At 32.1% G+C, this 64,802-nt stretch overlaps 7 protein-coding genes and 1 long non-coding RNA gene across 18 annotated transcripts in view; 4 read left to right on the top strand and 4 right to left on the bottom strand.

The window, feature by feature from the left end:
• Positions 1 to 4,147: 4,147 nt before the first annotated feature.
• LOC108451982 (transcription factor bHLH68-like) lies at positions 4,148 to 12,480 on the top strand. 4 transcript variants are annotated; one of them, XM_017749707.2, is made up of 7 exons: positions 4,149 to 4,903; positions 5,298 to 5,628; positions 5,772 to 5,858; positions 6,051 to 6,116; positions 6,452 to 6,517; positions 6,722 to 6,778; positions 12,131 to 12,480. In XM_017749707.2, exons 1-7 carry the CDS (start codon positions 4,638 to 4,640, stop codon positions 12,257 to 12,259), a joined length of 1,002 nt encoding a protein of 333 aa, XP_017605196.1. In that variant the 5' UTR covers positions 4,149 to 4,637; the 3' UTR covers positions 12,260 to 12,480. The 4 variants fall into 4 exon arrangements, with proteins under 4 accessions (XP_052883655.1, XP_052883654.1, XP_017605196.1 ...); XM_017749705.2 differs by having other exon boundaries at positions 5,280 to 5,628; XM_053027695.1 differs by lacking the exon at positions 6,722 to 6,778 and having other exon boundaries at positions 4,148 to 4,903.
• A 15,729-nt stretch (positions 12,481 to 28,209) lies between these two features.
• On the top strand, positions 28,210 to 32,469 carry LOC108450034 (protein NRT1/ PTR FAMILY 1.2-like). The gene is made up of 4 exons (XM_017747461.2): positions 28,210 to 28,538; positions 28,824 to 29,041; positions 30,712 to 31,262; positions 31,361 to 32,469. Exons 1-4 carry the CDS (start codon positions 28,430 to 28,432, stop codon positions 32,223 to 32,225), a joined length of 1,743 nt encoding a protein of 580 aa, XP_017602950.1. The 5' UTR covers positions 28,210 to 28,429; the 3' UTR covers positions 32,226 to 32,469.
• Positions 32,470 to 33,475: 1,006 nt separating this feature from the next.
• LOC108452562 (peroxiredoxin-2B-like) lies at positions 33,476 to 34,701 on the top strand. The gene is made up of 3 exons (XM_017750359.2): positions 33,476 to 33,707; positions 33,988 to 34,067; positions 34,230 to 34,701. Exons 1-3 carry the CDS (start codon positions 33,553 to 33,555, stop codon positions 34,481 to 34,483), a joined length of 489 nt encoding a protein of 162 aa, XP_017605848.1. The 5' UTR covers positions 33,476 to 33,552; the 3' UTR covers positions 34,484 to 34,701.
• Positions 34,702 to 37,535: 2,834 nt separating this feature from the next.
• Positions 37,536 to 39,116, bottom strand: LOC108452383 (uncharacterized). 4 transcript variants are annotated; one of them, XM_017750169.2, is made up of 4 exons: positions 38,791 to 39,116; positions 38,341 to 38,625; positions 38,006 to 38,152; positions 37,536 to 37,912 (listed from the first exon to the last, which is right to left on the bottom strand). In XM_017750169.2, exons 2-4 carry the CDS (start codon positions 38,506 to 38,508, stop codon positions 37,745 to 37,747), a joined length of 483 nt encoding a protein of 160 aa, XP_017605658.1. In that variant the 5' UTR covers positions 38,509 to 38,625; positions 38,791 to 39,116; the 3' UTR covers positions 37,536 to 37,744. The 4 variants fall into 4 exon arrangements, with proteins under 4 accessions (XP_017605658.1, XP_017605655.1, XP_017605656.1 ...); XM_017750166.2 differs by having other exon boundaries at positions 37,536 to 37,918; positions 38,791 to 39,051; XM_017750167.2 differs by having other exon boundaries at positions 37,536 to 37,918; positions 38,341 to 38,523; positions 38,791 to 39,046.
• A 425-nt stretch (positions 39,117 to 39,541) lies between these two features.
• On the bottom strand, positions 39,542 to 41,673 carry LOC108451913 (cytochrome c-type biogenesis CcmH-like mitochondrial protein). 2 transcript variants are annotated; one of them, XM_053028946.1, is made up of 4 exons: positions 41,518 to 41,673; positions 40,771 to 40,945; positions 40,040 to 40,171; positions 39,542 to 39,948 (listed from the first exon to the last, which is right to left on the bottom strand). In XM_053028946.1, exons 2-4 carry the CDS (start codon positions 40,912 to 40,914, stop codon positions 39,790 to 39,792), a joined length of 435 nt encoding a protein of 144 aa, XP_052884906.1. In that variant the 5' UTR covers positions 40,915 to 40,945; positions 41,518 to 41,673; the 3' UTR covers positions 39,542 to 39,789. The 2 variants fall into 2 exon arrangements, with proteins under 2 accessions (XP_052884906.1, XP_017605108.1); XM_017749619.2 differs by having other exon boundaries at positions 40,771 to 40,929.
• A 1,420-nt stretch (positions 41,674 to 43,093) lies between these two features.
• Positions 43,094 to 49,719, bottom strand: LOC108450543 (probable plastidic glucose transporter 3). Its single transcript, XM_053027462.1, is given in 15 exon segments — positions 43,094 to 43,352; positions 43,571 to 43,685; positions 44,234 to 44,322; positions 45,078 to 45,151; positions 45,227 to 45,370; positions 45,463 to 45,616; positions 46,289 to 46,382; positions 46,639 to 46,751; positions 46,848 to 46,947; positions 47,360 to 47,492; positions 47,570 to 47,637; positions 47,719 to 47,764; positions 47,767 to 47,826; positions 48,247 to 48,394; positions 49,597 to 49,719. Coding segments are annotated over 15 exon segments (1,644 nt in total). The 3' UTR covers positions 43,094 to 43,169.
• A 1,835-nt stretch (positions 49,720 to 51,554) lies between these two features.
• Positions 51,555 to 61,955, bottom strand: LOC108453258 (golgin candidate 5). 4 transcript variants are annotated; one of them, XM_053029117.1, is made up of 20 exons: positions 61,637 to 61,955; positions 61,054 to 61,257; positions 59,615 to 60,558; positions 58,947 to 59,018; positions 57,473 to 57,547; positions 56,283 to 56,397; positions 55,774 to 55,835; positions 55,621 to 55,668; positions 54,622 to 54,906; positions 54,478 to 54,537; positions 54,292 to 54,375; positions 54,102 to 54,167; positions 53,927 to 54,025; positions 53,630 to 53,848; positions 53,144 to 53,249; positions 52,851 to 53,071; positions 52,624 to 52,683; positions 52,397 to 52,510; positions 52,008 to 52,082; positions 51,555 to 51,894 (listed from the first exon to the last, which is right to left on the bottom strand). In XM_053029117.1, exons 2-20 carry the CDS (start codon positions 61,202 to 61,204, stop codon positions 51,856 to 51,858), a joined length of 2,895 nt encoding a protein of 964 aa, XP_052885077.1. In that variant the 5' UTR covers positions 61,205 to 61,257; positions 61,637 to 61,955; the 3' UTR covers positions 51,555 to 51,855. The 4 variants fall into 4 exon arrangements, with proteins under 4 accessions (XP_052885077.1, XP_052885079.1, XP_017606753.1 ...); XM_053029119.1 differs by having other exon boundaries at positions 51,555 to 51,915; positions 61,054 to 61,297; positions 61,637 to 61,943; XM_017751264.2 differs by having other exon boundaries at positions 61,054 to 61,297; positions 61,637 to 61,937.
• Positions 61,956 to 64,556: 2,601 nt separating this feature from the next.
• Positions 64,557 to 64,802, top strand: part of LOC128293336 (uncharacterized) — a 2,604-nt gene continuing 2,358 nt past the window's right edge. The window contains exon 1 of the long non-coding RNA XR_008283512.1: positions 64,557 to 64,614. This is a non-coding gene — a long non-coding RNA (uncharacterized LOC128293336). The remainder of the gene's footprint in view (positions 64,615 to 64,802) is intronic.

The raw sequence follows: 64,802 nt of genomic DNA, 5'->3' as shown, positions 1-64,802 counted from the left end.
ATATTTTACAGAGTACATTTGAGGTTAGTGTTGTTCAAAATTCGATATGCTAAAAATAGAGCAAGTAAATTAGGTTTAATAAGCGTATTTGTTTAGAATAATTTGGTATTCAAATGGCGGCTTCATTGATGTTGGATCAGTCCTAAAATCTATGTATTGTACAGTTTAAAGCATTGCATGTGCTGTCTTTATTAAAAAAAAAAAATTCTCAATTTCCTATACATTACTTATTACATACATTCTTTCACCATACCATATGCAGGAATTGACCTTCTTGTCTAAATTGGTTATAATAAAAAACGAGTTTACCCCAAGTGCGCCTATCTGTATATACGTATTCATGGTAAACTTATTTTCGTCTATGTTAATTATTTCATCACAAAACATTAAAGATAAAATTTAAGGCGCATGCAGGAGCTTTCACCTCTTTAAATGAAAATTTAATTCAATTTCCTTCATTAAATTATAAATTAATATATAATAAAATTATATTTTAACACCATAAAAAAATATTTAATCTCTTAAAAATAAAAATTATAAATTAATACATGATAAATTATATTTTAATTTGTCGGTTATTCTATTGATCTAAATTTTAAATATTACTATACAAATATTATATGTAGCATTCAAGTCCTTTTGTCTTGATTTGAATGCAGCAATAGTTGTAGAATCCATATTTTACCCGGGCCTTAAAATAAATAAACTAAAATTTGAAAAAAAAATAAATAAAAAAAATCAAAATGCCCATTAAAAGTCCATTTACAAACAAAGCTACCAACCCAATTACAACCCAAAAATTAAAACCTAAAAGAAGCCCAAAGGCTTAGAAACCCTAGCCCACAACCTATTTTCAGAAATTAGAAACCCTAGCTGCAAGCCTCAACCACCCACTTCCAACCACTACCAAGTGGCACATGCCTTCACCACCGTTTGCCTGCCATACAAGAAGAAGAAAAGATAGCAAATATATATAATAAAGTTTGTAAATGACTATAAAAGCCATACTAGAACCGATTGTTGGGGGGGATCGATGGTATTTTGAGGAAGAATCGATTGATTTTTGGAGAGAAGGATTGTATTAAGGGGGGTTGTATTACAGAGATTTTCGGGAGAAATCAAAAGGAGAAAACAAGTTCAAAAGGTGTTTGTATCCTTATTTTTATTTTTGATCTTCTTTCTATTCGTTCATTTTATCTATTTTACAAATATTTTAACAAAAAAAAATTGAAAAATAAAAAAAAGGAAAAGAGGGAAGGAACTTACCGGTGTTCGGTTTTCCAACATTGTGGACGACCGAGGAAACCACCGCCAAGGATCGGTGGCCAGAATTCGAATGGATTCTTGAGTTTTATGGTGTTTCTCATTAATTTATGAAGGTTTTTGGGTTGTTTTAACCCCAAATTCGGGCTCTACTCGAGAAGAGAAGCGAAAAAGGGCCTCGGAAGATTTTTCGCCCACCGTGGACGGCGTGACGGTTGATGGCCGGTCCGATGACCAGAGGAGGGGAAGGGTTGAGAGAGTTGAGAACCTTCTCTTTATTTTGAAAAATGAATGTAGGGTGGTAAGGTGGTGTTTTAACTCTTTTTTTTGTTGTTTTTTTTTCTTAAAAAAGAAAAGATTTTTTTTATGATAAAAAAAAAAGAGAAAATAAAGTATGGTTTTAATTAATAATAAAAACAAAATAGTATGGGGGAATGGTTTTAATTAATAATGAAAATAAAATAGTATGGGGGAATAGTTTTAATTAATAATAAAACGAAATAGTATGGAGGAGTAGTTTTAATTAATAATAAAACAAAGTAGCATGGGGGAGTGGAATCAACTTTTTTGCTTGGGACCGTGCATGTTACCTTTAATTAGGTAATTTTGCTAATTAGTCCCTCCTTTGTGTTAGCCTTCAATCGGGCCATATTTAAGTTTTATATTATTTTAAATTGGCCTGCTGATCAGATGTTATTTCAATTTGCCCCTTTTTGCGGTATTTTAAGATTTGGGGCATTTTAATTTTAGATCTCGGACATTTATACATAATTAATTTTAGCCCAAAATTGCATTTCAATAATTTGTTTTACTTGTAAGTTATCTCTTGGATTTTGTTTCTTCTCTCAATTAAGTTTCAGTTATTCTTTTTAGAATAAACATGTTTCTACATATTATTTTGATTTCATACTTTTGTAATTATTATTTTTCTCTTTTTTTTTCACGTGCATACTGTTTATATGAAATACCTTTATATTATTATTACTACTATATGTATATATTTATAATATTACTAATAGTTTATTTTTACATTATTATGTATATACCATGTAAATATTTTAATATTATATTATGTATACATTATATATATATATATATATATATATCTTAATATTGTATTTTTATTGTTTTGCATTTGCCCTAATATTATATCGTTTATATATTTTTTTATTTCCCATATTATCTTACTTTATATATTTTTAACTATATCATGTATATGCTACTACTATATATCTATTTATGTAGTATTATTAATAGTTGTTTCTAATATTATGATTATTTCTAATATGTATATATTATGTATTTACCTTCAATATTATATATCGTATATTTCTAATACTATTACGTTATTACTACTATTACCCTATTATTATATTTTTACCCATTACTCTTTAAATACACTTGTTTTACCTTTTACTCTTCACTCACTATATATATTGTTTGCTTATCTATATATTCACGTACATATATATAATTTCACACATCATTCCAAAATTTTTATTTGTATTATTACTATTACTATTAATATTATCTTCACTATACTATCATTCTTTAGTCTTACATAATGATTGTTTATTTATTACTGGTTTTTTTTATCCCGAATATTTCCTAGCTTATTTGTTATTATCTTTTATTCGTTTTATTTATTTATTTGTTACCTTGAAATAAGATTTTTTGCAAATAAGGCAATGCTTGGTGTTTGGAAATTTCGAGAAAGCAATGCCCTAACTTATTGGGTTGCCACTTTTCTCGTTGAATTCGAATAATTAAGTACCCTTCTAAGTTTTTTTAGAGGTTTTCTAAATGCAAGCCACTATCTTGGAATTTCAAAGCAATATGTCCTAACTTATTGGATATAGCGTTTTGCTGTTTTGAGATAGGAATTTCAAAAAAGGGATAACTTAATGTCAATACTTTGACGCTAGTGAATCCCAATTTTCAAAGTTAAAATATTTTAAAGAGGACTACATCTTAATTTTTTTTTTCTTTCGACATTAAAGACATTTGATAATCAATTAGGTACCAATTTTTGGACGTTACGAGGGTGCTAATCCTTCCTCGTACGTAACCGACTCCCGAACCCGTTCTTGTATTTCGTGGACCAAAACTAATGATTTTAAAACAAAAATGTTTTAAAGGTGATCCAATCACACCTAAAAAGATTGGTGGCGACTCCCGTTTTCGTTTTTTAAAATCGATTCCCATTTTCTAAAACTCGATTTGAAGATGGTTTCGACAATAGTTAAAATTCTTATCAGACACTCATTTGGCACGAATTTAAACTGTGTTACCTTCATTCCCTATTTCAATATTATATAAAATTTTTATTATTATTTTAAAAAATATATCCTATATAGTGGACACTTGTCCATATTCCATATATAGCTCCTAGAAATTTATGGTAATCATCCGTTAGGCTGAAAATTTGTTGATGAAATTGATACAGAATAAGTATCATCTCTCTCTCTATATATATTTATATATGTATATCCCACTTTCATTTGGAACCATGTGCATACGAAAGAGGAAGCAAGCAGCCCCTGATAATAAAATCCCAAACAATAAAATAAGAGAAAGGTATTTTGATACCAACAGTAGATCAATTATTAGAATTTATGGGTTTAGGGTTGATACTATTGACTAAGTAATAGTTTTGCTTTTGTGAGTGGAATGATTACACAATAATAGAAAAAAGTATGATACAATCACGAAACACCGATTAATTGTCATTCAAATAATAAACAAATATAAGTAATGCATTACTATCTAAAATTCAATAAACTGATGTATTAAATACAAAATTTAATTAAATAAAATTTAAGTAATGCTTATTACTCAAATTATAATAGTAGGATGAAGTTAAGAAAAGCATCATATATACACCTTAACCTACAAAGATCCCCCACAAAAACAAAATTCCCAAGGTAACACTCCAAATAAAAAAAAAGGTGGTAGTGGGCAATAGTTTAAGGCTTTGAGGACTGAAAATACTGGCCACCAGCTTTTCTGCTTCACTTTATAATAAAGCAAAAAGCTTAGCAAAGCCAAAGAATATAAAAGAAGAAAGGGAAAGGGAAGGGAGGAAACAAATGGAAATCACAGAAACCCCATCCTTGATATCAAAATTTCTTTCAATGCCATAGACTCACCTTTTTTTTCTGAGAAGCCAAACAGGGAAGGAAGATGGTTCTTTATATAAATGAGTTTAGCGAAGCAAGCGGCCTGTTTGGTTTGAGTGCATCAACAAAAGGAAACTTTGGAAAGTGATCATAGAGAGAAAGTAAAAAGAGAAAAAAAGTAGTAAAGGAAGAGAGATTTTCTTTTGTTGGTTGTGGGGGTGAGCTTCTTTTTAATTTGAAGGATCAAAGAGGCATATGAAAATTGAAGTAGCTAGCTCATCATCATCATCAACAACAACAACAATAACAACAGTGCAATTAAGCAAACAAATGATGGCAGCTGGAAACCCTAGCATGGTTCCACCTTCGCAACAGCATTCTTCTAATCTGTTAACTCCAATAACCCCATCTCTCTTTCCCCCTCAGTATGTTCTTGGAACTTCTACTTCTCTTCTTCCTACTTTGCCTGATCATCATTATCAAGAGCTTCCACCACTACAGTCATGGAGCCAACTACTCCTGTGAGCTCTCTCCCACTTCATCTCTACTTATTTTTTTCATGTTACTCTTACTGCTACAGCTTTGCTCTCTCTTTAATCTAATTTCAGGGGCTTCTTGATCCCTAATCGTACTTCTTTGGTCTCTTAGTTTACAGTTATCTTTTGCCTTTACCTTTACAAAAAAAAAAAAAAAGCTTTCTTAAACTTTCTCAACTTCTGGTTTTCACGACAGTTATTCCTTTTTACCTTATTAGTGCTGTTTACAAATTGAATCTCTCCCTCTTGCAATTCTCTGATATATCCACGAATATTTTTCTTTATTTTGCTTGTGTTTGGATACCTTAGGTAATAAGATAGCTTTGTGTAGCACATATATAATCTAATGCAATTGATAAAGTAATGATTGTGGTTGTAGGGGAGGATTATCTGGTGAAGAAGAAAGGTTTGGACCAAGTCATTATCAGCCTAAAAAGTTGGAAATTTGGGAAAGCCAAATCCTAAACCCATCGCCAAGGGTTCCTTCGGTTGTTGACGTAAAGCAAGAGGGTACTCAAAATAGCAACATATTCGGTCATGGCAATGATGAATTTCAAGCATCAGCAGCTGCTTGGTCCCAAATCATGCCAGTTTCCCCCCCTAGATCTTGTATTACTAGCTTAAGTAGTAACATGTTAGATTTGCCTTCCTACAAAGCGGCAGATCATGAAACAACTGTTAATCAACCTGGTTTAGATCATTCTTCTGAGGTAAGAAAGAGAAAAACAAAAAACTAAACTACCCTTCTGTTTTGCTGCCGCTGCTGCCTTGCATTTATTTGGCAGACAAAATTGCCTTCGTTTATTCTCTGAGTTTTCTCATTTCTTCTTCTTCTTCTTCTTTTGTCCTTTAGCAAAAGTGTAATAGCATAGTCGCAGGTGGGCGGTTCAAGAAGGCTAGGGTTCAGCCATCTTCAACTTCAAGCCAACCACCTCTAAAGGTAACACAGAATCTTTCTTTGTTTGCTATCTCACTTTCTCTTTATTGTCTAATTTGTCGTATTTCTTTTTCAGCTATTACTTGCTACCACATTATTAAAGGGTCAAAAACAGCAACATAAACAATTAACAGTATTGAGTATTTGCTGAAAATTTTTTTCCCTGTATGTTTCTGCTAAATCTATCTTTTCCAGGTGAGAAAAGAGAAGCTAGGAGATAGAATAACAGCACTTCACGAGTTAGTTTCCCCATTTGGAAAGGTAAGAACTAAAAACGAAAAATTCCCTTAAACCTTCTTCTTCAATATAACCACAGAAACTGAACAAACAAGGAACGAGCTGGTACAGAATATTACGCAAAAAACAGTTCTGTTAATTTATAATAAAACCCATAAAGGAATTGCTTTGATTCCATTATCTGTTTAAAATATGAATTTTGCAGTACTGCATTGATCATCGAAGTTGAATGGACTTTCCCCCTCAACTCCTTTCTTTCTTTATTATTATTATTTTTGTATGTAGTGGCTTTATTCTCTTTTAACATTAAAGAAGGGTTTGAAAGATGATATGGGGGGGATTGTGTGCTCTTTTTGCAGACTGACACTGCTTCTGTGTTGTTAGAAGTTATTGGGTATATCAGATTCCTTCAGGATCAAATTGAGGTGATGTTTCTTCCACACCGGCTCTTTTCTTTTTTAACACTTTCTGCCCTACTCCCAAGCTGCTCAGAAATAAGTGAGGGGTTAAAGCATGTAGTTTTTCAAGTTTCGATAATTCATGCTTTTTCTCTTAAAAATCTCATCTTTATTCTTTAGTCGTGGAAGTCATAAAAAAAAAAAATTAATTCCCCCCCACTTTAAACGCAGGCTCTTAGCTCCCCTTACTTGGGTACTGCATCTCCAGGCGTGACAAACCAACAATCTGTAAGTGTAGCCATACCTATCCATGTATTACTTTCCCAATGTCAATGCAACTATGGCAAGTGATAGTAAATACTAATAGTACTACTTATTTAAGTAATTAGAGATAAATTAATTAGATACATTAGTAAAAGAATTTCAAAGATGATAAACAAATAAATCTTTAACATATTTGCCTACAACAATTAACAAATCCAACAACTAAATAATAAATTGGTGGGTAAATTAGATTTTCCTGAGGTGAAAGGAAAGGTAGGTTTTTATTGGATCAAACACCTAGCAAAAGCAAAGTAGGGGGATAGGTGGGTTTGTACTTATGTGTTTACTATTTTATTCATAAAAGGAAAGCATTGAAAGAACAAGGTTCCGGATATCATCTTTAATTAAAACACTTTTTTAAGTGAATAAAAGTTATTCATAAGCATGATTTGGAAGTGCATTAAACTAGTATATAGAAAAGGAGTTTGTGAAAAATAAAATAGAATAAAATAAATAAAAATAAAGAACACATAAATTTTACGTGGAAACCCTTTCGGGAAAAAAACCACGGGCAGAGGAGAAGAAAATTCACTATGTCGAAAAATTTTTACTCAAATACAAGAGGAATAGACTATGTCTATTTATAGGCTTGCAAAGCCATATTCTAGTAGGATTGAAACACCTTATCCTAATCAATATAAAATAGATGGAGTTTAATAAGGTTTAAAACCTTATTCTAAAATAAAATAAAAGAAGTCTAGTTCTATATGGATTTTACTTTTATTTTATTTTCCATCGTATTTTATTTAAATAAGAATTTGGGTCACTTAATTCTAACAATCTCCACCTTGACACAAATTCTCAATGAACAAGTTCTTCATCGCGAACTTTCAATAAACAAGTTCTTCACCTCTTCCAAAAACCCCTTAAGGGTTTAACTTCAACAATGAACACCAACCAAGTCTAAGCAATGCTCAAACTTGGTTATAGGAAGTGACTTAGTCATCATATCTGCAGGATTTTCATGAGTGCTAATTTTGCTCACAACAATATCACCACGAGCAATAATATCACGAACAAAATGATACCGAATATCAATGTGTTTTGTTCTCTCATGAAACATTTGATCTTTTGTAAGAAAGATGGCACTGATTGTCACAAAATATCGTGGCTTGATTTGAAGGTCTTCATTGAGTTCACTAAATAGTCCCTTCAACCAAATAGCTTCTTTACAAGCCTCAAGAATCGCCATGTACTCACTTCAGTGGTAGACAAAGCGATCGTAGTTTGCAAAGTGGCTTTCCAACTAATTGCACAACCTCCGATTGTAAAGACGTAACTCGTGAGAGATCTTCTTCTATCAAGGTCTCCAAGAAAATCAGCATCAACATACCCTATAACTCCATCTTTAGTTCTTCCAAACGTAAGCAAACATTAGTAGTGCCTCGTAAGTATCTTAAAATCCACCGAATCGCTTTCCGGTGTTCTTTACCAGATTCGCCATGTATCGCTAATCGACCGACCGCATATGATAAATCGGACGTGAACAAACCATAGCATACATGAGAGATCCCATCGCACTAGAGTATGGAACATGTGACATGTACTCAATCTCATTATCTGATTGAGGAGATAAGGCCGATGAAAGTCTGAAATGGGCTGCTAAAGGAGTACTAATAGGCTTAGCACTCTGCATATTGAACCTGCAAAGAACTTTCTCAATGTACCCCTTCTGACTTAGGTACAATTTACTTGCTTTTCTATCTCTGAGAATCTCCATACCAAGTATCTTCTTTGCTGGTCCTAAATCAAATTCTTCACTTAGTTGGGCTTTAACCTTTCTTATCTCTCTTTTATCTTTTGCTGCTATCAACATGTCATCAACATAAAGAAGTAGATACACAAATGAACCATCACTGTTTTTCTTAAAGTAGACACAACTGTCAAAACTACTTCTTTTGAAATCATGAGAAGTCATAAAGGAATCAAACCTCTTGTACCATTGTCTTGGTGATCTGTTTCAAACCGTAAAGGGACTTTTTCAAGAAGCAAACATAGTCCTCTTTTTCGAGACTATAAAACCCTCGGTTGTTGCATGTAAATATCTTCCTCAAGTTCTCCATGCAAAATGCGCTTTTACATCTAACCGCTCAAGCTCCAAATTATGCATGGCCACAATACCAAGCAAAGCTCGAATCGAACTATGCTTAACAACCGGAGAGAACACATCGTGAAGTCCACTCGAATTTGACTATAACCCTTTGCAACAAGCCTTACTTTATATCCGGGTTCTTCAACTCCTGAGTCCCTTCTTTCTTTTAAACACCCATTTACAACGAATGACCTTTTTACCTTTAGGAAGTTTTACAAGATCCCATGTTCGCTTTTTTTGGAGTGATTCCATCTCCTCTTGCATAGCAAACATCCACTTTTTCGAGTCTTCACAGCTAATCGCCTCGAATAATTAAATGGCTCTTGATTAGCATCTATATCTTCACCACATTTAAAGCATAAGCAACTAGATCAACCTCGGCATACTTCTTTGGAGGTTTAATTTCTCTTCTTGTCCTGTTTTTGGCGATAGAGTATTGCGGTGAAGAAGCAACTCTATTCTCAATTTTGTATCGGCTTGAGGAGTTGATTACGTATTAATCGATGCTCCACCGCTTTTGGTTTTCTTTATTGGAAGAGTCTTTAAGAGATAAGTTAGGTAGCATAGCGCTTCATCAAAACAACATCTCGCTAATCACAACTTTTCTATTTTCAGACACCATAACTTATAGCCTTTACACCACTTTATAACCAAGAAAACGCATTTAATGGATCTCGGTTCCAATTTTCCATTATCAACATGAGCATACGCAGACACCCAAAAATCTTTAAATCGAATAATTAGCGGGATTACCGCACCATACCTCTTGTGGAGTCTTTTTCTCAATGGCAACGGATGGAGATCGGTTGATCAAAAACATGCGAGAGGTCGCTTCGCCAAAATGACTTCGGTAAGTTGGCATTTGACAACATACATCGAACCTTCTCCATGATCGCTCGTTCATTCGCTCGCAACGCCGCTTTTTTGTGGAGTATGACGAACGTCAAGTGTCTCATGATCCTTCCGACTTGCACAATCTATTAAACTCATCGTAACGTAACTCTAAGCCATTGTGCATGACGGAGGTATTTTATCTGCTTTTCCGTCTGCTTTTTCAATCATAATTTTCCAAGACTTAAATGTGGAAAACACATCGCTTTTCGCTTCGGAAGAACGCCCAAACTTTTCCGGAAAAATCATCAATAAAGGTTAGCATATAATTAGCTCCACCTCTCGAAGGCACTCGGACGGCCCCACGATCGTAATGGATATACTCCAACGCTTCCTTCGTGTTATGGATTCTCTAGTGAATCGAACTCTTTTGCTTCCCAAAAACACGGTGCTCAGAAATTCGGTTTGCAAATTCCTTGCCCATTAAGAAGTCCTCTTTGCTTAATTCGCCATGCCATTCTCACTCATATGCCCTAGGCGATATGCCAAAGTTTAGTAATATCATCATCGACAAGGAAGAGGAAGCGACAATTGCATCACCAAAGAATAAGAGAACCTCAGAAACATATAACTTGGCAATCTTTCTTTGCCCTTTCATCACAACAAGGGACCCTTTGGGAATCTTTAAACCCCACTTTCACCGTGTATCTGCCCTTTTGAATCAAGAGTACTCAACGAAATTAAATTTCTTTTCAATTCGAACATGCCGCACGTCACTAAGTGTTCGACAACTCCATCAAACATCTTAACTTTAATTGTTCCAACACCGCGATTTTACATGAAGCATTATTTCCCATCAAAACAACACCTTCAGACATCGTTTCATAAGTTGTAAACCAATCCCGATTGGGACTCATGTGGAAGGTGCAACTGAATCAAGTATCCACCTTGCTTACTTTAGAATCATTGATGAAGCAACTAGAAGTTCACCATCGCTGTAGTCTTCTACAACATCGCCTTCACCGAATTTTCGGTTTGTTTTCCTTTTGATTCGCAGCCTCCCTTTTAATCTTATTTTGTAGCTTATAGCACTCAGATTTAATGTGCCCTTTCTTCTTGCGAAGTTGCAAGTTTTACCTCTGCTTGAAGATTTCGATCTACCCTTAGATTTACCACGAGGATTCCGCTCGTGTTCTACTACGATCATCATCAACATTCCGGTCTTGTCTCCCACGAACAATGAGACCTCTCCCGAGAGTTGGGTTTAACCACAAGATGCTTCATCTTATCATACGAGGTTAAAGAATCATAAACCTCATCAACCGTGAGAGACTCATGGCTATATAAAATCGTGTCTCTAAAGGTTGAATAAGACGGGCAACGAACAAAGTAGAATCAACCCTAGATCTTCCTTATCATACCGAACCTCCATGGCCTCCAAGTTTGAGAGAATTTCTTTAAACACCTGTTAAGTGTTCGTACGACGCACCTTCCTCCAAACGATGAGCATAAAGACGCCGCTTCATATGCAACTTGCTTGTTAGAGTTTTCGACATACATATTTGTTCTAGCCTCTTCCATAATGCAATGGCAGCTTTTTCTTTCATCACATCCTGCAAAATTTCGTTTGACAAATGCGATGTAATTGTGTTAATGCCTTCGATCCTTACGCTTCTTCTCTTCATCCGTTAATGTCGAAGGCATCTTATCTATCCTAGCAGGCATCCTCTAGATCCATCTGCAAGAACTGCTTGCATCTTAATTTGCCACAACGCAAATCTAGTGTTGCGATCCAACAATGAATTTCATACTTCAAAGACGCCATTACCGTGATCGAGATGAATAACCCTAAGCTCGATACCAATTTGTGAAAAATAAAATAGAATAAAATAAATAAAATAAAGAACACATAAATTTTACGTGGAAACCCTTTCGAAAAAAAACCACAGGCAGAGGAGAAGAAAATTCACTATGTCGAAAAATTTTTACTCAAATACAAGAGGAATAGACTATGTCTATTTATAGGCTTGCAAAGCCATATTCTAGTAGGATTGAAACACCTTATCCTAATCAATATAAAATAGATGGAGTTTAATAAGGTTTAAAACCTTATTCTATAATAAAATAAAAGAAGTCTAGTTCTATATGGATTTTACTTTTATTTTATTTTCCATCGTATTTTATTTAAATAAGAATTTGGGTCACTTAATTCTAACAGAGTTGAAGATATATAGTAGTTCTAATTAATGCTTTTTCCTCCTTTCCCTTTCCTTTTTCATTCCCATTTCTATATTGTTTTTTAAAAGTATTTATTATCACTAACATCATCATTACCGCTATCATAGTGTGTGTGTGTTTTTCTTTTGGTTTTGATAATTATATCTATATAACAGGAAAAACCAAAGGACTTGAGGAGTAGAGGGCTGTGCTTGGTTCCAGTATCTTTCACTCATCCAGTTGAAAGTGATTGTAATGGTGCTGATTACTGGGCACCGGCATTCGCAGGCGCCGGCAGCTTTTAAGGAGCTGGCGATAATCATTGAAGCTCTATTAGATGTGAATGGAATGGAATGATATAACATGATGAGCAGTCAATCTGCTGAAAATCTTAAAAAGGCTGATTGCTCTTCATGCTATGCTATTGCATTCTTTTCTAACGCCACCTGCTGAATGTGGCTTATTTAACTGATTTTCGACCCTATTTTTTCTATTAATAATTTAAGATACCTTGTCTTTTAATTAATTTTCCTTTGAGCTACCACATATTGCTTCTCTTCTGTCCACGGTATTAATTTGCAAAGTTAAAAAGGGTGTTTAAACTACCTTGAGAAGGAAAAAAAGCAATTGAACTAATCATCCTAGAAGCGTATACATATTTTGCTCCTGCATGGAAGTGTATTAAGAATTCCTAATTTTCATAATCCGAAATCAAGAAAAAAATAAACTTAGTATTTAGTACACTACAATAAATTCTTTTTAATAAGCTTAAAAATTAGTTATGTATCTCTTTTTATTAAATATTTATTTTTATAATATTTTATTATATCTTATAATATACTTGTCAAGTTCTTAACTCAACGTGTAGAGTTTAAAACTCCACCGATAGTATACCTAATATTATTAAATTCTTTTTGATAAAACATAATCTCCCAGAAAAAACTTTACACCAAATTTAATTTTATAGTATAATGTCTAGTACCAAAGGAACAAAACAAAAAGAAAGATGGGCATACTATACTGTTTTTTAGTTTAATTGTATTGGTGTCATTTAACAATCGAATAAATTATGCTTTTACAAAGTAAATTATATAAATACGAGTATATGTTTTTCTTTTAATATTTTTAAATAAAAACTCAGACATAATGAGATTTGGATTGGACACCATAATTTTTAAACCTTCAACTTCAACATTTTTTTTTTTTGATAATTGAGAGAGAGAAATGAATAGTTTGAGCTCAAACTCAAATTCTCGTACCTACAACATAATACACTTGGTACCCGATCAAGTTGGCAAACCTTCAACTTTATTATTTAACTAAAACTCCATTTGATTCTTATACAAATAAATTTTTAATAAATGTAATTTTTCCATATACTTTTATATAAAATTTTAATAAATATAAAATTTCTATAATATTTTTCACCACATCTTAAATGTTAGAATCTAATTTATATTTTAAGTAATTTAGAATTTTTTAACAAAAAAAAGTGTCCAAGACAAGGTAGCAAATAAACCAATAAGTCGGCTGTTAATTAGGATAAAAAGAAATATGAGCCTAAACTCAAATCTTAAAGGAAAAGAAACTACTATTAATTAGTTTATTAGGGCAAAAAGAAATCATAAATAATGCTATTTTGGTTGAGTATTGAGAAGTTGTTTATTAATTAATTTAATTTGGATGTTATGTTGGTAGCTAGAACTTTACATGCACACAATCAAACTTCTTGCATGTATGATGTATCCCCTTCCTTTCCCAATCCAATAATAATTTGATATATCTTCTAACTTCATTATTATCAGATGCTAACAGTATATATATATATATATTCTTCTAAAATAGTTGAAAGAAAATTTAGCTACAATTCATAATGGAGTCACGGTATCAAGGGCGGGTAGGAGTCTTGGACTCTGACCCCCTTGATTAAATGGTATAATTGTAGATTTGATGCCTCTCTAATATGGATAGTCTAATATACTAATTTTAACTCTCTTTTTTACAATTTTGACCCTCTCGAAAGTTAAAAATTCAATTTAAACTATTTTTAAAATAAAATATTTAACTTTGCCCCTAAAACTTTATATTTTTATCTCAGCCGTCTTCTAGATTCATCGCTATGTGGTATAGTTATAATTGTAAGTAACATTTCTTGCACCGACTACAGTGAATATGTATTATCCTGAAAGCATTTTAGAAGAAAGCAATAAAATGTGGTTTGAAATATTCCCATAAGTAACATGGTGTTGTGAATGATGGTCTGGGAAGAAAGATGGGTTTGAGAAGGGAATTCCCTTTGAGTACTCAATTCAGTAAAGCAATATTGTTGCATATTTGTATGTTAGCCAATATTGCAGGTTTGGCATGGCGTGGCATGGCATGGAGTTGATTGCAGTGGCAGACCACTCATGTGGTGAAGCTGACCCTAATCGCCAAAATGGACCCCATCACCCCCATGGCTTCCTCCTTCGGGGTCTTCATTTCTGCACCACTTTTTTTGTTTAATTTACACTCATAAAACTCAATCAAGTGCTGAAGATGGGCCCACGCACACCCACTCCCCTTTTCTCCTCCACTGCCCTCCTCATCCTGACGTTGTTTCTTGCATCACCACTAGCTATCTCCAAGTGTGTGTGTGTGTGTTTTTTTTTTTAAACAGTAAGTTTAGTTTTCTTGCGTTAAGTTAGAAAATTAAAACTATGGTATAAGACAGTTTTATCTTTCTCCATGTATTTTTTCATTTTGGGTAATTGATTATCATATTAAAGTCCTTAATTCCATGTTATAATAATAATAGAGTACTCAGTAATTGCCCCAGCTATCTCCAAGCCCCTGATAGACTTAGTTCACTCAACTGTATGAAATTTTCTCAATTCACTTTGTAAATTCTAAGAAAGTTGGATTCAATTTAGATTTTGTTCCACTATATATTTTCTTTTCCTGAATAAATGGATTTGGGCTAATTTTAATCTCTCTAAATTTAAATCCAAAGAGAGTCAGCTTTCATCCTCAAGAATTATGTTTAACAATTTCTTTTGGCCATCATGTTTAACAAGTTTGAAATTCTAATCTTTATTCTGAGAAATATTTATTATGAATATTAAAGGTAAAATTGCAATTAATAAGTTATATTTACCTTGGTATTCAATAAAATAAAATATTAAATGCAAAATGCATTCCTAAAATAATTTTTAACTAGTGCTTGTAGGCCTTAAGAAAACCCCTTTATATATATTTATCATTCTTTTTCCATATGTATGATCTTTTTTCTTTAAACAAAAAATAGTTGGAAACAAGTAGATGTTTTGGCCCAATGTGTTTAAAAATCATAGTCAATCATAAGGATGATCCAATGACCAGTAGCAGAAACCCTAATGTACAATAATCATAAACTTGGATCATAGTAAAATATAAGTAGTAGTAGGCCTTGTTTTGAATTTGCTACAACCATGACCAAAAGGAGAAGAACATCCCAATTGTAACCGATCCCAAACATAATGCAGAAATTAAGATGAAAATATTAATGTAATATTAAATTATTAAAAAATAATATAAATGATGAGGTGCGACTGTTTCATGCTATCATTTTCCGTTGAAGATGAGATTTAATTTATGTACAACTTCCATATTTTACATTCTATTAAATAAATGTTCAGTTTAATAGAATAAAAAATTTAATATATTAAAATTAAATATATTTGAAACAAATCCAAATTTAAATCACATAGCTCTTTCATCTCGAATTATTTATAGCTTATACTAAGATACACTTATATTTCATCTAATTTTCATAAAAGTTATACTTGGCTTGGATGGATATATATAATTATTGCATCGTCAAATTCATTTGATATTTCAATAGTAGGTTGAGTTGTACTTTTAAGGATAGATTATAGATTCGTATCGTTGAAATTGGATGCCCAAGACCTCAACTTAGCATTGCCGACTTGTCAAAACAGAAATGGTCCTCGAATGATTATCCTTCTTACAGCAGCTGGGGAGACACAAACATACCCTTAACAGCTCGATATTTTGTCCATTCCCTGCTCTGAAATCTGGCAAATGGAGGCATGATTTAACGTTCGTTTCCAATTTTGCTTTGACTAATGGAAAACCTTAGCTAAAACCCAACAAAAATCAAGGGTCCTACCTTCACCCAAAAATTGATTGGCACCAAGGATCAATTATACGATGAGAAATATGTGGGTTCTTAGGCCAATTAAAGCTTTTTTTTATTTTATTTCATATGATATAATTGGGCATCAAATCTCAAGCTATCATACAGATGAAAAATAATAAAGTTGCCTAGTTGGGTCTTATCCTTTCTTTTGGCTTTACATTTTGAGTTCAAAGTTTGCTTAAAAGACAGTCAATTAATTGAGCTTGTGATTGATCTTAATAATTAAGCAAATGCCGATGATCATGTTCATTAGCTTGGATGTTCATGACCCAATTCCGCTTTGAAAATCCCCTCCATTTTAACCCAAAAAAGACCGAGGTAAAAATGGAAGTAGTTGAGCTGTCATGAAAGAGAGATAATAACGCCCAAAGTGTTGAAAGATTGTGGGGATGAGAAGTAACAATCACATACAAGATTGTGTCTGAATGTACTGGAAAGCAACCTGGGCGATGGATGAAATTGTAGTGATTGAATGACAACCAAAGAAGAAGCTTCATGAATGGATTTATCGGCTATAATATAATAAAGAAAATGACTTCACCGATTAGCAGCCTAGCTGATCAACAATGAAACACGGCCCCTCGCTTTTCTTTCTCTTTTTAATGGAAAGTTTGAGCATTGAATCTTCAAAAGCAATTTTTTTAAAAATGGGTAGAACTTTAGGTTAATCAAATGTTTAAGCCTTTACCGCAACATTATTGGATCAGTTGTTTATTTTAGCTTTAACCTTTTTTTTCTTTTGTTATTTTAGTTGTAATTTTTTTTCTTTTTTCTAATTTGAAAAAGCTTACTCAACTCTTAAATTTTTAACGGGGCATGGCAGTATCTGTGGTAGTCCACTATATATGGATGTATATTTTTTAAATTATGAATTTTTGAATTTTTCAAAAAAAATAATTTGATTAAAATTTAAATGTTGAGAATTAAACTGATAAAAATAAAATCAAAGAAATAAAAATTTAAATATTAAGGTTAAATTTATAATTAGCTATGAATTTATAAGATAAGATAAACAAAGAAGATATGTGATTCTAATGTCTATATCTAATAAAATCCTTTATCTCATTAAGTTTTAGTATTTAAACTACACAATAATTTTTAATTGAATAATTTGAGTCTTAATTTATTGGATTAATATTGATAATTTAATCAAATTTCAATATATATTTATAATTTAATTGTATTGCATTTTGTAGCACCACAACAATTATAATAGAAACTGTTAATATCTAATAAAATCACAATATTTTATTAAAAAATCGTCCATTTTGTTTTGTTTTAAAATAGGATTGCAATCATTAAAACAAAAGATTCGTCCAACTCTTGTAAATAGCACAAATTTAAAATTTTGAATTTTCTTTTTTAAAATTCCAATTTTCAATAATTTAGTATAACAACGCATATAATTAAGTACCTCGTTATATATTTTTAAATATATTTTTTTATAACAAAAATGTTTGTTTCCAGTTCCACAACAACCTTTGTTTTTTTTTAACCGAAACAGGTCCGAAGTCAAACACATAAACAAGGTAGAAGCCAAAACAATGTAAAAGATAGAAGCTTGCTTAGCATTTCTTCTGACTAGTCTCTCAGCAACTTGCGTATGCTTCCGCTGCCCAGTATTCTAATATCTTCAACTACAAGTCTATGCTTACAGTGGCTTCTGCATGTTTTGCCTTCAATTAAGTTCTTCAAATTCTAGTCCCTCAAATTGGAAATGCCGGTCAATAGTACACAGTTGTTCAGCGTGAAAAAAATTAATTTGGCCCCTACCTTGTCCGAAATGAGCAATCCTTGACTATATCTAAATATAGACCAATTTGGGTTGGAAAGTAATGCCGAAGCCCTTTTCTCCTTTAACCGCTTTACTTTACATTCTATTATTTTCAATATTCATGTCGAAACAATCCTGCAACCTCCTCCTGTCATGATCCACTTTTTCTTCTTCAAAACTCTTGTACCCTGCTTTAACCAAATTCCCTTGTTCTTGCTATCATTCTATGTAATGTGGATTTGGTTGTTTACATTCAAAGCAAACTTTATTGCGTTCAATCCACATGCTAACCATAGCTATATCAACATTCTCAAACAAATTCATTTCCCCAACTGATACGAAAAAAAATCTAAGATGTCTATTGTTTCATGTTCAACATATCAAACCAACTTATTAAAATTTTATGCCTTTAATCTTATTAATAGTTTAAATAATTACGTTATTTCAAGGAATTTTTATTTGTATATAAAATGGTAGTTAAAACTTTTGTTAAATAACTATTTGATACGGGCTCAAATCATATGACTTTTATCCCACTCCACTTTCAATATTGTATAAGAGAAATACATTTTACCCATGATAATATTGTATTATGACAACTTATGCATTATCATTTATTCAATTTAATCTCTAATTGCGGAGTATTAAAATTAAGTGCGATTGATTTTTTAATTAAACTATACTTCATATTCATTTTAGAGTTTGCTAAAATTAATATTTTTGAGATTTATGTTGCTCCTTCCTACAATTTTCAATAATATTGTCAAACATTGTTTTTCATTTTAGGGAATGTAATGTATCTTAATATTACACCTAACATTTATTAGTGTGTAATAATTAATTATGATGGTATTTTTTTTCTAAGTCAACTTAATTATAAATGCATTTATTCATTGTAATCGGAAAAAAAAATCCAAATTTCCAAAGGCAAAAAATACAAATCCGGTAGCGAATTCGGAGTTTCTAGTTTGGTGAAAGAAGAGGATTATGATGCAAGAAAAAAAAAAGACGTCCTCAGAGCCTACACAGTTTCAATGGTCATTCATTCAATTACCAAAGCAGAAAGAGCAGCTTATAATTATTAGGCAGGCAGGCATGAGTTGACGTTAGTTTTCAAATTTTCCTTTTGACTCTTAAGAAAAACCGGCCCAGTGGTCCTCCCTTTTTCAGTCACAGTGACGACAAACGTTCCTTCCCTTTTCTCACCCTCTTCCTTTCCTTTTATAAACAACCCAACCGTTTTCCACTTGTTCTCCATATTGGTACAAAGTATGTAGCTACTATACACAATTGTTTATTACAAAAGAAGGAAGAGCTAATATGAAAATAAAATACATAATTTAGAAACACTTTCCTTTCTTCTTCTGGTTGTCGTCGGTATAACCATTATAATTTACTTTTTAAGGTTCTTTTTTCTTTTCTGATTTGGTCTGTTGAATTTCAAAAGGTTTATTTTATCATTTAAAATGTTTTATTAATAATATATAATTCAAAGTATAAAATTTTATTTTCAATTAAGGCTGAGAGTTGTTCAAACCTGATCAAATCTTGGAACATATCTAGTCTTATCCTTTCTTTTTTCTTTCTTGCCCTTCCTTTCCATTCCCTGGATGATATGCCTAAAAAGTTTAAATGCAATTGGAACCCAAAAGGTCATTTTGTATATAATGTAATTAAATGATAAAATCGTATATATTATTGTATTTTTACAAAATTAATATTTTTTCTATATTTAAAAGGTTAAAATTAAGTGTTTAGTTATTAAAATCATAAGTAGTTTTGTTAATTGAGTCTTAACTTAATTGGCATGTGTATTGTTGTCAATATAAGAGAATGTGTGTTCAAGTATGTTGAAGCGTGTTATCTTCTTATTTATGGGTTGAGTAGCAACGTGGGAAATTCTATGAAATTTTGTCAACTTAAAATTTTAATTATGTTTAGAAAATAAATATGACTATAATGATTGGACCAATATTTTAAATTAAAAAATAAGAAAATTAAAATTTTTAACTTTTAAAATATAAGGACTAAATTCATATACAAGTACAAGGACTAACAACATATTTTAACGGTATATTTATTAATAATTTATAATTAATATATATAAACAAGAGATTTAAGAAACTTTTGAACGGTTGTTTATATTATTGAATTTACAATTTTAAATATTTTATTATTATTCATAAGATTGAGCACATTTATAAATAAATAAATAATTTACTAATATGTTTAGTTAAATAAATTTACTTGAAAATAAAAACTAGCATGGTTATAAATAAGAATTTAATTTTCTTCAAAAATTTTATTAAATGAATTTATATAAAAATAAATAAAAGTTAAATTTTATATGGAATTAATTTTAATTTAATTTTTACCAAAAAATAAAACAAAAGCATATTAAATTAATTTTGAATAGCAAGTTTTAGTTATTTATATAATAAGTAACTTATATTTCAAATATAAAATTTTATAAATAATACATTTATATAATCTAATGTGTTATATTTATATTAAATATACATTATTTACGAACAATTATGATCAATTTATTGATTATTAAGAAAATAAAAATTAAATTAAATAGTAAAGAGATTAATTTACAATGTATCAATTTTTTATAATTTATACAAATAATTTTTATTACCACTATATTTAAATTATCAAAATAATTTATATATTTTAATTTTATTTATTACTTATTATTTTGAATAATATTACTTTGCATTTATGATATAAATACTTTAATGATTATTTGAATTTTTATTTTGAATTGTTAAATTAAAACTTTACCTAATTACAATAATTAAAATTTATTATTTCAAAATTAATTAAAAAATGATAAAAATAATTAAAAATACTAATTAAAATTATGCGCGATACTACATTTAAAATTGTAAAGGATTTTGCCTATATTACTTTTAATAGAAAAATATTGTAAAAGATTTTGCCTATATAACTTCAAACTTCGCTGCAAAATTCAAGTCGTTGATGCTGACTTTTAGGTCCTTTTATCACGTGAAATGTTCGTTCAACCGCCCCTTTCATGTCAACAATAGGATATTACATTTCTTCGAAGGAGAATCCGCTTTCCAGATAACGAAATTATTAAATTTTATTTACCAATATATACGTTTTCAAGAGTGAGTTTCTGAAAATTTTCATTTTTTTTTATATCAAACTAGGTAAATTTTTTTCAAAATTGTTTTTAGTTAAAAGCGTTTTTAATTGATTTGCAGTGTATTTGCAATAAAACACTAAGCACTTATAAAGTTAAATATTATAAAATATGTCTTTATATAGATTTTAAGTCTCGTTTCTTTTATTTTCTTAAATGATGTGAGATATGAGTTTATATATATTTATAATTTATTTACAGTTTGTTCCTAAACAATGTAAGATTGCTTACTCTGAATCTTATGTTGTTAGTTAAAACAGTTAACTATCCCACATTGTTTAGAAACAAATTGTAAATGGATTTTGAGTTTATATAGGCACATATCCCACATCGCTTAAGAAAATAAAATAAATGAGATTAATATCTATATAAAGACCCATTTTGTAAATTTTTTTTTACAAAAAGTAACACAAAAAAAAATATATTGGAGGTAGAAAATACTTCTAGTTGAAAGCATTTTCTTGCAAATATTTTGTAATTGACCTAGTCTCGTAATTTTTCAAAAATAAAGATGAATCATGAACTCAAAATTAAAAAGAATCAACTTCAATGCTAACTTGTCTTATTTTCTACTCACTATTTTGAAGCTAAATGTAATGGTGGAGCCTAGTAGAGGCTTAGGGGGGCTGTGGACTTCCAAGGTTTAAATTTTTTACAATTTAATAATATACTATGGTTCTCTCAAAAATAAAAGTAGGCCCCTCAAAAAGTTTAAGATTTTTGTAATTTCCCCATTTATATATATACTTGTTTTTGGATGATCATGAATTTGTCAAATTGGAATTGAATCGACTGTTTTTATGTTTAAATTGATTGTCATATTAGAATATTGCTTCTTTTGAATTAATTTTTTATATATTTAAATTGATTGTTACATATGACGTCTAATTTTAGCCTAGGCACCCAAAGATTAGCATCTTGACTCCACCATTAGCTACATAAATCACAAATCAAAATAAGGAAAATATAATTAAGATGCATTTATTTAGAGAATGTATGATTTTTTTTTTTGAAAAAAAAAAGCAAAGAATTTCAACCTTATATTTCTATCAAAAATATATAAAAATTCTAAAAGTGTGAAGTGAAGTGGCCAATATAATTGATCTTAGGCTTAGCTATCTTTTAAGCATGAAGTTTCCCAAACTACTAGATAAAAGAAATGAAAAGGAATGAAGGGTAGGTCTCAGAATCCTCTCCATCCTAAAATGATTAGCCATGTTTTAAGTTTTGTTATAGCAATATTTAGAATTTATGGTTTTTTTAAATATTGTAGTTTGAATCTTTTATAGAAATTTTTATTAATTAAGGAAAATTTACTATATCATTAAATTCAATTAATTCAAAATGATAAAATCATATCATGGTATATAATCTATTAAAAGAAAGTTTAAATATGTGTCTTTTAGATGTTAGACAAAACTCCTAACCATCACTACAAACAAGTTAGTGATGTAATATTAAATAATTAATAACAATCGTGTCAATATGTTAACAATTATGAATTCTATCAAGAATAATTTAGATAAACCACATCGTGGTCATCCAACTATCACAAAAATTTATTTAAATTGTTAAAATATGAAAAATACAAAAATAATTATTAATATTATCGATTTGTACTTTTAAGGTAAATACATAAAGCTTTATAATATACATCTTTCACTTAAGTTAAAATAAAACATTTTCCATTGTTTTGTAGGCTAGACTAGGACATCTCTAATCCCTTTAAAGCTCTTTACCCAAAAACTTAATTTCACTATTTAATACAAAAGAATATTTCAAAAAGCCCAATAATTATGTACAAGAAAAGATGAAATAAACGAATAACTAAAAGATTTCTTATTAAATTGTTTGCTTTAAGTGTTTGTATATCTCTCAATTATTTCTTGATGTGTCCTCAAGCTTTATTTATATCAAGGAAATAAATTCTAACCATTGGGATAAAAAAGAGCCATCGTAAGCATTAGAAGTGTGAGTTAAAACAATCATTTACAATGAAGCATTGTAAGTATTGAAGGTATCGACGCCACAAAACTTTCGTATTGTTACAAACTGTGCATTAAAAATATTTTATTTACAACAAATTTACATCAAAACAAGTTACTCGCAATGAATAAAATAAATGCTCTCTATCATTCATACTGTTACAATAACTAGCCTTTTCTTAATTAGACATATATTGAATGAAAATCTCCTGCTCTGAATTCCTCCGCATAGGAAAATATGCCGCCTGTGCTTTTTTACACTTTTTTTTCTTTTCTTTTTCATGTCTTTGTTTCATTTTTGCAATTTTCATTTTAATCATGCAAGAATTTTAAAATAGAAACAATTTTAGAAAATAAATTTTTTAAAAAATGATTCTTACATCTTTTATATTTTTAAGCTGCAATAGAAAAAATATATTTAAAAGTTTTAACAATACATTAAATATTGTTTTAATAATTTTTAAAATAGCGTTTTAAAACAAAATTTTAAATTAATTTCATTAAAACAAATTTTAAAAAAGTTGATACAAAATTAACCCAAATTTTACGTTATTTTATTGATTTCACTTTAATAAATTTATATTTTTGAAATTCATTTGTAATTAATTAGCTCCTTAAATTCATTTTATCAAATAATTTAAAAATTTTCTTTATAAAAACCATATTTTTAAAATTGAACAAATGACCAAACCGATCAAACCTCGATCCCCGTCAAATTAAAAAGTATGACACATATACTTTTTAAATTTTTTCTATTTTTCATGTCTTTGTCAAGAAATGAATATTCATTTTGCAAATTTTCATTTCATTTATGCTATAATTTAAAAATATAAATAATTATAGAAAACAATTAAATTAAATAAATTTACCGTGGTTGTTTTAATTTACATCTTTTATATAATTTTTCTTGCAAGTTGGAATAGGAAAAAATCATTTTATAATCAATTAATTTTATATGTAATTATATTTAATATTAAATACCTTTTAATTAAATATTTTTAATTTAAAAATAATAGATAATCTTGAAATTTTGAAAAGTTTATTTTAATTTAAAATTAAAATTTCATCAATAGTGTTTGAATTGGATTGGACTAGTCGGAATGGGAATAAATTAGAGTATTGGTCCAAAAAGGGTATAGAATCAATTGAACCATAATTTGGTAAGTATCAATTGAACCAATTAAAAAACCGATTGAACAAAATTTTTGTTTTTAGTTTTTTAATATGATCGACAAACCGGTAGCTTGACCGGTTCGACCATCGATCTAATTATAAAAAAAAACATCTTTTTTTATAAAGTAATAAACTTTCAAATTATTTGATAAAATAAATGTAAGGAGCTAATTAAATACAAATGAATGCATACAATTTTTCAAAAATATTATATTGTTAAAGTAAAATTAATAAAATAACGTAAAAATTTGATTAATTAATTATCAGTTTTATTTTGAGTTTATTTATTTATTATTAAATTTTTTAAGGAAATTAATCTAAAAATTGTTTTAAAACTAATTTTTCAAAAATATTTAATGTATTATTAAAAAGTTTTAAAGAAATTTTCTATAGCAGCTTAAAAATATAAAAGATATAAATGAAAAGAGACATGTATTTTTTAATTTATTTATCTTCTAACACTATTTATATTTTAAAATTATTGCATGATTAAAATGAAAATTGCAAAAAATGAAACAAAGACATGAAAGAAAACTGTAAAAAAATATATGTAGCATATTTTCCTATGCGGGGCAGGAATCCAGGGGGTTTTCATTCCCATATATTGGCTTGTGAAAATATATCTCTTCACTTATGCTTCAAATACATCTTCAATAAGGAAATAAATATTAGAGGTCTTCAAAGAGTACTCTTCTTTTAGAAATATAATTTTTTTAATTAAAGAAATTCGATTACACCAAAAAATTTCAAATCACCAATTGGTTGATTGTTTTCCTTTATGATTCAACTTATTAAATTACTACTTAAAATTTCAAAATTAAGAAAGTCCAAAATTTTGGTCAAAAACAATCAAGAAATATAATAAATTACTCAACAATTTAGTTGCAATTAGATAAATTATTTATAATTGAGTCACCTAATTTACCCCCAACATAGAGTTCCTTGATTCTTTGCAAGCTGTCGTTTTAATTAGCATGGTTCTAATGGGTCTGTAAAACTGAAAATGCTAACATTAACCTTTTCCCTTTGCAAAATTTTCATTTTATACTACCTTGACAAAATAAGATGTTATTGAATGGGTTTATATTATTTTAATAATATGTTGGAGTATTGTTAAAAAATTAAAATGAAATTCACTGATATTATTTTATTTGTTAATAATGTATAAAATTATATATTATTGATTTATCGAATATTAATCATTTTAAATTATCAAATACAATGAATGGTATAGTGTTAGCGTAATAAATATGAATTTGTTATTTAAGATTTAACTTAAAATTTATTATTTAATAAATTTAATTCCAAAAATAAAATTAACAACGTGTCATGTATTTATTTCCTTTTAAATACATAATTAGTTAAAAATATTTTACGATTAATTTACCAGATAATTATACCGTTCATGATTGCATACTATTTTTTATAAATTGATATCTAATAAATTTTACACTAATATATATAATTTAGTTTTTAGTTATTAAGTTGCCGCCTCTTTTACAAAAAAAAAAGTGTCATTTTCATGTGTAGTGAACAAACAATAGAGGATAAGATGTAAGATCAAGGACCCAATTTGAGCAGCATCTGAGTGGCTTTTTTTTTCTTCATCCCCACACCACTTTTTTTCATGTAAGAGCTGTATTGGAAATTGCTTTGGTTTGGTTTGGTTCACGTGTTATTGAATAACCACACCATTGAAACTTGAAAGATAAAAAAAAAAAAAAAAGAAAAAAAGAGAGAGAGAGAAGGGGGGGTGGTGGGGAGGACTTTAGGGAAATAATTGCAGCACGCAAAGCCTAAATAGCTATAGAGGTATGGTTGTCCTTGTTGCCCTGTCTCCTTCATGCAATGAATGCAAATTCCTTTGTAAATAATTCTGGGCCCTCACAAAATTCTCCTTTTTTTTTTTTTTGACTATTTCAAACAATCTTTAGTGCAGATATGAGTTTGGTTTTGTTTATTGAAAAAGGCATAGGTTTCTTCTTCTCTTTAACTCTCATTAAAGCCTTGTTTGCATTAAGCATGTTCTCAAAAGGGAATATAGATCGATATATAAGGTGAATGTGAGACATAATACGTTCATCCTATCTTTTTTTGCTTTCACTAATGGTACCTACCTATACGAATGAAGCTACATTGTAACGAAACCATTAATGCTAATATGGTAATATCTTTACCTTCGCATTATAGTTGTAGATTTCAGTTGTAAATCTCGTATAGGTAGTGCAATGCTTCTGTAGACAAAATTGCGAGAATCATAGCATACAATATATTTCAAGTTTGCATGAATCAATGATATTGACTCAAAGTCAGTCAAATGTGGAGTTGAAGGTACTATTGACATGCCACTAAAAACCATAATCCTAAAGAAAAAGGAATGAAATTTAAAATTAACGGAGCGGTAGAGTGTATAGACACAGGTTGATACCATTTCTTACTAATCCATGAGATGTCCTTTTATGGACAAAACGACACTATATGTGGACGGTGACACTCTTCCTCTGCCACCACCAATAGCTTTTTATTGTCCGATAGCTAACACTCGTGCAGTTTACAGGGTAACTCCAGACGAAAAATATTTGCTCAATCAATCTTGTCCTGTTCGGGGCTTGGATTTGGTGAATTTTACCTCTCTTTTACACTTCAGGTAAGACCCTCCTCTTTCAATAATTATTCATCTTTTCTTTTGAAAGCCGGAGAGTGAAATATGTGAACAGTGGTATGCTATGCAGGCTTATACAGTGTATATATGAATCTTGCTTAGTCGTCGACACAGCAGTTACCAACGTGACCTTGCAAAAAAAAGTTGTTACATCCAACATATTAATAAGTAAACTATGATGATAAAAGAAATCAAAATTACATTATTTGCCAAAACAATTTTAATTATATTGTGTTAGGTTTATATATTTTGAATGACAAATGCTTGAATTTCTAAAAACGGTAAACCAGCTTCAAGTAACAACCAAAACTGAATGAAATAAAAAAGTAGGTGTAAAAGCCCACGTGCAATGTGAAACGTCGTGAACCAAAATTCAGTGCTCTACTGCTGGTTTGGGTTCCAGAGGTTTTGCGGAAAGTGCGTAACTGCCGCTCTATCTTCATTAACACCAAACTTGTAATTAAATTTTAATTAGATTTATATTAGATGAGCTAACAGTGCAAGTATATTTATAGGTTTTGACATTCTTTTTTTTTTGAACGGTAACTGGCTTTCCTTAAAAAAAAGAGTGAGAAGAAATCAAAAACGTTGGAAATACAAGTGGTAAAACCAAATGCTTTGGTTATCACCTTTTTTTTTTTTTACATTTAAGTTGCTTAAAATAAATTAATTCTGGTTAATAACATCAAAAGAATTTGTATGCTACTTTATAAAGTACTGTTGCATTAATATCAGTTAAATTGCTTTGTATAATTTAATCCATCAAAATCTTTAACTGAAAACTATGTTAATTTAATATTAGATTTTTATTTTTATTATTTTTATTTTTATGAATTATAAGAGAAATATAAAGTCTTAACAATAGCATGATTCGAATCCTGACATATTTGTGACATTAACACATTGACCATCAAACTAAGATACATTAGCATACAGTCAGCATGATATATTTAATACATCAATTATAAATTACTAAGTACAATTAAACATAGTTAATAATTTATATCTAAAAAATGCATATAAAAACATATAAAATACAACAATATGTTGAGCCGAATTATCAAATCTAACAGTGATACTGACATGTGATTGGAGCAAGTAGAGCAAAAGGACTAGTGGACCATCCTATTACAGTGTAACATGCTGCACCATATCCCGGGCATCATATTTTTGTACTTTATTTATAGCAAAAAATAAAAGAGAGAAGAATTTCTTAAAAATAGATAAATAAATAAATAAAGAGAAAGCTAAAGATTGATGTAACCAGCAAGAAAAGGTGTTAAGATCATGGTATGTCTATTCCTCAATTATTTTACTATATACTTTTTTTATATAATTTTATTTTTGGGTGAAAGTGCCCTTCTGATTTATTTATCAGATGTTACACGCAATCACCTCTTCCTTTTTTCTTGGTTTAAAAACCCACAACTTGGAGACCTTCAAAACTTGAAACTTCATTATTTCATCTTCTTCCTCCATCTCCGCTCTTTCCCTGTTTTACAAGCAGCAAAGCTACACTTCCAACTATGGAAGATACTAAAATGGAGGACTCTTCAAATCAAAGGGAAATGTCTCACGAAGAAATGCCTGAAACACACAGCAAGGGTGGCCTCATTACCATGCCTTTCATAATAGGTACAATGCATTCCACTCATAATTTCTTTTTGCACTGTGTTGCATAGGTGTTTGTACGAGGTTTTCACCATGTCTCTGGTGTATCATCTTTTAGCTTTTGCGTTTGTTTTCAACCTTTGTTTGTCGGGTGTTTACCAAAAGCGGTAAATCGTGGCATGTCTTTACTTTTTCTGGTTCATGCAAAAAGCTTAGCATCCACATCAGATACTTCTACTCTAGTGTTAGATGAGTTTTCATGGTGATTCTGGAACACTTAAATGATGGGTTTTCCCTGTTGAAATGCAGCGAATGAATCATTTGAGAAGGTGGCGAGCTATGGGCTGGTTCCCAACATGATACTGTACCTGATTAAAGATTATCACATGGGAGTTGCTAAAGGCACCAATATTCTCTTTTTCTGGCAAGCTGCTACCAATTTCACCCCTATATTGGGTGCTTTCGTCGCTGATTCATATCTGGGTCGATTCCTAACCATCGGCTTGGGCTCCATTTGCAGTCTCTTGGTAACATTTTATTTTCTCCCAAGTTTTATGATGTTTCATTGTTTCTTGAGATATAGTCGTATGATTTTCTTCTTAATGGTCATTGTTTCCATGTGTAGCCTAGTTGGAAGACTTAACTTGGAAGTGAAATAACCAATAATTTATAGATGTTGACAACAACTAAAACAAATATTAATTAATTAGGAGATAATGGCCAGCTTTAGCTTAAGGAAGAATGTCCCTTGGGATCATGTTTTATTTTATTCCATTTGCTAAGTTAGCGCCTGTCACAAAGGATTTGTCCCGGCAGCCCACGTGAATATAGGAAACAACTGACCTTTTTTTTTTGGGGGCTCTGGAGGTACTGCTATCAGTTTATCATTATTGGGGATAAAGCCTGGTGCTAAATAAATGAGTGAGGACCGAGGAGACTACACCCCTCTCTCTCTCCACTTTTTCAGTTTCTTGTTCATATATATCAGGTCTAAATATCTGCCACTCCAGCTAAAAACTTTGGTGGCTGTGGTGGGTGGTTTTTGTTGGCTATTGGGTCTAGACTAGACCAAATTAATGCCCCTTTTTTTTGACCAAGTTCCCTTTTTTTTCAAACATTATGACTAAATAATTTGAACAAACACTATAATTTGTTCAAGTACTTGTGTCTATGGGGAGTGAAATTGGGAGGAATTTAAGAAGTTTCATTGTAGAAAGTATTGATGATCAAAACTATCTTTATAATTTGCTAGAACTCATCATCACAGTCTAGCTCAATGTTTCCTTCACTTATTTTTTCAAAAAAGAAACTTGTGCATGGTCCTGTTCAAGTCCATTATTTTTCCTTACTCCCGATGTGGACAGACTTTGCATTGTCCCCTTTCCTTTACTAAAACCATAACAACATAAATAGTCATATACACTAACAAAAATTTCTAATATAAAGGGACGCTTAAGTTGAGCATGATTTCTAAAGGCTGTCACCCTTAAGAGTGCATGTAGGCACAAAAATGGTGCGGGTCTTTATCAAAGCGTCTTGCTTAAGGACTTGGGAGTGTAATTAGCTAGGCGCTTTAGTTGATCTGTATTACGCCTTGGAACACTGGTGCAAGGTTCGACAAAAATGCTCCCAAGTTTCTACTGGTAAACCCCGATACCAGCTCTGACAACACTTTTACCAAAACGAAAAGTAATAGAGACATTTGATGGTTATCGGCACTGGACCAGTTTTACTTTTTCATCATCTTACTCTATTATTAGTTTACAGAAAAAAAATCTCTATGTTGAGCGTTTTTCAACACTGGTCCAGCCTGCTCACCTGGTGCAATCCTATTAGAGAGTTGGGGGGTGAGCAACTTGGCTTCTGAATCATATGATTAGGTTCTCTATTGGGGCCAAAATGAAATAGTGCTAGTTTGCACTTAAAAGTTCTTTTAGAAACAATTTTGTTAAAGGAGTTGTGGTCCGTTAATTAAATCTTCCTAATTCTTAAATTCAAAAGAACAATATTTTTCCATTTTGTATTGTCTTTAATTCGTTTTGGTTAAATATATCGTGATCTCAATCTTTTTGATAGATTTCCTAGAGTTAGTTATGTTCAAGCATATTATTCCACATCTCCAATACACTATCATGAATTCCCTCCAATGCTTTATTATGCATTTTCATGAGAATAATCCTGACCTCGAATTTTTTAGGGGATGATACTTTTATGGTTAACAGCCATGGTTCCACAGTCAAAGCCTCTTCCCTGCGACCTAATGACACAGACCTGCAGTTCTCCAACATCGGCGCAGATGACTCTATTATTCTTCTCATTTGTTCTCATTTCCCTTGGAGCTGGTGGTGTTAGACCATGCTCCTTGGCATTTGGGGCTGACCAATTGGACCGAAGAGATAATCCGAAAAATGTCAGGGTCTTGGAGAGCTTCTTTGGCTGGTATTATGCATCTGCAGCTATATCTGTTTTAATTGCATTGACGGGTATTGTTTATATTCAAGATCACTTTGGATATAGAGTAGGCTTTGGAGTTCCAGCAATCTTAATGTTGCTCTCCGCTCTTGTGTTTTTCCTTGCTTCTCCCTTCTATCTTAAGCAGCAGGCAAGCAAGAGCTTGCTTACTGGCTTTGTTCAAGTAATCATCGTTGCTTATAAAAACCGAAATCTGACATTTCCACTTCCAAACTCAACTGCAAGTTACCATCATAAAAGGGATTCTAACGTTGTTGCACCAACGGACAAATTAAGGTACGAACAATAATTGCAGTATCCTTCACCATTTAAATGTCGTTCTTGATTTTTTTGACTGACATGTTTTATTCACCATGTTGCTGCCCTGCTCTTAGATTTTTAAACAAAGCTTGCATCATCAAAAACCCCGAACAAGACATTGCTCTGGATGGCTCAGCCGCAAATCCATGGAGTCTTTGCACGGTAGAGCAAGTGGAAGAGCTAAAAGCGCTGATTAAGGTCTTACCATTGTGGTCTACTGGGATCATAATGTCCATAAATTTAAGCCAAAACTCATTTCCTGTGCTTCAAGCTAGCTCTATGGACAGACACCTTACAAAAAAGTTTCAGATTCCAGCAGGCTCTTATGGGATGTTCAACATCATCTCCCTTGCACTATGGGTTATTTTCTATGACCGTGCGATCCTCCCCATGGCATCAAAGATCAAGGGTAAACCAGTACGGATTGGTGTCAAACTAAGGATGGGAATTGGACTCTTTCTTACCTGCATTGCTATGGTAGTTTCAGCCATTGTCGAGAATGCACGACGAAAGGAAGCAATTCGATCCGGGTTTCAAAACAACCCTACTGCAGTTGTGAAAATGTCTGCTATGTGGCTTGTGCCACAGTTTTGCCTGAATGGTTTTGCTGAGGCCTTCACTGCAATAGGGCAGACAGAGTTCTTCTATTCCGAGTTACCCAAGAGTATGTCAAGCATTGCCGCTGCCCTCTTCGGACTCGGATTGGCTGTGGCAAATGTGCTAGCTAGTGTTGTTGTGAGCATCATCGATGATATTACTTCAAAAGGCGGTAAAGAGAGTTGGGTTTCGAGCAACATAAACAAAGGTCGCATCGACAACTACTATTGGGTTCTTGCCATATTGAGTTTCATCAATCTGTTCTATTACTTCCTCTGTGCCTGGGCTTATGGACCGACGGGTCGACAAGCAACAAAAGTTAAATCGATGGCAGGAAGATGATTTGTCTAATATAGGAACCAAGGTTAAAACCTGAAGTGAAATGGGTTGAAGATTGTAGAAGATTACACTGATCGGAAAAAGCCCTTATATTTGTTAGCTTGATGATTGCTTTGGAATGACTGTTGCAGTTCAAAATTTGTCTACATATAAAATATAGTCTGGTGTTTAGTGAGTAGGAAATATAGTTTTTGAAACCATATAACATCTTTTATGCATATCATTTGTGTGAATTTCTTCTCCAAAATCTGTGTCATATATATCATTCTTTACCCTCTTTTTACATTGTATTTTTATCACACTGCTTTAATATTGCAGTAAATAGTGGGTTGATCTGAGTCTGAAGTTTACCTTCCAATAGTGGTTTCAGCTGCTTGATGCCTACATTTATTAAAACTACATTTGCCTTTCTTGTTTATTTGTCTATATATCAATGTATGTATGCTTCGTAAACATCACTCTAGGAAAGCATTTTGTATATATGTTGTTGACTTTCGTGACAGCTTAAGTTGATAGGAAATAGTACAATTATTTACATTAAAGTTTGATCACAATTTATTGGGTTTTTTTCTTGGAGTATTTGTTGTATTATAATTTCTTCTTTGCTCTGCAACATTCAAATACAGTCGTCAATAATGGTCCCTTCGAATCATTTGAAAATGGGAGGTACACGTTGCAATAAACAAATCCAAATATTTAGTAGTACGAAACTTATTGATAGGTGGTGTCTGTTTTTTGTTCGCAAAACCAGAAGTCCTTGAAGACCTCAATTATTGACACTACCAAGATTGTTTGCTACTGCCATGACATCATTGATGATGGACCATTTACTTAGCAAGAACCCCATTGTCTATAGAATAAATGGACTACATTCTGGTACCATATGTTCATTTTATTTCTTTTTTGCATCTTCCATTTTTTATATTACAAAAACATCCGAAGACTTACAAAATAGAATGAAATTATAAAGCATAAACAGTATGATGAAATTGAAGATCTCAACATGCGCATAATTAGCTTTTGCCAACTATACTGAAATCTATGTTCTCACTTTAATCAAAACAATAAGAAAATGGATCATAAGAGTTAAAAGTGAGAAATTAGTACCCCACCATCTCTATCGAGCCAACCGTAAGCAAAAGTCCACACTTCATTGTCCTTATACTAAGTTGGTACCACCACCATTGATTCTGTCCTTCCAACAAACATCCCTCCTCTACATATATATATGGATACTGATAATACGCAAACATGCAAAACTTAACCCTCTTCTCTCACCCCACCAACGAATCCATAACGAAAAAAAAAAAAAGAAAAACCACAAAAGTAAATGCCTTGTATTGCGGTCGGTGACACGATTCCCGATGGTACTCTCTCATATGCTGATGAGGCCCATCAGATTCTAAACGTGTCCGTACACTCCCTTGCTGCCGCTAAACAAGTCATTCTCTGTGGAGTTCCCGGTGCTTTTACCCCCACATGCAGGTAAAACGAGCTCCCAAATTATTCGCTTTTAAAACAAGGTCTATATTGGTATTGTCACCCACCTGTTTAAATAATGATCCTATCATTTATGTATATTTTATAATCGTTACTTTGGGATTTTAATTTTCTTAATGTTGTAGATATATATTATTAAGTTCACAATTACAACAAATATAAGGCCTTTCAAATATTATTTTCGCTGTTATTTGATTAGAAAACTTTACAGATGGGTCCTTAAATCGCATATATGTTGTCTAATTGTTTTCCAATTCCCGAGCAGCTTGAAACATGTGCCAGGTTTCATTGAAAAGGCAGAGGAGTTCAAGTCAAAAGGCATTAGTGAGATTATCGTCATCAGTGGTAATAATCAACTTGCTAACTTTCCACTACTTGTTTAATTCATTTTAAAATTGAAACAGGCGTTAATTTAAAACAAACATTGATCATAAATTTTACGACCAAACAAATTAGACATTGATTATTACGGAAAACAGGCAACGAATTTTGGGGTTTCTGTTGCAGTTAATGATCCATATGTGATGAGGGCATGGGGCAAGTCATATCCCGAAAACAAGCACGTAAAGTTCTTGTCTGACAGCTCAGGTGCTTACGTAAAAACACTAGGGCTTGAGCTTGACGTGTCGGACAGAGGTTTTGGGATTCGATCACAAAGGTTTGCTTTGTTGCTTGATGATCTTAAGGTGAAAGTTGCTAACGTGGAATCGGATGGGCAGTTCAAAGTTTCCAGCGCTGAAGATATGCTTAAGGCTCTCTAACTCTTAAGGCTGATTGCTCGCTACTTTATCAACTCCACTACTGTCTTTTTGTTCTGCAATTCTACTGAATAAAGTGTGTTTTAGAATCTTCTTGTAATAAAGTTCAATTTTCAGTGTACATTCTTAAACAAACAACGGTTTCCTACTTTGTTGTTTCTTTTGTTTCGAAGGATGAAATTCCATTACATAAAGCAATTTCGCAGCTTGAGATAAGAAAAGTGATTGTTGCTTAAAAAGTCTGATTACATATAAATTGGGTTTAGTACGATTCTGACCTGACCTATCAGAATTTGTATCATCAGAAGTTATTCCATGGTTTTTTGTTTATAATTAGATCTGTTAGCAAGTTGAGTAATTTATTTGATCTCTAAGTTTGATCGAATTTCAGTAAATAAATTTTTTTTTTTAAAATTTAGGTTTGTTTGACCCGATCCAAAGTACATTATAAATATATATTTGAGTAACTATTAAAGATAATCAAATCAACACAAAAGCACAAGCAAATGGAAAATTAAAATATAATCAAACAAACACATTTATAACAACCACATACAATGGTATTAGAGATTCAAACAAGACAATTGTGCATAATAAAACTCAAATCTTAATACTCAAAGGACTCAAAGTCCTAAATTTTTCCGGCAATGTCAAAATCTCATTAACTTGTATGTGTGTTATTTTTGCATTATAATCTAAAGTGATATAGTTGATAAAAATTTTGACACATTTTAACACATTCATATATTTATTTCAGATTTGTATTTATATTCTTTTATTATATTATATCTTAATTATATATTTTTAATATGGTGTTGATGTAATATATAAAATTTAGTTCTATATCAAAAATTATAAAAGTGACAGCAAAATGCATTGATAAGTACTAAATACTGCCAGAACAGACGATATGTTGCACAGATACATTTAAAAGAAGCATTAAAAGGGAGGTTAATGTTTTCAACATATTATAGAAGGACCCCAGGATGAAATACCAAAAACAATATGGTTTTTGGCTTATATACATGCATAATACGTGTATATATAAAAAGTAGACGGAGAGAGATCGATCGATTGTCCGGTTTTGCTTGCTTTAAAAATTGAATCTGCGAATCCACACACAAGTGTCCTGCTAAAGGAGACAATGCACCCTTTTGATGCAGATCAAGACTAATCCTGTTTTTAAACCGCAACAAAATTAAAGGAGACCTTGGCATTAAAGTTGTCAGAATTGAGTCTAATTAACAGATTAAATAGATTGAATAAAATGTTAATTGATCCGTCAATTTAACTGCTGTCATAATTGAAAAAAAAAAAACTGTTGTTAACCAGTAAAAAAATTAGAAACCATAATCGAAAAATATTTGAATTAATAATTATTTTATCTTATTTGTTTTCACTTTATTTTCAACTTATGATCAGAAAGTGACAGTGATTGGTCTAATAGTTTAACTCGTTCAATCCATTTAATAAAATTAATTATTTAATCAATTTGATCATTAATCTATTTTTAAAAATATTGATTACTAGCAAAGTAAGACAAAGTTAAAAAGTTAAAAAGGGGGGAATTTTCGTACGGGACTAACCTCGATTTCTTTTACTCTCTTTTGCGCTTCGGTTACAAGTAACACAACGCCATCACAAATTTCCTCCTGTTACAGACTCCCAAGTCCCAACGATGGGCGGCCTTAAATTTTTATTTTTCTAAGATGAAGTTACAAATTCTTTTTTGAGCTAGAATTAAATTATAAAGTTTTAGTGTGACTAAAAATATAATTTTATAATTATAAAAAATGTAATCTATAAAAATAATCACTTGTATTTGTCTCATGTTACATTTTAGTCATTTATGTTTGAAATGTTACATTTTAGTCACTTATGTTACTATTTTGCTACAAAGTGATCGCTCTACTGTTAAGTTCCATTATCTCTCTAACGGTAATCCTACGTGGCAGTCCAACTAGATTTTAGATACTAACTTAAATTTTTAAATGGGATGAAAATAGATTTTTAATTAAAAAAATTTAATTAATTAAAATTTTTAAACCTTAACCTTAACTAAAAAAAAACTGTTCATCTCTTCTTTTTAGTTTTTCTTCAGTCTCTTCTTTTTTTCAATGATTTTTTTTCTATTTGAGTGGAAAACCTATTATTAAAATCAAAATAGTTGACATCAAATTGACTGCTTCATAAAAATGAATTCAATGGAGGGTTCAGGTATATCTTCTTTGCATTCCTCTATCTCTTTTATTCAATACTGAAAAATAAAATATTAGATTTTTTATTGTTTAATAAAAACCCTAAATTAAAATTCTTGATATGAATATTAACAACTAAAAGAATTTCAGATCAGAAAAAAGAGATACCCACAAAGGAATTGTGAACAAACAAGCCGATTCAGATCAGAAAAAACGGATTGAGAAACCAATTATTCAATAACGTGAAGAATTGGAAAATACAATGATTAGGAATAAAAACGATTACCATCTTCTTATTTGTCGACAACCACTTCATTTTAAGTCTTAGAACATAAATTTATTAGTGAAAAAGACATACCTGGACCTTCCATTGAATCCTCTTTTGTTTTTGCACGTGAATACAAAATTTTGATGATAATAGTTTTTTTAGTCAATTGAAAAAGAAAACTAAAACAAGGGGGAGATGAATGGCTTTTTAACTAAGATTTAGGTTTTAAAATTTTTAATTAATTAAATTTATTTAATTAAAAATCTATTCTCATCCCATTAGGAAATTCAAGTTGGCACTTAATAGAATTACCGTTAGGGAGATAACAGAACTTAACGGAAGAGTGAACACTTCGTAACAAAATAATAACATAAGTAACTAAAACGTAACATTTGAAACATAAGTAACTAAAATGTAACATGAGACAAACAAAAGTGACTATTTTTCTATTTTTGTAGTTTACCCTTATAAAAAATATAATTTTATGATTATATGAATTTAAATTTTAAAAAGAAAAATATTTTTTAGAGGTCAACTAACAATTTTAACATCACATCAATTATATAATTTTTATAAAGTCAAATAGAAATTTATCATTTTGGGATTAAAGTTTGTGCACTCCTTAGTGTCACATTTACTACTAAAATTTTTCACAACTTACATGAGTCAATTACAAAGCAATAAATATCAATATGTATGAATTTCATTGGTGTATCAAAATACAATCTTTTAACTTTTTTAGTTATATATATTTCTAAATGAAGAAAAGAAGAAAACAAATTAAATAATACATAGTTGTTAAAGTTTGCTAGGATGGTTTATCCATGGTGCCCTAAATTCGTTAGAAGCAGTCCATTGTTTGGCAATTGCAATTAACTCTCCATTGTCTTTCTTCTTCACCTCCACTCTTATTGAGCTAAGCTTTCCTTTGTTCCCTACAACTTTTGCCACTATCTCTACTTCTTCCTGCAACTTATGTATATACATAGGTAAACCATCGAAAAGTTTATATATATATATATATATATAAATGGAATTTTAAAGTTTTTAGGAATATACTTGAATTTTAGCCGATGAATAATATGAAATGTTGTAATCCATTGTGACATTGCCTCGAATTATTGCAGTTTCGGTGCATATGGCGATTGATGCAACGATGTCAACTATCGTTGCAATTGCACCCACTTGCCAGTTTCCATGTGCATCCTATTATATTTGAAACAATTTTTAATCAATTATATATATGAGTTTGTTTTTAATGTATAAATAAGTAATGGAATGAAACCTAAGTTGTGAACTATCTAAAAAAAAAAAACTTGGGTTTAAATCATAGTTGTACAGATAAAAAAAATAGCAGTGAAATGTTATATTAGATGAAGAGTTAAGAATTTAACTGATGCAGAAGGCGGTATGATGAAAGTACAGCGCACAAATCCCTTACGGGCATGATCGATTATCAATCCTTTAGCAGTTATATTTTGTAGCTCCACATGAGGCGTCTCTTTGTTCAGATATTCCTGAATCCCTTTCCGGGAAATCCGCGGCAACTTTTCCCCCTCCATGGTTGGACCTTTAATCTTTCAAAATCATACCATCAACAAATCTTAATCTAACCCTTGTTTACATCATTACCAAATTCAAGCAACAGAAATGCACAAGCGAGCGAGATATTTAACGAGCTGTCAAATGACAATTCATTTAAAAAAATTAATACTAGTAGATTTAGCATATCACCACCAGAAAATTCGAACCGAAGAACAACGAAAAATCATTATCAGCTGCTTGATTTATCAAACATAAATTCCTTAAAATAGTTGAATTAAATGACCTTTCTTGAAGCTTACCTGAAACGATCTGATCTGATGTGATCTCAGCACTTGGAACAAAAGCGATAAACTGCAGCTTTCCAAAGATTCAAATAACAAAAGAAACAAACAATTTTTTTAATTTCCTTAGAAATCCAAGGTGAGAGTAACCGTTTTTGATCAGCTTTCATCTCTTGAGATATGGTTGACCACTATAGTTTGATTTTCGTTTTATAGCGAGATTAATTAATTATTGACCGTTAGATACGGTTGGACAATTAGGGATCGTTGGATCTTTTTTCAGTTTTTAAATTTTGTTTTAAGAAGGGAGTAAGAGCATTAGCGGAGGCCGCAAAAGGAGGAGGCAACTGGCAAGAGAGGGAGAGGGGCCTAAATTTTTAGTTAATTTTTGTTTTGGGTTAAATATAAAATTAGTACTCGAATTTGTCAATTTGTTTCAGATTAATACTTAAAGCTTTCTTTTGTTCTAAATTGATACCGATTTTTTTCCGGTCAACTAGTCTGGTACTTGAATAGGCAAAAATCTAATTTTGTGGTGCTGGAACTGACTGAACAAAGGTCTGTCACCAAACAAATGTAATTATTGGAGCCGCAATGGCCTGTGAAATCTAAGAACCAAATAAAAGCGTTCGATAAACCAACCCAAAGAAGTTTCAAATTCGAAGATCCAAGAAACGGAGTTGTTAGAAGATCCAAGAAACAGAAGCAAAACCAGAGCAAGAACGAGGTAGGGTATCGTATACATGCATCGTAAAATTAACATAAAAAGTTATACAAGTCAGGCCTTTTTATTTTTTATTTTTACCAAAACAACTTCATATGAGAGACGTCAGGGTGAGATAATCGGAACAGATGCAAACATAATATAATTCCAATAATCAACTATATATGAGACTCTCGTCAATATATGAGATTATTCATCAATGAAAGAAACTTCAAGGTCCATCAAGGAAAAGATAGGAAAAAAACCCATCACCAACCTCGCCACCGACTCCACAAGGAGGAAGGTGTAACACCTTATGGAGGAGGAGGTGTGAGCAAGTCTAGCATAGTTTCCTTCTCCTTTGGGGTCAGTGGAACACCTCTAACAAGGTTCAAAGCCATGATGTGCACGTTAGTCTTTTGTCTGTGTTTATTGTAAGCCCACATACCACCAGCAGCACCTGCAACAAGCAGCTGTCCCCAACATCCTTCTATTTTAGTTTAAATATGAAACGTGGGTACAGATTACAATACCACCAGAGAGGTCTTAAGATTTTAGACTAACCGGTGATAGCCACAAGGCTGCAGTCTGCAGATCAAACTTTGGGGCATAAAGTACCGTCTCACCGTAGTCCTCTTCAAGCTTTTTATAAATCTCTTTGTCACTCTTTCCAGCTCGAATCTCATCACGAATTAACTGCAATAACAAAATAAAAAGTTGGAAGTTGCTATAAGATAAGCACAAAAGTATAGACAAACAAAAATGAAAGCTAGCACATGTTTCATTTTGCAACCCAAAAGACAGTTCATAGTTTTAATTACTAAACAGCGGGTAGATGAAACAATACTAGAGTTCCATGGAATGCAGAGAGTTCGGAGTTTTAGAAATATTAGAACATGAACAAGCTAAACAACACACAGAACAAGAAACGATCCAATTGCAGATCTACAGATTAGAAGAAAACAAAATATGATAAGACAACAAAGGCGTAAAAGCAAGCCATTAACCGACAAACTACTAGTTCAATGAAGTAACCATTTCACCATGATGACAAAAACTTGATCAACGAGTTCCACCACCCTCAGAAAAGTCCAAAGTGTGCAATAATATTAGAAGTTAGGAATTTGAGAACATTTAAGTGATAAAGTCTACCAAGAAACTATTTTTATTTTATTTAATGAGATAATAGCACTGAAAAAATTTATTAACAAGCATCGATTTCTTCTGGATGCAAATGCAGAAGGAAATAACTTGGCTTTTTACATAACCATTAGGAAAAGAACAGAAGAGTGTACCTTTCTGAGGAGAATTGCGATATCTGCTTGTGAATCTTCAATAGACTGACTCCCACATTCTGTACATCGCACGTTGTGGCTGATATTTCTTGCCCTGGTTTCCACGACTTGCGCCTTCTTCACTTTATCATCTTTGATTTCCATTCTTATTATAAATCACTGCATCTCAAACAAACTATCAAAATCACCCACAAGATAAAAAACATCACAAACGTTAGAATTTGAACGGCTTTCTTTTTCAACAGTGAAGCATTTTATCGAACACTTCGCTCGACGAAAAGATGAAAGAATTTGAAAGGCCTTTCCTTTTCATCAGTGAAGCATTTTATCGAACACTTCCTTGACGAAAAGTTGGAGGAAGAAGGAAACATTGTAGAACGACACCATTTTTCGTAAGCCATTTCTGATAATCAAATGATTTAATTTAAGCCCCAAGTTGAAAACCCAAGTACATGTGTATGTGTAAATTTACTAAAAAAATAGTGGACTTAACATCAATAACCAGACCCTTTTTTTTCAACAAAAGCTAATAACTTTCTGCTTCTAAAAGTGCAAAAAAAAAAAAAGCATTTTCAGTTTCTTAGTGAGAACCCAGCACTTGGGTTTCATTTACTTGGACATTTTCATCAACTAAAATCCTCAAACTTTTTTTCAGTTTTGTTTTCCAATTTTCTGGTTGTCGCAAGCGAGACAAGGAAAGCATGTGACATAGTAAGAAAAAGAACAAATGAAGACAAGAGAGAATACCTTGTCAGCTATACAGTTAGTGAGTGAGTGATTGGAGCTGGGGAATTACGATAAAAGGCTTAGCTTACCAAAGGGGTTCTGTTTCGAAGGAGGGGTTTAAGCTATAAAGCTAGTTGATACGGAAGCTGCTGCCGTCAGCATATTATAAACTGTGATGTTTATTTTGAATATTTTATGTGTTTAAATCAACTAATTCTTTAATTAATATTAAAATATTAATTATATTATAATTATTTGTTAAGGTGTTGTCATGGACTCTTTCGAAGAGGGTGTTTGACCTTTATACCGGGTGATTTCCGCGACCCTCTAGTGCTCCAAGTTTGCAAAGTAGGTCTAAGGTGTCTGAGCCCGCCTCAAGGCTTTCGTGATTGGATTATCTTTGGTCTCCTACGTCACTAAATAGTCTCAAACGATTGCTTTGCCTCTGTGGATGACTAAAAACTTAGGACTGTTGTTAGTATTTGTTGTGTAAGAGAGTTGAAAATATGGTCGTTTTAGTCCTTTTTCTTTGATCTCTTTTGTTGGCTTTTTGTGATCTCTTATATTAGGTCAATTGTGGCCTCTATCAATAGACTAGCAAAATAGATTGGGTTGAAAATTTATTAACGAAATAGCTAAAATCGGCACTTGAGGTAGCCAACTTTCAAAGTCGGTGCCATCTTCAATGTATATATAAATTTTAGGCTCAAATTAAAATGGAAAAATATCATAAATAGTCCCTATATTTTACCAAATTTTCATTTAACTGATTTTAATTATTTTCAGTTATAAACAAAATTTAAAAAAAAAGGGCAGTACCCAACTTTGAAGTCGGCACCTCCGGGTGCTCTCTTCTATAAATATTATGAATTGTCCCCATGTTTTATCAAATTTTCATGACAGTTACTTTCAAATTTTTTTTTTCAGTTTCAATACAATATTAATAGGTTTTAAGCCAAGAATTTGGTTGGAACTAAATGTGGCATTTATTCTATTAAAATTGTCTCTTTTTTTAAAAAATTTATCTTGAAATTTTGATAAAATTATGAGGGACCATTTGTGATATTATTTCATTTTAGTCCAGGTGTTCTTACGTCAACTAAAAGAAAGGAATAATTTCACAAATGATCCTCATAATTTTAACAAATTTTCAAGATAAATTTTGAAAAGAAGAAATTAATAAAATCAATGATATATTTACTTGTAGTTCTCACCAAAGTATTGAGTTGAAATTTATTGATATTTTATTAAAACTGGAAAAAGTAATTGAAAGTAACTAAAATTAATTATCATGAAAGTTTGATTAAAGATAAGGACTATTTATGATATTTTTCTATGTTTAACTATTTCGTTAATTAATTTTCAACCTCATATATTTTAAATATTAAAAAGCCACGCAATTGCCAACCTAGGCAATTAATTAATGAATTATCAAAACATAAAAGTACTCAAAACTCTTGTAAATTCATAAGTGACGAAATATAATCGATTCCTGCAAAGTATCATTATTTTCTTATGTCTTTATTATTATTATCATGATAACTTATTATTGTTTTGTACTAATAAATATTCAATTTATATTATAGAACAAATATAATAAAATAAAATAATTTATGCTAACTCATTATTAATACTATATGGAATATCAAATTTTCTACAAGAAACTGAAACCTCTATACTGGTGGAAGAAGTGCAATTTCAATATCTTGAAGTGATTTTCCTTTAGTTTCCAACACATTTTTCTTTACAAATATTACAGCCAGCAAACAGAAGGTGGCGAAAATTGTATTCAGGACTAACGGTCCAAGCAGCTCCAGTAATCGCAAAAACAACAGACCCACTAAGGAATTTATCATCTGTTACAAAGACCACTAAGTTAAGGAAAACAAGAGAAACAAATGAAAGAGAGATCAAAGAGTCAAGTGGCTGTTCACCATTCATCTTAGTAAGAAACGCATTTGAAATGGTTGTGCGATTATTTGCACATTTAAGAGTCAAAAGCAAAGAATAAAAATTATAAGATCCTGTCCAGCCACAGGATGTTAAAGGGGGAGAAAAGTTAAAAACTGGTTACCCAGTGGACAGCCATGCAAACTGACATCGCCTTAGGCCTAGCCCGACTAGGAAACATTTCTGATAGGAGGAGACCAGGCACCGGTCCAGCACCCATAGCAAAGGTCAAGACAAACCTGCATCCTCACACCATCAAGTTTGTGTAAAGAAACTGCCACACCCTAAAATGATGTTGCTAAAGTTAAATGTTTCCTTTAAATAGCCTTCATAAAAGTCTGTAATAATGTCACCTTAGACGAACTGTGGCTACCTACTGAATGAGAAAGATTTAAGTTAACTAGCTTAGATAGACATATCCCTCTCATTCGCTAAGATAGATTTTCTCAGGTGGTACCCATCATACCATAATGAATGAAAAGGGAATTTTAAAATATCCAAAATCGGATCGACTCATCAAGTTCCCATTGAAATAGGATCCACACAAGGAAAAGCACTTGCCATTCGTTGGTTATTAGGGGCATCCCAAAAACGTCCGGGTCGAAATATGGCTTTCAAATTAAGTTCCGAATTAGTGGATGCTGCCAAAGGGAGTGGCGATGCCATACGCAAAAAGGAAGAGACTCATAGAATGGCAGAGGCAAATAGAGCGACACAAAGCCTCAAGAGTTTAATAAGCTTATCCCACTATAGAAACATTTTGATGTTCAAAGGATTAACAACTTACAACAGCATGCCTCCAACAGAGAGATAAATTACACTGCTGCCTGAGACTAAGGAACTAGCGGAAGTTGCCTGAATAGTCATAGCCACTGCCTGAAACAAAAAAGCATAAAGCAAAAAATCAAATAAATTGTATTAAAACAGAATATGATGATCTTTCCAAGCAAGCACAGGCTTATCGCCAAATGTCTATTCTATTACAAAGACCACCGGGTTGCGAAGCTTATCCAGGACATGTTTTTTATTTGCATTCGTGTCTTTCAGAAAGAGCCGCTAAATCAAATTTTCAGTTAGGTGAAGGAAGTATGACTGCTTTACCAATAGTTGAGACCCAATCGAGAAACATTTCGGCATATATTCCTACTAATGTGATTTCCATTACAAATGGACAAATATTCTTATCCGCCGATCTTTTCCATGCTGGAATAAGACCTGCTATTAATGTAGGGATTTCCATCTTTAGAGTAGGACCCTCGGCTCAAATAGCTATGAAACAAGTAGTTGATAAATCAAAATTGGAATTGGCCCAATTCGCCGAATTAAAAGCCTTTGTGCAATTTTCTTCTGATCTCGATAAAGATACTCAGAATCAAAAAGTATGTACCATAACATCATAAGATTTTGAAAATATGTACCATAATCATCTAAATTTGCCAAAAAAGGATACAAATTTTGTAGGTCCAATAAAGTCCAATATTGCTTATGATTTCTCTAACAGAATTCATCATTTAGATGCCAAATTATAAATGCCACAAACAGCTAGAAAATATAATAATATTAGGATTTGATATATATGCTGCTAGCATGCACCAAATATTAAACGACAAGCCAAATCTTTTCTTATTTACCATGCCTGAAAAACTTGCAATGAGGAGAGCCTTCCTTCCCAGTTTATCCATTGAAACCAATGCAAAAAGTGATCCTGAAGACGTATAAACAGCACAATTAAAGAAGCATTCCAAGATGCACAAGTTAGATACTTGGTGAAGTATTATACCTAACAAATTGGCAATTCCCACACATATGTTTGCAGACTCTGAGGGTACACCAGCACTTTTAAAGACAGTCGATGAGAAATAGAAAACAGCATTTATACCAGAGAGCTGTTGTAAAGCAAAAAGGGAAGATCCCATGAAAACAACTGCAATGGAGAAGGTCGTAAGTAACCATTTAGAAAGAAATGTACAGATACTCTGACTTAAAAATCAAACTGAGAATTATTAGCATGTTCACCTTTGCGATGACGGCCATAAAATAGCTCCGAGAGCTTGACTGTATCAGCCTCATCCCCTCTTTGTGACTTTGACAATTTAGCCATTGCACTCTTGACATATGGTCCTCCCAAAAGTTTCTCAAACTCAGCTTCAGCATCAGCACCTCTTCCTCTCTGAAGCAAGTTTATAAGCTTATATGAGTCTACTGAAGAAATAGTTAATTAAAGATGAAACAAAGAGAAAGGATATAACTGCTCATATCCTTCCTTTTTTTTTCTAGCTTAATAGATATAGGGTGAAATTCACCCATGGTAAGAAGAGGTGATGTCAGGATATAGTAGCTTCCATAGCTCAGAAATGAACCTAGCTTTTCTGTTAGTATGTTTTACTCTCCCCTTGTCCATCACATTAAAATTTCAGCCTCACAGACTATATTTAAAAAAAAAAAAAGTCTGTTGTCCTATCTCAACACATAGAGCACCTGCATTATAGACACTTCTTAGATCTTAATTATCTACTTCACATGTAAACTCCTGCATTCTCGAATTTTTGTTCAGTTGAATAAATTTTCACAAAGAAGCTTAACCGTACGATGGCCTTATCTTCAGATTGTTAAATCTAATTACAATTGAAACCTGGCTTATTATTTAAGTGATAGTGCTAATGCATGATATATTGATATATGTAAAGCTAACTTTTTGCAGTTCCAGAGAACATAACAATATAAAATGTGAACACAATATGAACTCGCTTTTTTTTATGACAAGATGAAAGTTAACGACGCTGAACATGTAATGGAAGAACCTAAAATTGTTGTCAGCGAACATGAAGGTAGAGAAAATTACCTTGAAAAGCCAATGGGGACTTTCTACAGAAAACTCCAGAAAAAGAGTAAGTAGAGCAGCAGGAGCAACAGACGCCCAGAAACACATGCGCCACACACATCATCAAGTTATGAAATACGTTATTAGTCTACGAGTCAGCAAAGTGCAATCCAAGTTCTTAAATGTTGTTCCAATGACCTTTTATTTTTGAAAAAGAGAATGTGGAACCAAGCACATCATCTTGTGGTGGCAAGTGGTGGTGCCATCCTAAATATTGCTTTGCTTCAAATAACTATAAACAACATAATAGAACATTCTTTTTGTTGATTACCATAATCATAGCTACTATTAATTCATTCATCATTTCTTACCAACCCTCAATTTGCTTAGCAGGGAACCCGATAAATAGAGCACCCATCAATCCTAAGCATGTTGCAAGTTGACTACAGCTTCCATATGTACCTCTTACATAAGCAGGAGAAACCTGAGCATGGAACACATTAATATGTGTAAAAAGGAAAAGAAGAGAAAAAGCTTGCAGTATAACAGAAAAATAGAACCTTAGTCATCTTTTAGATACCTCTGCCACGTAAAGAGCTGTGACAGGCGGGCCAATACCCATTCCAGTCCCAACAAATAACCACCCTAGAAGCATGCCCCAAAGGTTTTTTGCCGTTGCACTGCAAGAATATGTATTTTTTAATGTATATAATTTAAGTATGTAAAGTGAAGACACAATTAGCAATTTAAAAGATTGCAAGCATGAAGCCAAAAACAACCCCCTAACTTATTCTCTATAATTTTATTTGCTTTATGAGAACCAAAGGAAAAATGCAGGAGTGACGCAATATCTTTCAACAAAATGATTCTGGAAATTAACAAGATGAATGCATCAGTTAAACTGAAATTTGGCCTGGTGAATATTCGTTTAACTAAAAAAAAAAAAAAAAAATTCAGAACAAACCCTCCAAGACATCATAAAATATAAAAGCATTTAAACATAATGGAAGATTTTAAAAAATAAAAGCATAATGAACGGCATATTTGAGATAAATTCGAAACAAAAATGCTAGAAATTAATGTTGCAATTACCTCATTGAAGATCCAATTATCAAAGGTAAAGCACACAGCTGGAATGCCCTACGACGCCCAACCCCATCTGCGATCAAACCACTGAACAGCGATCCAACAAAGGCACCCCCTAAACATGTACTTACAACCAGACCTTGATTTCAACAAAAGACAACATATAAGAGTGGTTTCTCAAATACGACGAGAGCTACAAATTCATTGCTCCAGTACCTTCAGCCATGGTATCCCCATGAAAACCAAGGTCATGTGACATACTCTCTAGTGTTTCATTAACTACTCTGCATTAAAAATAGCGAGCATTTAAGAATTCATTGTCTACAGAATTTCTAGATATACCAAAAAAAGAATTGTGAACATACCCAAGATGATAACCAAATAAGAAGGAAGATAAGGCTGCCAGGAGTATGGGAATGATCGTTTCCAAGACGGGTTTCCAATATCTTTCCCCACTCCACTCAGCAATCGTACTTAAAAACTGACATAAAGAACCAGAAAACTATCAGTACCTAATAAAGACAACTTTAATTCAGAAAATACAAAATCATATAAATTAAGCAAACAAAGAAAAAGGGAATTCAAGTCAATCCAAATAGATCAAAATGCATGAAGATAGCTGAGGTACTAAAAACCCAACATAAAGAAGCAAAACCAAAGCTTTGAACTTCATGCAACTTGCAATGATTTTTAAAAAGGTAATATAAATTGCTTCCTGATTAGTTTACTAACCTTTTTTTATTAACTTAATAGCTTACAACTTGCAGCCCAAGAATTAAATTAATAGTAAAAACCTTTGCTTAATAAATTCATGATATAAACAAATTTAATACAAAACAACATTTCTTAATACCAATTAAGGTAAAAATAGAAAAAAGATGAACCCCCTGAACCTTGTTCTTTGTCATAGTTATAGGTATTGATTACGTGGTCTCTGGTACCACGCTTGTACATGGAATAAGAATCGACATGTCGTCCCCGCATTTCGACGCTATTATAAACACTCTCCCCAGAACGGAACGCAAAACTCTCAGATGTTAACTGCAAACCAAATTGAAAGAGCAATTGTAAATTAATCCATCCCAGCTTATAAGTAAATCATGTGCAATGACAATTGAGAGGTAAAAGAAAAGGAAAATAAAATTGCATAGAATCAGAAACTAAAAATATTGCTTAAATCCAGATCTAGGTACAGTTGTCTTTTCTTAAAAAAAAAAAAACAGATTTTATCAGAAACTTAATATTTGGCCTGAAACAACCGAAACGAAGCTAATGGAAACGTTGTCATTCTTGCAGGATCAAGCAATAGAGAAAGGACAGAAAAAGAAAACAAGATGATAAATGATAGAGAAAAAAAGGAGAGGAGGATTTAGCTCAAAAATGGAAGCGTTCGCTACAAGATCGAAATTTAAAGAACTCACCATTTCTAACATTAAAAGGGAATTCAAGAAGAAACGTAGAAAGGAAACATTTGAATGTTCTAATAACTACAGAATTTAAAGATAGAGAAACGTCGGTGCATATATATAAATGATACGTCGATTAAAGAAGAAATATTAACACCTGTGAAACAGAAATGAGAACATTCGCTATTAGCTTTGAATTTTGAAATGCTACGGCAATGGCTTTTTTTTTTTTTCCTTTTATGATTGCTTGAATTTAAAAAGAAAATGATTGAGAAGTTAAAAATGAGGTAAAGGAGAGACACCAAAAATGGAAAACAGACATTAACTAAAATGTGCCGGGATGGAAGGCGACTGGATTTTTGGGGGTTTAAGTTTGAAGAGAGAGACCAACACCAGTGCATAAGGAGAGAGTGAAGTGAGGAGGGAGTGAAGATCTGTTTGCTTTTGGTGCCAGATGTTCTCCTTTTTAACCGCTTTACATGTTTGACACGTGGAAAACTACTTTTTCATTTATTTCTTTTTACAATTTAATTTTAGAACTGAACCAGGAAATTTGAATTTTTTTTTTCTTTTATAATAGAAAATCAAAATAGTTGGTGCGTCTAAATTAATTCAGCATGTAGTTATGTATCGGTAATTTTGAACATTATAATGATATGCTTACTCTACGGAAAAAATTAAGAAATAATTTAAAATATGGAAATATGATGTAATAGAATACTATTGATGAATTGTGCAATAAGGATGGAGAGTTAGGGAGGAATCAAGAAATAGTGTAGTTATTGGAAGAGAGGATAATTGTTCAAAGTAACTTTAAGGGATAAAAAGGTTAATTACTTCTTCATCGTTGAGAGGACATTTATTAGCGAATTCCTCTTGTCTGTTAGCATAATATGGCAGGTTGTTATGAAGAATGTTGTTATCATGCAATACGTGAAAGACATGCATCATGGGGCTCATTCTGTTATGCCTTCAGTTAGTATCACCGGTCACAAATCAAAGCCGATGACAAATACATACAAATCGTCCAATGGAGGTCAACTGGTTAAATGAAACTCATTTGGTTCACTTGAATTGCCACGATTTGTAAAACACATAGAAAAATCCATCTACTTGAAAGCTTGGTGGCTCGGTGGTTCGATGGAAGACTCCAATAAAACTAGAATTACCATAATGAATATTGTAAATTATAAGGGATAATATTGTATAAATTTTAAATCTTTTAGGACTATCATCTTTTAGATAGGTTTAATAATACTGTCGAGATAATTTAAACTGTACCGTTAGATTTGGGTGTGTATTATTTTCTCGTGACTTCTTTAGTTACTCATTCGCTTTGAATTTACTTTCGCTTTATTTCGGTGCCTTAGAGAAATTCTTTTGTGAATTCTTATTTGCGAGAATAAACTGACAGATTTGAAATAAAAAAATTACTTAAGGTTTACCATTCTAAAATTCTAGTACCATCAAATTAAAAGTTGTTATGTTTAGGAAGGTCTTAATTACCTTGAGCCATCTGTCTTAGTGACATGTGTAGCGGTATAACAGTTGCAAAAAATGAAGGGGATAAATTGGGGGGAAATAACTGTTATTCACACCGTTGATGAACAATGATTGATCTGATTTTAAGGGCTAGACATATCAGAGAATAAAGAATAACAAGATAGCGAAAATTGTCGAGGAAAACCATGTTTTATCAAGATGGGAGCAAGATAATGGCTTGATACCAGTTGTTATTATAGGGGAAATGCATCGGTTGAACCCACAAACACACATACATATATATATACACACGTATATGAGAATAATTAGTATCATAAAAGCGAGTACATCTAACCAGCAATTTTGTCTACTGTAGGTGGATACACACATGAAGGGGACCTAATCGCTTCTTAAGATAAGCAGTAAGCTCCCGTCCTGTTTTTCCTTTTTCTTTCCCCTGTTTTCTATGGTTAGGGCTTGGAGTTTGCTTTGATAATCGGAGTGTATATCAGAAAAAAAAAAAAAAAAGACTAACATTTTGAGAAAGCTACCCCGCGCATCGTTCAGCTTATGATGTGGAAACATTAACAGTACTTTGCTAGGGAAAGAGACAGCTTGTAAATTTTCATATATTGAACACTTCAGTCTTAATCATATTTAAATGTGCTATAACTTTTTTAATCCTATTCAAAACTAGATCTATTTGGTACCATAGGAAAGGTACTTAATGGACTTTAAATCTTTTTAATAATGCCATTGTAAATATGAAACAAGGTATCATATTCTTGAACTTTCATTCAAATTTATTCTCGCCTCGTTAGCTCATCATCTTAAATATTGCGAAGCAGGATAAATGCATAGAAAAACCTAGTTTTAGTCGAACGATTTTACCTGTGAATTGGATTTAGTTTTTAATACACATTTAAAATAATTTGGTAGCGATTTTTTTTTCTTTTTTTCTTTTTAAAAAAAAAAGGTGAAGGTGAAGAGTGTTTTCCTACATTATCTCTAACAGATCAAATGCCATTATTTTCTTTTATCAATCATAAAAATATGAAGTTCAGAGAAGTAATGTCAAAATCCTAAACATAAATATGAAACCTATAATATATTTGTATTAACTGTGCTGTAACATATCATGTTTAATACACTATTTTCGTATGTATTACACCCGTTGATTTTAGTGTTGTTTCCGAAACCATCGGGCCTAATCTATAGACAGAAATATGAAGCAGGATTTCTGTGATAGATGGCCTGGACCAGCATGAGCTAAATCATATTCAACCTATCCCGCTTGATGCAGCACAATCAAGTTATTATATATAATGCATAAAAAATATCCCCTTTATTATGAAAAAAGATATAAAGAACAATTAGGTAAAACAGATTTGTCATGTTCTTTACAACAAACTACAATACGTTGTAGTGTTTGACAAAGGCACTTGCTCCCTCAATCTCTCAGGAGCCAACCGTTTGGATAAAGCACATAGTCTTGAATGAATGATAATATAAAAACAATAATTTTTTGAATGACCATTGCATTAACCATATCTACTTCAGCTGTACCATGCACATTGCGTCTTGGAATACCACCAAAAATAATAAGAAAAATGCTTACGAGGTGTTAACCGCTGAAGAATTCATTCTTTGGATCTGTCAACCACAGCCAGGTAGCTTTTAGCATAGCATGTAGAATCAGCAAAATAAATAAGTAAATGGTAATGCTTACTTATAATAAAGAAAGTAAAAAGGAATAAAAAAGGTACCTTATTCACAAGCAAGTTAACTTGCTCTCTGTACATCTCCTTCAGGTCTACAATATCAGCTCGGAGTTCCTCTAACTGGAAAGATGGTGCAACCACTTAAGTATCCGCACATCATGGATAACAACAGTATCATATAATGTTCTCATAACCAGAATAGGGTCAGAAATGCAACAATTCAATGAAACCGGATATTCAAAATGTTATTGCCTCTCTGAACATTCATTTTCATCATAATATTTGGTTCAGCAAAGCACATTTTGTCTCTCAGCTTTAATATTCTATTGATGCCGTACGTGAAAATAACATCTATAAGCTTCATCACACATCCTTGAATATGAAATTTTGTTTGCCAGCAATGAGAAAGAACCCAAATTAGAAAAGGAATGTACCTCCTCATCGCGTTCACCCATTAGCTCCAGTGCAGCGGAGTGTCTCTGCCTCAAAGCTTCTAGCTCTGTCCGGATTCCAGGCAAAGTGGCAGCCTCTGCCTTCAACTTTTCACACTGCAGCAAATGTAGATAACGTTAAAGTCGGCGATTTGATGAAAACATAGATTATTATATCAATGAGTAAAACCTCTCTCACATTTAACAAGACAGCAGATTAAGAAACCCACCTGTGCAGTCATTTTCACCAACTCTTCGGATAAAGAGTCACGGATAGACTCCAAGGAAGTCTGAAGGAAAAAAGAAAAAGAAGCAAAGCCAGTAAATATAAGCTATTTAAACAGTAAGCAACATACAATCCACACCTAAAATCAGGAAATATCTGGTATTGAGCACACAGTTTTAACAATCAGTTACAGATATATTTGAATATGGGAGCTCAAAGAATAATTCATACCAAACGTGACATATAGGATGCAAGTTCACCCTCCTTTTGACGAAGGGCAGATTCAAAAGCACTAGGTGTCATGCTCTTCATGTAGAGTGGACTTAATGCTGTCTCTCCAATATTTCTTTTTTCAAAGAAACCATCAGATGAGTCCAAAGATGCTTGCAGATAATAGCTTTCCTCCATGCTTTCTATGCTGCTAGTAGTAGAGAGTTTCCGGGACAAGCTTCCTGTGACACGGTCACACAATTACTAAAGAAGATCATAAAAGATCAACTAAGTCATAACAGAAAGCATCATACCATTCTCCAAAGTGGAATTATGCCTTGCTATTGGAGCTAGCTCTGTAGATTGTACACGCACTGTCCTTTCCAAGTCTGCCCGAGCAGCTTTCTCCCTTTCTACTTCCTGTAAATAATTAAAGGCTTCCTTATTACTGAACCCAAATATCAAATCCAGGTACTAACAGTTCAAATGGTTCCTATGTCCATATAGGCATAATAAACTTTCAAGGAATGCCTCATGTAACATCAGCAGATAACTTAATTTGAAAAATGTTTCATAATGCTAAACCATATGTAACTTCTGTAATCTGCAACCTTTTTTGTAGAATAAAAGATGGTCTCCTTTTTATCAAAGTTAAAAGGAAATAGAATTCAAGAAAACAATTCAACTGAAGTGAGTTTTCTTTGAAGCTACAGACATGAGAATGGGAAATGACCCACTTGGTCAACTCACAACCAAAGAGAATGAACAGTAATATTACGCTAATGAATCTAAAGCAAAACCTGTTGTAGAAGTTCTTGATGCACAAGAGCATCTTGTAACTCTTGCTTATGTTTCCTTCTTAGTTCCCTAATTTCTTCCTGAAGCTGGTTTGCCCGAACTTCTCGTGTATCAGCTTCCTCCTTTGCTGCTAGGTATTCCTGTCTCTGCTCAGCAGCTCTCTGTCTCTCTTTCTCAAGGGACCTGCTTAGCTGTGTTTGTTCTGCTCTTAGACATGAAATCTGAAGCAAAGCAAAGGTTAAGCCAATATCCAGAAATGTTTCCACAAATAAAACATACATCAGCCACAGAACTAGAACCTGAGCTTCAAGAACATTAATTCGTGATAAGGTTTGAGATAAGCGTTCATTTACAGATCGCTCTCTCTCTTCAGCAGCTGCTGCTTTTGACTCAGCTTCCTGTAAATTTCAAATAGATAATTATGACAATATACAACTTTATATGATATCATAAATGCAATCACATTCTAAACACCTGGAGACGAGAGTTTAGAGATCTCTCCACAGCAGCCCAAGCTTCTGCTCTTCTGGAAGTTGTTTCCTATTAAAAATAGAGCACAAAATAAAAATTCAAAAGCAAATCCATTTTTCTTTTTATCTTACTAAAAAAAAAAGACCATAATCCTTGAATCTTTTTAAGAATGCACTAGAAAAACATATTTAACCTGCATGGCTTCAATCTGCCTTAAAAGTGGTCTTGTAGACTCAGGTACTTGTGTAATCAACTCCTCACACCGACGCTCGCTTGCCTAGAAACAAAAATTAAAGTTGTGAACTACCAGAAACAAATTTCTGAAAGGAAATGTATCAAGGAAAGATTTAATATTATAGTCAGCATAAACTCAGAATACTTGATAACGTTTTTGAAGATCTTCAATGTCCCTGCGAAGCATGTCTTCTCTAAAGACTGCCTACATAAATAGAAAATAACAATAATCATACTTTTCATATATTAGCATGATAAAATCTGAAAACTTATTTAATACAACAAAAACCTGCTGCTCCTTTCTGCTTAAGGTTTGCCTTAATTCTTCAAGTGTCTGTACTAGCATAGATTCACGTTCTTCAGCCTCTCTTAGACGACTCTCCAATTCAGTTCTTGCTTCATTATTGGCACGTGCCTCTGCTAGTGCTTCAGCCTCCCTTGCTGCATTCAGAGCATTTGTATAGAAGTCTTTCTGAGCTGCAAGTTCAACTTGGTGTTTTTCAATTGTTTCTTGCAGCAACTTCTCTGTAGCTGTCTTGTCCTTCTTGATGCTCTCTACCTTGTTCTCTTCAACCTAAAAGCAGGACAAAGAGCATAAACTATCAACAAGTCAAAAGAACTTATATTTAAGTGGCAGAATTCCTCTTACGAATTCGAAGAAATTCAGGGACAAAATTATGCCAAAAAATAATACATTCTAAAGGTAAAGAATAAAATGCCCCACAGGTCTAGAACTTATTAGGAGATTTCCACTTCCTCTCAGGTCTTACTGGATTTGAGTAATATTTTTAATATGTTTAGATCACTCAGACAAAATGAAGTAAAAAGGAACATTAGTTAAAAGTAAGCAGTGTTTCTTTTACATTTTTTCCCTTACTATTTTTAAGTTCTGATACGTGTATAAACAAACCAGTAAGGCAGCACCAACAGCATGGTAATCCAACCACAAGGCTAACTTCACAGAAGAATGGGTCTAAAAAAATAATAGCATCCTGTAGTTCTATGATGTTCTGTCTATTGAACCAAAAATCTCAAGTTTAAAACCAAGTATCCAAATGAACAAAGTGTAAATACAGCATAACTACAGGCAGTTTTCACTTTTCACAATTATATTAAGCAACTACATGGTAATACAGAATCCAAACCTTGTCTTACTATGGAAAAAACAACTAACCTGGAAGATGCTGTTTTGCTCAAGGGAGGATAAAAATAGAGCACAGTACAGAGTTTATATCTTGAACTCAAAAAGTAATATAAAGAACTTTTCAATTCTAAGGCATGCACTTGCCTGAAGCTTTGTAGTCAGACCTTTCTTCTCCTCTTCGAGCTCTCTAATCTAGTATGACAAGATATGCAAAGAAACATAAAAGTAAGGAAATGAAGAAAAAGAAAGAGGAGTTCCAGAAATATAGATAAACAATCACCTGACACATTGCTATACCTGAGCCCTTAGTTTCCTGATCAGTGATTCTTGAGTAGCCTGCTTCTTTGAAAGTTCTTCACCTGAGAGGATAGACAAATATCTTGCATTAAGAATGCAAAGGAACAACGACGCTAAAAGATGCACCCAAGAATAATCCTTTTAACTAAAATCCCATACATGTTAAATCATATATGTCTCACTTAAATTTTAGCTCAATTGGAAAGGCTAGGTAGGCAAGGAGTTGAAGAATTCTTCTATATATAGAACCTATACCCTGCACACCTAACCTTCCTCTAGAATGTATTGCGTAATAATCCTATTCAAGTTATTTCTTAACAGCAAAGTGTGTCCCTATATTCTCCAATATAGGTGGGCTCTTTTGTTGCAGAAACTCCAATACAAAAAAATGATGTGAGGACTATCCAACAAGTGCCAACAAATCTAAGACAAGAAAAATATATGATTTTGAACAAGAAAAGAACTAAAGTGTGTTGCATCAAACATAAACAGGAATTTTCAGGACTCACCTTCAGCCATTACTTGTTTAATTATTTCATCTTTTTCCTTCAAAAGAGCAGCAGCATCACTTTTTTTATTCTGCTCTCTTCGAAGAGTATCCCTTTCCTTAGTAAGGGCATAAACCTGGAATAACGTACACCAAGAGAAAACTGCCTAAAAGGACAACCTTTTCCCAGAATCTCTTTCCAGTTATGATCAACTGCTATGAAAGCAACAATGCATTGGCACATTTTCAACTAATTGCAACCAGAGTGGGTAGAAATCATTGAACTCCTTTTCTGAACCACCCTAGATAAATCATATCTCATGCAAAATAACTACTTAAATAATGATAATTACTTCACAGTTAATAAGGCAAAATATTATTGGGTGTAACCTTTTAGTTATAATAAGGGACTTCAAGCAAGATATCACATCATTATTGATGCTACTATGAGAATGAGAAAGAGAGGAAAAGTATCCTGAAAACTAGATATCAATGCATGTATAACCTCATATAATACTTAATCTCATATATATAGTCAATAACACCAGTTAATCCAATAGACAACAAAGATGCTACTTTTCCATCACAGTCAAGATATTAAAACAATTTAAATGTGCATGTCAAGATATTCCATAAAACTAGATTATAAATTTATAAGCTAGGTAGATGGTTACAAACAGTGCAAAATATTTAATAAAACTTTTCTAGAATCACTGTTGTCAAGGCCCGAGTCCATAGGCAGATGGCAAATTTTAAGAGATTGCTTGGCAAGTGCCAAGGCAATACAGTATAATCAAACTTTAAAAGCATGCATAGCATTTAAAAATATTTTATTTAGTTCAAAGGAGGACATCCCAATGATAAGATATGGGGCTTCTGCCAGGGAGGACCTAGATTTCAGTTTCAGGGATCACGGATTTTATGTGATGAAATAGGGCTAAAGGAGTCATGTCAAGCCCAAAAGCCCAAGTGATAGTTGGTCTTCCTACATACCCAAGGATATGCTATTGATATCAGTTCATCATGTTCACTCATTAAGGAACAAGAAGTTTAATCACAACTCTTAACTTCTGACAAAAAAGGTTTACTGATTCAAGCTTCAGCAAAAGGTCCTAAAATATCTCAATGATGGTATAGCAAGGAGAAATATAAACAAGAAATTAATACAGAAATGAAAGAAAAGAAAGGAAGTGATTGAAGACTGGAACGTACCTTCCTTTCCAGAGTTGAAACCCTTTGATGATATTCTTCTTGCAATGACTCCATTTCTGCTTCATTGGATTTTCTCTGTTCCAAACTTTCATGAGTTAAATTGCAATCCTTTTTTATTTTTTTTATTAGGAGAGAGACGGTGAAGTATCCATCTAAATATCTAATTAGTAGTTAACACTTATTTCTTCAACTGCTAGATGATTACTGTAGAAGAAACAAAAAGGAATATGGGTAGAAATTAAATGACTTATATTTTAACAAAAATGAAGAATAAAAATTAGGAGAACTAACACTTATGATTTATGATGTAGGTTCCAATCATTGGAATGCTATATCATGGAAGCATGGAAGCATTGGCAATAACATAAAGTAGTTGTTACTCATTTCTTGAAGTGGTGGATGATTATGAGTGAGTGTGTGTGTGTGTGTGTGAGAGAGAGAGAGAGTGTGTGTGTGTGTGTGCTTTAACTTATATATATATATTAAAAAAATGATGAGAAATAAAAAATTAGAAGAATTAAACTAAATGACAATATCATAACAGTTACGAATTAGGACGTAGATTCCAACAACTTGACTGGTATATCAAGGGAAGCACTGGCAATAACATAACAGAGTCAGATTACATATTTTTCTCATTGAAATGCGATTATAAGTATTTACATGATTAAATTAACTTGATCAAGAACTGAACCAGACACCCCCTGCCACCAATTTTTCAAAGGAAATTTGGCTATAAATATGAAACAAAGAGAATAATAGTTCCCCATCATTGAGAACAATTTGCATAAACAAGATTCCAACCACTGCTATGACCCACATTTATAGTCCACATATATCAGCATTTTACAGCAATCAAGATTATACAAAATGTATTAGAGACCATGAGGGCTCACCTCAAGTCCAATACAAACACCATGCAAATTTATATAGAACACAAATTTTCTCTACATGAGAGATTCAACCATTTTTCATCTATAAGATATCCAGTTCGAAAACTTTTATAGAAATTGATGATTCTAAAGTGTATACACATGGAAATAAAACCACATTCAGACAAAAGAAACTTGACCACGGACAATAAAACAGAGGAGCATATGATAAGAATATTTGCACAATATATTTCTAGATCTAATCTAACACACATGTATAGAATAAAAAACAATCAGCAAAACCATCTAAGCATCAATCATTTTATCATGCATCAGCCAAATACTGAATTATATGATAACCCATGTTTCTAGTCAGATCTTCTAATTGATAACTTTGACATTGTTCATTTAATCTCTAGTGAGATGATCGTTCTCATTCAAGAGATTAATGTTGATTGTTCTCATTCAAGAGATTAATGTGTGCTCAAAGCAGTAAGCACTTGAAACAACAGACAGAAGAAAAAAAAATCTCTTAAGTGTCGCTATCACAGAACACCAAACCTTGTTAAATATCTAGGGGGAACAGAAATGCCTGTACATACCTTCAAATCCTCAATTACAGCTTTAAGTTGCTCATTCTCGTTCATCAGCTTTGCAATTTCATCAGCTTTTGCCTGAAAAAGAAACAAATTGAAGTTAGAAATTCCAGAACCATAAAACTTTAACCAAAACAGATAATATAAAATAAGATTTCATTTCTTTAATGCCCTCTCTCTTGGACAAATATAGCATAAGATACCATCATCAAATGCATAGAATAGACATTAAAGTTCATATCCAAATAAATCAGAGGAATATAAGCTTCCCTTCTAAATTTAGTGGTAAAATCATCTACATATAGGAGGTAACGCCTGAAGCCTAAAGTTCAATCACAGAAAATTCACCTTGCAGAGAATGATATATACACTACCATCCGCAACCCCCCCAAACACTCCCCCTCTTACCTTAAAATCAAAAGAAATGCACTAAAAACGTAATGCTGCTGGTGTTATGGAGCATCATAAAGGATCTAACCTTGTAATGTTATTTGTTCACACTAGGAAAAGTGATATGAATGAGAGAAGGAGAACTAGTAAAAAGAAAAATACTCGTGAGCTTCAGCCAATCCTAGAATGGCATCAGTCAACTTCCAATAGAAACAGTAGCATGCATCAAAGTCAATCTCACACGTGCATGCTTCCTACATAAAATTATGGAAAATTTGAAATACCTGAGCTTGCCTTGCAGCACCTTGCAATGCAGATTCCATCATTTTCATTTCCATCCTCACCTTCTCCAATTCATGCATAGAATCAACTGAGGAGGGCATGATAGTTGCAGAACTCAAGTGCATTTCTTCTTTAACATCAGTTTCACTATCATTGGTCTGCTCACTCACTTCAACTTTTTCATTATTTGCATCATTTCCAACAAAAACTGATTCAGAAACCATCCCTTGAGCCTCATATGAAGGAAGCACATTGGCCAATGGAAATTCCTGAACACTGTTAGTCTCCTCTACACTGATAGAATGTGAACTTGAGAGCACCGACTCTTCAGGGCAAGCACCGGCATCATCTTGCCAATCACTTGATTCGTCTGATTTAACTGGAGAACTTTTATCTGAAATCTCTTCCGTGTGTGTCTTTTGTTCATCTTTACTTTCAAGTATGTCAACAGCATCACTTGACTTTGCTGGCACAGGCTCAGCATCCTCAACTTGGTCTACTTCTGCCTTATCTAATTTAGCTTCCTTGGAGTCAGAGTCATCAGAAATGACCATAACAAAGCTTTCTTTTTGTTGTTCAGTGTCAGGGGAATCTGATGACCCAACATTCTGCAAGGTAGTTTGAGAAGGCTCGGTAGAAACTGGTTCTGGTTCTGATTCAGCTTTACCAGAGTCTGAAATGGCTGTATCGGCTCTCTCCACAGCCTCTGAATGTTTGTTCTCTTTTTCTAACTTGACAGCTGCTTTATCATCTTCAACAGACGTTTTCTCATGAGGATAAGTTGAACTGTCAGTTTCAGCCTCTTCCTTTTCCACAGCTTTGGGTGGATCCTGTGAAGATTCAAGTTTTCCTGATGACTCAACAACATTCTCCTCACCTTTTTGACCCATAAAGGACATAACTGGATCAAAGATTGCCTTTCTGTCTGAAGGCCACAATCCTGAAGCTGGAATGAATATAGACAGGAAGTCATAAGTATGATACAGGTGCAAAACCCACATTATAACAGGAAGTCTAAGCAGTTATTAGGTAGCAAAAAGGCTTTAGTTTCTAGTTATTCCAAACTCGAATAAATTCGTAAAGGATTAACCCTTCACAGGATTATTTAGGTATATTAGCCAACAATGCAAACCTTTTTCATGAATTATATTTTTTTGACATTTCTATCTCCAGCAATAAGATTAGCATTGAGTAAGTAGAGACAATTTCCTAATTGAATTCTCACAAAAATGGAATCAAAGCAGAAAGCTTTACTAACAAACTTTACATTTCAAGGTTAAATGACCAAATAATTTACAACCACCATTACTATTCACCAAAATCAACCTAATATCTTAATCTGAAATTTACGGCAAACAGAGGCTTGCGCTAGGAATTAGCGTTCAGATATATAAAGATTGCACAGAATATTAGGAACGTAAAACATAGAAAAAAAGATCACCTTCATTGCTGCTTGATTCAGACTTCTCTTCAAAACCGAGAGCGTTATCGAAATTCTTCTCAATATTCTTCACGCTCTCCTGGAATTTATTAACTGCCCCAGCAATATCAGGAAAGCCTCCTAAAGACACCTTCCCGCTAAACCAAGCCATCCTTTTCTCTTCTTTTTCCCCCTTTTAACTCTATATACATAAAACAACTCGATCTGAAAAATCAAGTCCACCGTTTTAAGCACATCAGAACCCCTACATTGACATAGCGCCAATAAATTATCAGAAAAATGCCATGATCTCAAGTTTTCAAATCACAATCTAACAAGATCTAAACCGTGAATTGCGTATTAGGAACGAAATTAGGATCCATTCCAAGAAAGTAAAATACGCCGCGAATTGAATGAAATTATGAAAACTTACTGTCGTAACTAATTGATTAATTATTATAAGCAAATTAAAGAAAGTGAAAAAGACTCCAGAACTAAGAAGGATACGCAGTTAAATCGATTTGAAATAAATTATATTCCAAAGATAAGACGAGATTCAAATTACGGAATTAAGATTTTTTTAAAGCATGAGAGAGAATTGAACCTGATAAAAATGGGCGTGGATTTGAGGTATCAAATCATTGAATTTGAAACTCTGCTTTCAAAAAACAAAAGGTTTACGGACTGAAAGAGAGGTCCCATGGATCGAGAGGAACCCAAATGAAAACCAACGGGGTCCATCTACTTTGCTCCGTAACCTTTTCTCCTTTTCTTTTTTTTTTTTTTTCTTTTTAGTTTTTTATGGCTGATGGATACAAGACTATACGTCGTCGTCTGCTAAATGTCTTTAATGCAAGAAAGATTTCAATGAATTATCTATGAAATTCCATTGTTAGTATTTCTTTTCTTCCATTTATTTTGTGTACTTACATTACCTATCGTACAAGATAGCCCTCTTATTTAGCTGTTAAGAGGCATTGTGAACCCATTATTTATTTGTTTTTTCCTTAATAAAGGGAGCAAGATTTCTTTTGTATTTATATATTTTATTAAAAAATAATTTTGTGAAAGATTAATTGTTGGATTCGTTTCGATGAATACTCTGAGAAATCAAAAACTATCTTCTAGGCTTGCTTTTTATTTTTTGCACATTTTCTTCACAAAGTTAAATATAATTAAGTAAATCACGAAGGCTTAGTTGCACCTACAACTTAACACATTTCTTTATTTTTACTGAATATTGATTGATGCAGTAAATATTAAGATTACAAATAAATTTTTTTTTAGAAATACGGGTTGATCTTCCAATGAAGGGGATGAATAAACGAGAGAACATGCTTAAAAGAATAATAAAAGTGAGGATGTTGGTGTTTTTGCTCCAAAATGTGTTGCAATGCATGCTTAAGCAAATGGATTTAGATAAAAGAGTAAGATAATGGAAAAGAAAATCATGCAACTTTTTTATACAAATATCACATTGCATGGGATTACCTAGGAGGGTTAATAAAAACTAGCATAAAAAAAAGTAAAGGCAAATAAAAAGCCAAGGATTTTCCCCTGCCTATGTCGTTATAACACTTCAACGATAACATGTTCCTTCATGACTCTGTGTGCACAACATGAATTCATGGAACTATTCGAGGTCGCTTGCAATTGGTCCATCTTTTCTAATGCACCTGAAGGCAATTTGACTTGAGAACTTTGCCCATGCCATGCACTTGATGACACCCAATTTCAGTAGTTTGGCAAGTCCTAGACGCATGGTGATGAGCTTCCTTGTCGACTCATTTTCTTGGCTGAAAACCCGATTCTTCATCCACATGGAATGATTGTCTAGGGATTTTAGAAGGAATGCCCCTCTTATGTCCGAATTGCAGCGTTTTCAATCAATAAATAAGTATTATTGTTCCTGTTAAATATGACTCCTATTTTCAGTCAAATTTGAAAAATAGTATTTCAGTTAAACTCTGTTTACTTGTTTCAATCAAACACTGATTAGTTTAGATTATTTTATTATTATTTGATCTATGAATTTAGCCTATAAATAGGCTCTTTTACTGTAATGACCCGAATTTTACCGTTATCGAAAAAGTGTATTTTTGGGTCTTTATTTCTGAAAAATGAATTAAGTAAATATTTATTAAAAATATTTCTGAAGTAAAATAGTAGTTAATTAGAGTTTAATTAAGTGAATTTAATTTAATTAAGAGTAATTAAGAAAAAAGACTAAATTGAATAAGAGGTAAAAGTTAAATTATAGATTAAAAGAAAATAAAAAGGACTAAAAGGAAATTATACAAAAGTATAAATTGAGGCGGTGTACCGTGAAAAAAATCTAAGATTTTTTTATGTTTAATATATTATTATATTATTATATAATAAAGATATTTTATGTTTTAATTATATTATATTATATTATATTATATTATATTATATTATATAAATTAAAGAAACAAAAGAAAGGAAATAGAAACAGAATGAAACGAAACAGAGAGCAGGGGAAAAAGAAAGAAAGAAAGGGAGAAAAGAGAAATTGAAGGTTTGAAGCTTTAAGCTTTAATGGTAAGTCAATCAAGTCCTTTTTACTTAATTTTGATGTTTTAGAAGTTTTAGAACAAAGTTTTGATGAAATTAAGTTGATATTTTAATAGTTATTAGATTTCTAGATATTGTCCATGTTAAATAAAATGATGAATTAAGGGCTAAATTGATAGAAATTTAAGTTAAAAATGATACAAGGATTGAATTGTAAAGTGATTCATAAGTTTTATGCTTTAAGGACTAAATTGAAAGAATTTCGAAATTATGATTTTATGATGAAAAATAGATAATTATGTCTAAGTTTGGTTAAAAATTGAGTAGAAATAAAGTATGAATTAAGATAGAAAAGTAAGTAAATTTAGTTAGGATTAAATTGAAATTAAAGTAAATCAATATTTTGTACTAAGACTATTTTGGACAGCAGCAGTAGTCTATGTTTGAAAAATCACCAAAAATTATAGAAATTTAATTAGAGGATGAATAAAATATGGAATTAAAACTTATTGAGTCTAGTTTCTTATAGAAGAAACAGTATAAGCAATTGAGTTGTAAATTATGAGATATAATGAATTTTGTGAGATAAGGTCAGAATAAATTCGGGTTTCCCTGTTTTGACTTTGGAAAATCACCAAAAATTGAATAAAAATAATTAAAGGCTTAAAGTTATATGTTTAGAATCCCTAATGAGTCTATTTTTAGGAGAAATCAACAGGAATATTATCCGAGTTCTGTACTGTGAGATAATTAATTTTTAGTGAAGAAGGGACGAAACTGTCAGACAGCAGAATAAGGGTGAATTTAAAGAATAAACTGTACTTAATGGCTAAACCAAAAATTCTGAAAATTTTATTGTAAGAAGATTTGTGAGTCTAGTTTCAGGAAAAATTAGCGGATCTTAATTTAGAATTCTGTAACTCAAGATATGAATTAGTAATGTATTAATGATTATGAATTGTATTAATTTAAGTAGTCAATGTGGTACCGAAATCTCGGCTAAGAAAGGACAAGACAAAGTCAACGGGAGTTAGCTCGAAAATTACGGTTTGTATTTCTATAATCGAACTTAGTTATTATTTGTCATATTTATATACATATGGCAATTGTTAGTGTTAAATTATGATGTTTACAATTGGAATTGATTGATTTTGGTATCGATGAATTTATTGAATTTATATTGATTGAAATTATTTTGATTGAATTTATATTGATTGAATTATATAATATATATG

Source organism: Gossypium arboreum, chromosome 5 (genome assembly GCF_025698485.1).
Source record: "Gossypium arboreum isolate Shixiya-1 chromosome 5, ASM2569848v2, whole genome shotgun sequence".
Lineage (NCBI taxonomy): Eukaryota > Viridiplantae > Streptophyta > Magnoliopsida > Malvales > Malvaceae > Gossypium > Gossypium arboreum.
This window is presented reverse-complemented; position numbering and strand designations above follow the sequence as displayed.

Coding starts and splice junctions, on each gene's coding strand:
- LOC108452562 (XM_017750359.2), top strand. CDS start 33,553: ATGCCTTGTATTGCGGTCGGTGACACGATTCCCGATGGTACTCTCTCA. Junction 33,708..33,987: donor GCTTTTACCCCCACATGCAG/GTAAAACGAGCT, acceptor ATTCCCGAGCAG/CTTGAAACATGTGCCAGGTT. Junction 34,068..34,229: donor TGAGATTATCGTCATCAGTG/GTAATAATCAAC, acceptor TTTCTGTTGCAG/TTAATGATCCATATGTGATG.
- LOC108453258 (XM_053029117.1), bottom strand. CDS start 61,204: ATGGCTTGGTTTAGCGGGAAGGTGTCTTTAGGAGGCTTTCCTGATATT. Junction 54,168..54,291: donor GGCAGATTGAAGCCATGCAG/GTTAAATATGTT, acceptor TATTTTTAATAG/GAAACAACTTCCAGAAGAGC. Junction 53,072..53,143: donor TAATTCCACTTTGGAGAATG/GTATGATGCTTT, acceptor ACCGTGTCACAG/GAAGCTTGTCCCGGAAACTC.
- LOC108451982 (XM_017749705.2), top strand. CDS start 4,638: ATGAAAATTGAAGTAGCTAGCTCATCATCATCATCAACAACAACAACA. Junction 5,859..6,050: donor CAAGCCAACCACCTCTAAAG/GTAACACAGAAT, acceptor TATCTTTTCCAG/GTGAGAAAAGAGAAGCTAGG. Junction 6,779..12,130: donor GCGTGACAAACCAACAATCT/GTAAGTGTAGCC, acceptor TCTATATAACAG/GAAAAACCAAAGGACTTGAG.
- LOC108451913 (XM_053028946.1), bottom strand. CDS start 40,914: ATGGAAATCAAAGATGATAAAGTGAAGAAGGCGCAAGTCGTGGAAACC. Junction 40,172..40,770: donor TCGCAATTCTCCTCAGAAAG/GTACACTCTTCT, acceptor TTGTTATTGCAG/TTAATTCGTGATGAGATTCG. Junction 39,949..40,039: donor CAGCCTTGTGGCTATCACCG/GTTAGTCTAAAA, acceptor TGTTGGGGACAG/CTGCTTGTTGCAGGTGCTGC.
- LOC108450034 (XM_017747461.2), top strand. CDS start 28,430: ATGGAAGATACTAAAATGGAGGACTCTTCAAATCAAAGGGAAATGTCT. Junction 28,539..28,823: donor TACCATGCCTTTCATAATAG/GTACAATGCATT, acceptor GTTGAAATGCAG/CGAATGAATCATTTGAGAAG. Junction 29,042..30,711: donor GCTCCATTTGCAGTCTCTTG/GTAACATTTTAT, acceptor CGAATTTTTTAG/GGGATGATACTTTTATGGTT.
- LOC108452383 (XM_017750166.2), bottom strand. CDS start 38,508: ATGGAGGGGGAAAAGTTGCCGCGGATTTCCCGGAAAGGGATTCAGGAA. Junction 38,153..38,340: donor TCATACCGCCTTCTGCATCA/GTTAAATTCTTA, acceptor CAAATATAATAG/GATGCACATGGAAACTGGCA. Junction 37,919..38,005: donor ATTCATCGGCTAAAATTCAA/GTATATTCCTAA, acceptor TATATACATAAG/TTGCAGGAAGAAGTAGAGAT.